Below are 72,089 nucleotides of genomic sequence, written 5' to 3'. Positions count from 1 at the left end.
AGGACTTTAGATAAATTCCCTAGCTAACTTCAATGGGTTGGTGATCAGAACATATGATTGCTTCTCACTCACTATTTTTTGTTTTGCCAAAAGAAATAGGTACAAAAAAGTTGAATTTTTACCATTCTGCAAACCTATCATCAAAGTTTCTATATCCACGCTCAGTACAAATAATATATTCATGTTTTCTTAGTTCCCTATTGTCCTTTAGGTTCATAAGGAGCCATGGAGCATGTCAAAAGAATAATACATCTCTTACCAAGGGGAATCTTGGGGACAAAGATGAAGTGCTAAATACAGCAAACATGAAAAAACTGGGTTCAACATTATGAGTTGTAGAATCCCATAGAAACTATTCAATATCTAGCCAAATGTGATCCTTATGACTAGATATGGTTACTACCTACAAAATGCATGTAGTTGTCACAAGAAACTAACAATATTGAAAAAGATATACTTGATATACTAGAATGTTTTGTTTTCTTCTATAATTGAAAAAATCAACCATCGTTGTCTACTATGCAAAATAGGGTATTAGGTGCCCCAAAACTCAAGGAATATTAGCTTTATGTTACAATATGAGACATAGAAAATCAAAACTGCATTTGGATATCATGAAAGCCACCAAAAAAATCATAGAAGAGCTAAAATTGGCTAAAAAACAGGATTTGACAATTTTTGTAATTTGGTCATAACTTACAACTTTAACATTTATTCCTCCCTAGAAGCATCAAGACATGTTGAGGACTACTAAAGATAGTTCTCTAGCATTATAGACCTCACAAACATGAATTCTAGAGTGGTATAGTTGCAAAAAGCTGAAAAAAGACAAAAAACAGGACCCGTTTTTTCACACAGTTTAGGTTGTGAAATGTTGTGCAAGGACAATGTTAAAGATGGAATTGATATTCCAAAAAAATGTCAAGTTTTTTTCAGCTCATGAGACAACTTTCTAGACAGATAGCACCTCAAAATCCATTTTGAAACTCTTGACATAATTCGAGGAAAATGGTCACTTAACAGGACATAAAAATGTCCCAGGACATAAAAGTGTCCCATTACCAACCTAGTGTTAAGAGAGACTTGTTACAGTAAAATCTTTGTGTTCCTTGTGACCTAGGTGATGCAATGAAGATAGAAAGCTTCATGCATCACAAGCATAACATAAACTTTGAATAAAGATTTAACTATCCCAAGCCTCAGTCCAAAGACCTCAAACAGCTTCGAAGGTGGAGAGAGCTAGCAGGGAATGATGGTAGTAGGGAACAGGAAGAAGAAACATTTCATAGGAGGAATAATTTCCTCACTTATCAGAACTCTTCTTGCTAGTATACATAATAGCATAGTAATGAAAAATAAGGATATAGAAAGCTTAAGCATTGAAGCATGGCTCTTGGTTGGATTTTCACTCCATAGCCAAGAGTGTTAGTGTAGTCTCTCAACATATACTTGCTTTTGGAGAAGGAGAGGGAGATCTTGCACTTTTCATAGTACACAATGAGAGTGTTTGTGAGTTTGTGTGGGTGAGTATACCCCCTAAGCAACCCCCTATCTTCTTGGGTCGACCTCCCCTTGTAGCTATTGTTCAAGCTCATTGGACCCCTCCAGGCCTAGCCAATCACAAGCAGGAGGCATTACAAGAAACAAGGGTAGCCTTGGGACAAGTGTCCCCCTTTTCTCTTCGAGAGAGGGGACTTGATAAATGCAAAAACAATTTGATATTTCAAGTAATTTATCATTGGACCCGTTTTAAGGCTGGCCAATACGATTCAAGCACCTCATGGAGGTAACATGGGTAGGAGCTTCACATGTGTCCTTGCTACCTCTTAAGGCTTGGGGTTACCTTGAGTGTGTGTGTTTGTGTGTGTATTCTCTCACTATACCCTACAATATGGGCTCTCCCCCTCTTATATAGGGCTCCTTTTGACTTTAAGTGCTCAAGCACCTTACTCATCAAGCATGACAAAGCACGTCTAGCTTGGGATTGTTCCCACAAGCATATCAAGCAACCACAACAAATCACAACATGCACCTTAGTCATTCAGTAGGACAAGCACCACAAGCACCTTAATCATCCACAAGGAAAAGCACCTTAGGCACCTTAATCAAGAACAACAAGCACCTCGAGTTGGGCTGGGTTCCCACCTCAAGCTCAGCCCTAGCTTTCTTGAGGTTAGAGGACTTTTACACACATTATTGGAGGTCTTCAATGAAGATAATTCTATGGTCTTATGCACCATTGGTTAGCCTTGCTCTTTTATAGAACATCTCTCATTTGGGCCCCTTTACCATTGGCCCTGTGTTGAAATAGATCTATAATAACATTTCTATATCTTTACCCTTGTTCCCATTTATTCTCTCGTATTAAGTGATCAATTTAATATGATAAAATCATTTGGGTTGGTTAGATATTAGATTCTATGATAATGTAATGAGGCTAGGCGTGCACCCTAGTGCTACATTAGCATATGGAGAGGAAGCTGAAACATAAGTTTGAGCCTAAAAGTCATTTTTTATTTCCTTATGCACTTGAGTCTCAAACTTAAGCTCAAGGCTAACGGTGCTATTAATGCCCTTGATAGCCACAATATGTCATCAAGCTAGCCTTGCATGCTAGTGCTACACTTGAATATGCAAGTGGAGATCGAACTTAAGTTTGAGGCTCTTGTCATTGGTAACCATAAGGATGTCATGAAGCTAGACTTAAGTTCAATCCTAAGTGTTTTTTTATTCTTGCATGAATCCTAAAAGGACTTCGTGAATCTATATTTACATGATAGTGCTATACTAACATATGTAGGTGAGGCTCGAACTTAAGCTCAGGCCTCTTGCCTCTAGTAGCCACATGAGTCTACCCTTACACCCTAGTGCTAAAATAGCATATGAAAATAAGGCTAGCCACAAGGATGTCATGAGGCAAGCCTTGCATCCTAGTGTTAAATAATATGCAATTGAGGCTTGAACTTAAGATCGAGCCTAAAGGTGATCTTCTATGCCCTTGGTACCAACAAGCCCTACATGTTGATGCTACTCTAGTATATGCAAGAGAAGATCAAAGTTAAGTTTGAGCCTCTTGGCATTGGTAGCCACACAGATTTCATGAGGCTAACCTTACACCCTAGTGCTAAAATAACATATGGAGTTGAGGCTCAAACTTAAGTTCAAGCCAGACTTGCTATATTAGCATATGTAGGTGAGGTTCAAACTTAAGCTCAAGCCTCTTTGCCTAAGTATTCACAAGGATTTCATTAAGCTAGACTTGCTACAATAACATATGTAGGCAAGGTTCAAGCTTAAATTGGAGCCTCTTTCCCTAAGTATCCACACAAGGATGTCATTAAGCTAGACTTGCTATACTAGCAAATGTAGGTGAGGTTCGAACTTAAGTTCAATCCTCTTTCCCTAAGTAGCCACAAGGATGTCCCTCGGCTAGCCTTACACACTCGTGCTACAATATCATTTGCATGAGCTACGGATAGCAAATGCAAAGGAAGACAGCTCCTTTGTTCATGACTTACGAGAAATGCCTAGCTGCTCTACACCCGATTTGTTAGCCTTACGCTAGCCTTCGAATCGTGAGGCTCAAACTTAAGTTTGAACCTAAAGGTGTTGTTCTATTCCCTTGGTATCCACAAGTATGTCATGAAGCTAGACTTTCATGCTAGTGCTATACTAGCATATGTAGGCAAGGCTCAAACCTAAGTTTGAGCCTAAAGGTGTTCTTATATTCCCTTGGTATCTACAAGGATGTCATGAAGCTATACTTTCATGCTAGTTCTATACTAGCATATGTAGGCAAGGCTCAAACTTAAGTTGGAGCCTGTTTCCCTTAGTAGACACACGGATGTGATGAGGAAAGACTTGCATCCTAGTGCTACACTAGCATATGAAAATGAGGCTTGAACTTAATCTCAAGCCTAAGGTGCTATTCTATACCCATGGTAGACACAAGGATGTCATCAGGCTAGCCTTCCTTTCTAGTGCTACACTAGCTTATGCAAGTGAGGAACAAACTTAAGTTATAGACTCTTGGAATTAGTATATCTAAAGGATGAGACTAGACTTACTCCCTGATGCTACAATAGATTATAAGTTGAGGCTCAAACTTAAGCTAGACCCTCAAAGTGTTTTTGTTCTCTTTTGGTATCCACAAGGATGTCATGAAGCTAGACTTGCATCGTAGTGCTATACTAACAAATGTAGGCAAGGTCTGTACTTAAGTGCAAGCATCTTCACATTGTTTGCCACAAGGATGTTATTTTGTGCCCTTCATAGCTACAAGGACTTCACGAGGTTAACCTTTCACCATAGTGCTACAATACACAATACTCAAACGTTAGCTTGAGCCTAAAGATATTTCTCCATGTCCTTGATAGCCACAAGGATGTCATGAGGCTGTGCCCTTGCATAGTAGGGCTACATTGTAGCAAGGCTCTTTCCATTGGTAGCTACAAGGATGTCAGGAGAATAGGCTTTCATAGTAGTGATTCACTATACTAGCATAGAAAATTAAGGCTCAAACTTAAGTTCGAGCCTAAATGTGTTATTCCATGTCCTTGGTAGTATCCTCAATGATGTCATGCGGGTAGCATTTCACAATAGAACTACACTATCATAGACATGAATGGCTCAAACTTAAGAACGGCTCAAGCTTAAGTTTGAGCCTATTGCCATTGGTAGCCAAGGATCTGATGAGGCTACCTTTGAACCCTCATGCAACACTTGTGCATGTAGTTGAGGCTCTTGAACTTAAGTTCGATCCAAGAGCTATTATTCTCTGGCCTTGGTTAAGTCTCAAGCACTTGCATGAGGCAATGCTATCATGCTAAAATATCCAGTTTAAGCTCATGAGGCCACATTAGAGTGGAATATGTTAGTTCTTTGATCGCATTAGAAGGTGAGGTTTAAGCTACATCAGTTCATTGTTTTAGTTTCTCAACAAGGAAAGAAGGCACCAAAAATGAGCAACATATCAAAAGCAAAAAATCTACATCAAGTGGCAATGTCACACTCTGTACCCAACCAAGTAATTTTTGTTATCAATATTTTACTTTAATTAAGTACTTAATTAAAGATTTTTAAAAAACTAATTGGAGTACTTATTGATTAAGTACTCTAACTAGAGAATAATCACTTACTTTCAATTTATAGAGCATGATTTTAGGCGTAGCTGTAGTTTGATTACCTTAGTGAAAAAGTTTAAAGGTGTATCAAGGAGGAAGTAGCAAACAATTATGAATGTATGTGATCATTAATGAAGAAGATTAAATAAAGATTAGAAACTAATAGAATGAGATTGAATAGTCACTTTTGAGATGCATTCAGAATTTAAAAAGGGCAATAGATTAGAGGAGAGGAAAAGGCTAGTATCTGAGAGGAGAGTAGAAGTTTAGGACCTATGAATGTAAGATCTCAGAAAACAAGTTACAATAATACATTTAGGAATTACGGGAATTATTAAAGACCCATTTTTCAAAATGGGACTTAAAATCTTAATACTTTTGTCTAATTCAACCTCTCAATTGTTTGTGTGCACCCTTTGTGCCATGTAAAAATGTATCACTTAAGACACAACTATATAGGTACCTTTGTATATGTTGTGGCACCATGAAGGCCAATATAGGAAAATTGAGACCTCTTTGAGTCTCACATTTACATTCTTCATGAAGAAATTATATTTTCTATTTTTGGAGAAGCTATACAAAAAAGTGATAATTTCTATTTTTCGTTGGATGAAATCATGTTTTTTGCAGTCTAGCTATTATCTTTTGCCTAATTGATGCATTGGCTATACTTATAATATCACACACTATGCTTGACTTTTAAAAAAATTCTTTTATGAAAAGCTCACAATGGTGAGTAAATTATATTAACATAAAGAAGAATTTATAGATTTTGGTCATGCTCCTACCAAGCCAAGACATCTCCAAAAAACACAAGATACACCAGCTATTAGGGAAGCCACCCCGCATCACTAAGGAGGACCCGAAGGAGGAGCTTGGCAAAACATGGTTGTGCTAACAGAAAATACGACATCAATTGCCTTTATCCATTCAATCTTGTATAATCTCCTTGAAGCTAGCTATTTTCAAGGAGTTCTCAAAGACCCAACAATTCTTGGCCTTCTAAATGTGTTTGAAGTAGCAAAATCTTCTCTCAAATACCTTCCCACCCAAGGAGAGTGTTTTCTTGACCAACCTATATTCCAAGTATTTTGGACCCATTTGTGGAGTCTTACCACTCACCGAGTGAGTTTTTCTAAGCAAAGACAAACCCGAGCAAGTGTTTGTACGTAATATAGTAAATTTTATCATCAACAAAACATTTATTTTTTGCTATACATTGGTGCACTACAACAAAAAGTTTTTCCAATGGATATACTACCTCCTAAATTCCTACAAAAGGTTTTGGTGAACGATTCTTTTCTCCATTGGTTCCTACAAAAGGTTTTGGTGAACGATTCCTCGTAGGATCCTCTCACTGTCTCTCTTTTTTAGTCAAGAGGATAGAGGATCCTTGGAGCATTATTACATTTCAAGTCATAACCAAAACTCCTATTAACTAGTTTAGTATTCAAACCTCCACTCACAACTTTAATTGGTCTGGATCTTCCAATCATTCAAATTGTCTTGCTAGAAACATCATGACTCCATCAATGGTGATCACTAGCCTATCGTACTGATATGGCACATAAAAAAGAAGCTAAAGTATAAACTATCAGATAATGGCTCGACGTAAAACATCAGTTAGCATGCAGCATGGGCATGTTTTTTCCCCAACGCAACTGTTTAAGTCTCTTGGCAAAAACTGGCTTAGACAAAGCAGATAGCCCCCACGATTGCATTGGTATGATCAACAAACTTTTAGAGGCACATTTTCTTCATAGATCCAAGTATTCAATGTCATTGAGTTTGCCCTATTGCATAACACCTTTCACAATCCAATCCAAGGCATCAGATGAGATAGCATAGAGAAAAGGTTAAAGTGGACACCTTTGTCTTATGGATTTATGCAGTGGAATAACATCTGTAAGAGTACCATTAACTAAAAATCTAGCTGATGCGTTCCCAAAAGAATGTGAAAAAGAATCTGTCCAAACTCATATCATACAGACATTAACACTAGAATGGTAACCTAACAGGACATAAAAGTGTCCTTTCAGGGTTTTGGGAAAAAATTCCAAAACCATAGTAGATCCACTCATTTTGAAAAATCCTTTCATGAGCTTATAGTTCAATAACTACTACATATGGAAAAAATGAGAAACTTGTAATTTTTCTCATCCCTTGGTCACTACAAGTCTCCAAAGTTGATGGACCAGTGCATTTTGCTCAAAACAGCAATTTCTTACGATTGATTGCATATAAATAAGAGTGGGGATTTTTGTAGGACATGAGATAAAATGCCCCGTCAACTTCAATGGGTTGGTGACCAAAACATATGGTTGCTTTTACCTCACTAATTTTTTTTTGGGCAAAAAAAATAGGTACAAAAAAGTTGCATTTTTGCCATTCTGCAGACCTATCATCAAAGTTTCTATAGTCATGCTCAATACAAATACTATATACATGTTTTCTTAGTTCCCTTTGGGACTTTGGATTCAAAAGGAGCCATGGAGAATGTCAAAAGGATAATGGATCTCTTATGATTGGAACCTTGGGGGCAATGATAAAGTGCTAAATATAGCAAACATAAAAAAAATGGGTTTAGCATTATGACCTCTAGAAACCCATAGAAACTACTCAATATCTAGCCAAGTTTGTACTCTATGATTAGATATGGTTACTACCAACAAAATATACACGATTGGCCTAAGAAACTAGCAATATTGAGAAAGTTATACTTGCTACTCTAAAATGTATCGTATTCTTCAGCAATCAAAAAACTCAACCATCATCATATACTATGCTATATAGCATATTAGGTCCCCCAAAACTCAAGGAAGATTAGATTTATGTTAAACATTACACTTACATAATCAAATTTGAATTTGGATATCAAGAAAGCCACCAAAAAAATCATAAAAGTGCTAATTTTGGCCAAAAAACAGGATTATGCAATTCTTGTAAATTGGTCATAACTTTCAATTTTAACACTTAGCTCTCCCTACAAGCATCAAAACATGTTGAGAACTATGAAGGCCTAGCCTCTAGCCATCTAAACCTCACAAACATGAAGTTTAGAGTGGTATAGTTGCCAAAAATTGAAAAAAAGCCAAAAACAGGACCCGTTTTTTCACACAGTTTAGGTTCAAAAATGTTGTGCAAGAGTAAGGTTAATGGTGAGATCGATACTCCAAAAAAATTGCTAAGTTTTTTTCAGCTCATAAGGCAACTTTGTGGATATATAGCACCTAGAAATTCATTTTCATACTCTTCAAATAATTCAAGCAAAATGGTCACTTAACAGGACACAAAAGTGTCCAAGGACATAAAAGTGTCCTGTTACCATTCTAGTGTTAAAGTATGAACTCCCATTTCATTCTATCATAGGCCTTATCATTCACTCTGTGGCCGATTGTTTGTGAGGAGATCTTTTAGAAGAGATTTTTTTGCAATTTGCAATGCAGTGATCAGCATCATATCTAATAAGCAATGAATTATTATTCTCTTCAAATGATGTATGATGGTGCTAGTACTACTACTTGTAGTCAACCGAAATATTGGTGGCTGTGGAAGTCATATTATAGTAGTGCAAGCTGAAGCTCATGCCTCCTGCCTCTTTGAAATATCAAAGGGCCAATTAGCTCTCACTTCCTAATTGAACTTGCATGATTTACTACTTGAATTCGGATGAAATGTTATTGTATCTCCTTGGAGCTACGTCACATTAACCAACTCTTTTAGACACCATATTCTGCATTGAATCGGTCATGAGAGATGTTTCTGCTTGTCTGCGGATCGTTCTGAAATGCTTGCCTCATCAAATTTTTAAATAGGTTATCAACAGAGCTGGACGATGAGTGTGACTAAAGCCAAAGTCTCATGAGACCATTGCACTAGTGGCATTATTCCCTAATGCCTTTCCCTCGACATTGAGTTGGCTGCCACTAATCCCCTCACACACTCTGCTAAAAGCACAAGCAACTAGCTTCATTGACTCCATTGGCTTAATTATTTGAGGATTATAACCATCATAAGCTTTTCTGCCCTCATGTCCACTTTGACGTTGTTGAGAAACAAGAAAACTGGAACACCTCTATAGCGATGTCACCCAAGAGCGTTGAAAGAGAACTAAAAGACACCAAAATCTTTGAAAAATCCCTTTGAAACACCACAAGTCCATTAGGAGTAGACCCTTGGGAATTTACCAGCCATCGCCCACCCAAGAGACTATGTCACATAGGAGCAAAACCCTGTCAAAGCACGGATTTATAGCACACGCCAACCAATGCATATGAAGACAAGGGCCTCCCCTTTCACCATTGAACATCACAAAACCACAAATTCAACATCAATTACACAATTCATAGATACATGCCCTCCGAATCTATCTACACACAATTTGCCACTAGGCTGCCATAGCCATAACCCTGCAGAGAACTAGTCGTAACCTGATGAGCACAACTCCAATTGGGGCACTTTAAAGCTTGAGAGAAAGCTTGAAAAATGACTGGCGATAAATCTGAAGATGACCAAAATTGATTCCATACGCCGCCATGAGCAAAATTGACGCAAACAGAAAGCTGTTCCAGCACGACTACACGTAGAGAAGGCTAGTCGGGGCAAAAACCTACATCCAAAAGCATCAAGAAGCCACAACGACCCATAATTTGAAAATTCATGCAGTTTGGCTGAACTTTTTTAAGTTTGTACATGAGTTTTAGTTATATACAAGGCTCACTTCAAAAAACTCACTCACGGGTACTTACAGTAGCCCGACAGCTGTGTTGTCACTAGACTAGCGACTTGCAGTGCATGTACATGTTCTTGCTAAAGCAAGCTAAAAAACCCACAAAAAGAAAGCCCACAGCCCTTTTGACATCAGGCGTCATGTCCGTATGTACAAATTTACAAAAAACGGGGTGTCAGAAATGCTCCCAACATAGTTTGCCAACCCCCCAGTCTGTTAGAGAATTCATGCTCAGTAGTAGCATAAGCATATTGTCCACCCAGCCGGATCAAAAGGCCATACAACATAAGCACAAAATGCATGAAGAAACACCAGACATATCAATTCTCTCACTCCCAAGATTTGATAAACCATATGAAGAATCCAAATCCTCATTAAGCATAAAGTACTCTCAATTAATACCACACACAGAAAGCCTTTCATCATTATAGCATGCAAGGAAGCCTTTAACATCTCATCCAAAAAGTCTTCAACTTTCACATCAGCCATTTTCATATCCTCATGCATATCCATCTCATTCTCCCCACTCTTCATGAATCTTCTATCCAATTCAACCGTATCATGCTTGATAGGTAATCCATCTTCCATATATGCCTTAGGCTCCTTAACAAGAGGATCAAACAAGGTAGCATCAACCATATTCACATGAGGCATAACAAGAAATCCTCCATCATTTTCCATATCTTCCAAAACCTCAATATTCTCTTCATCAATCAAGGGATGGCCACGTACATCACTACAAATGCAATCACAAGAGTCCTCATGGACAATCTCCTCATTAGCAAGGTCCACTACATGCCCAATATCATCATCATTTATTGAAAAAGAATCAACAATAGTATGCATTTGAGAGAGATCTTCATTCACATCATTCACTTCAATGTAAGTACCCTCATTGACCTGTAAATCATTCTCAATGAATTCACATAACAGAGACGGATACTCAACATCCACTTTTGCATCACACACATGCTCATATTTCACATTAGACACATCAACAATGTCATCTACAACTTGATTGTCATCATGATCATTCTTCAAGACTTCACTAATTGCATCCTTTTCCTTCTCATTAACTTTCACATTGGTAGAAACATCACCTTTAGCATGTAAAGCACCATTAAGTGGCCTAAACAACAAGGATGGCATAATGAGAGCATTCTTCTTAGCCTCTTTCTCCTCATTATATGATTTCTCCTCTTTCCCAAGAGAACCATCATGATACAATATTACATTAGAGGCACTCTTTTTACCTACATCAATGCATAGAGAAACCTTTGGCTCCACATCACCCTGCAATCCAAGATCTTGCATTCTCTCTAATTTCCATTCCTTATGCTTTGCAATATGTACTGCATCCTCAAATGTAAGTGGCCTTTTAAGCTCAACCTTTAACTTCAAATCAGCCCTCAAACTTTGCATAAACATACACTTTTTAAGCATAAGAGGAGGAGCATCACTTCCCAAAGCAACACACCATCTTCTCCACAAAGCATTGAACTCCTTGACAAAGGCATCTACACTTTGACCATCACATTGTACAAGTCCTTCAATGGAGTGCCATACATCCATTGGGTCGTCTACCTTCTTGAAATTCTCAATAAAATACTTCTTTAATGCATCATAAGTCATCACCAATGGAGGTTCCGATGATTTCAGCCAAAACTCATACTCATCATACCATATTCTTGCATCCTCTTTCAAGCAAAAGAACAAAAAATCTTGAGCATAATCATTGGATCTTCCTTATTTGCGATCAAACAAGCAAACTCAAATTTCTCAATGAAGTTCTTAACATCTTCATCTACATGACCACAAAACTTTGGAAAATCTGTCATCACGCCAATCAAACCTGTAAATTGAAGGTCACTTGAAGCGATTCCTCGGTGAGGGGCACCAAAACACTGTTGAGAAACAAGAAAACTGAAACACCTCTATAGCAATGTCACCCAAGAGTGTTGAAAGAGAACTACAAGACACCAAAAGCTTTGCAAAATCCCTTTGAAACACCACAAGTCCATTAGGATTAGACCCTTGGGAATTTACTAGCCGTCGCCCACCCAAGAGACTATGTCACATAGGAGCAAAACCCTGTCAAAGCACGGATTTACAGCACACGCCGACCAATGCATATGAATACAAGGGCCTCCCCTTTCACCATTGAACATCACAAAACCACAAATTCAACATCAATTACAAAATTCATAGATACATGCCCTCTGAATCTATCTACACACAATTTGCCACTAGGCTACCATAGCCATAACCCTGCAAAGAACTAGTCGTAACCTGATGAGCACAACTCCAATTGGGGCACTTTAAAGCTTGAGAGAAAGCTTGAAAAATGACTGGCGATAAATCTGAAGATGACCAAAATTGATTCCATACGCCTCCATGAGAAAAATTGACATAAACAGTAAGCTGTCCCAACACGACTACACGTAGAGAAGGCTAGTCGGGGCAAAAAACTGCATCCAAAAGCATCAAGAAGCCACAACGACCCAAAACCTGCAAATTTATGGAGTTTGTCTGAAATTTTTTAAGTTTTTAATGAGTTTTGTTTATATACAAGGCTCACTTCAAAAAACTCACTCACGGGCACTTGTAGTAGCCCGACAGCTGTGCTGACACTAGACTAGCGACTTGCAGTGCATGTACATGTTCTTGCTAAAGCAAGCTAAAAAACCCACAAAAACAAAGCCCACAGCCATTTTGACATCGGGCGTCATTTCCGTATGTACAAATTTACAAAAAAAGGGGTGTCAGAAATGCTCCCAACAACGTTTACTCATTCTATTTCTTTGCCCTCTGCCGTCTGAATCGCCAACAACCTGATAGAATCAAAAGAAAAATGTGCTGACAAGTGGGGACTCAAGGAATTGAGCACTTCTCACACCTTAACATTGTCTCGTCAAAATGACTTCTTGAGGGGAGGATCACATAAGATCTGTGATTTCTCAGTATTACTATGGAGCTTGTGAGCCTTGATTTAGTCCCATACTCTCTTGAGGGCATCAAGCCTCATGGTCTCCGAGGTTTGCAAGATGGGAGCCAGGCTGGAGTAGACCCTATAGAGGATCTTAGAGCCACCTCTGGGATCGGGCTCAAGAGTGGTTTTGAGTTTGGCCTTGGGCACTTTCTTGCTCATCTATTTATCAACTCATGCAAAACGCAGAGCAGTCACACACTAGACTAGGGGCAAGATCCCGGTCGATGGCAAGACGAAGGATCGTGATCGATGGTAAGAAGACGGATTGGGATTGTCTGGGGTTGAACAATTGAAGTTGGCACTTGCATGTGAAATACCCCATACTGTAGCATGAACAAGGCTGCATTATAAAGCCGAGCATTGGACGGCATGTACCGAAAATCACTTGCATGGACCATAAGAGAGAGGTAGAGGTGATGGCGAGGCAACTTTACACAGCTTGCCAACGAGAGAGGAAATGTTGATCGGCTGGCTGCAATAGCACACATGGAAACCCTCACTTCTCCTCTCTCTCTCTCTCTCTCTCTCTCTCTCTCTATCTCTCGTGAAAAATAAAGCACTAAATTTCTCCTCTTCAAGTATCATTCTCCTCGCATACAGAAAACTCAAGTACTAAAATAAGTCTCACAAACAGATAAACTAAAACCGCTCAAAATGAGCGGACTACACAAAAAAGTGACCCACTTAACCAGACTCACTTCTCCAAAGTCGCTATATTGAAGCTCTATTAGCTCACAAGAGATTCATTCAAAGATAAGCTTGACAAGTCGATTGCATTACTTGGCCCCGTACCAGCTTGGGCCATTTGTAATACCTCCATCACCTCTGCCACTTTGGCTTTCAGCACCTCAGGAGATTCAATCAATTAAATGTAAAAATTTTCGTGATCCAACTCCAGTAACATGCCAGTTCCTAACTGGCTCTAGATAAGTATCGGCGTGGTAGCCGACATGTAGGTGGGCGAAACCGACGCAGCCGGTCACGTCACTTTTTGAGGGGGCAGCAGAACTCATTGCGCTGTCATGCACCAGCTGCAAGATCTTCACATGCGCATGTATGCAGCATAGCGGTACAGTGTCCTGAGTTCGAGCTTGTGTGTGCATGCCGCGATTACTTTATGGTCAATTGCTAGCAGCCGATTGGCACTGACTGGAAATCGGCTCGGCTGGCTTCGCCACGATGGCAAACAAGCCGAAAAATATCCAAACCATAACTATTCTTGCGTGATCATGTTCCAATTGATCTCCGTTGAACATCAATCTCTGTTGTTCAAGAGGAGCCGATGCTTAGGCTAATGCCAAAGCAGTAATCCTCTCCCTCTCTCTCTCTCTCTCTTTTTTTCTTTGTTTTTTAATCCTCAAAAGCTCAAATTCCCACATTGTTCACAGTTTTCAATCAAGGCCAATAGAGACCGTCATTGAAAGCTAACACTCGAAAATGTGGATATGCATAAACTCTGATTTCGTAAAAGAAACTTTGATACTCCTCGACTTGGAGGATGAACTAGGTGTACATGGGGGGCTGGTGAAGATGTGGAATGGACAAGTAAGATGCTCATTTAATCACCCTTCTTTCTGAAGGAGCTGCCTTCAGTAAGTCGAGCACGGCCTCCTGTCGGGGCTGGCACAATACCGCTGAGCAGTTACCGCACAAGACCACAGTCCGGGAATGGTTGAACACAGTTGTAATGCTAAAACATCCCTGGCACTTCACATCCATGAAATATAAGTTCGGAGATTGGACTAGTTGCTTGAGCTTGTGCTTCTTCTTCTCCACCTCTGTGGGCGGATGCAGCAAGTCAATGTCATTTGAGAGAACCATGGTGGCGTATCAAGAAAGGCAGGGTGGAGGCTCCGTTTGCTCTGCTGCAAAGATGGTCTGGAAGCGCCAGCACTCTTTAGCAAGGAGACACAGCCGCCTCTCTCTCTCTCTCTCTCTCTCTCTCTCTCATAGTTAAAAAGAAACTCTTTGAAAGAGCGCACGCCGGCACGCACTCTTTCAGAGAGTTTCTTTTTAACTATAAGAGTGAGAGAGAGTTATTGCATGTTAGAACCCAGCATGGCGGCCGTTCTGCGAGAAGTATCCATCAGCTTCGTGCAACCAAGTTCCATCACCATTGCCGCAGGAAATGGAGCTCTGACCTCTCTCTCCACGCCCAGCACACCTTTGTAGGGTTTTCCCGCTTTCTTGTCAGTGGCCATTTCTGCATGCTTCGTGGCTTCCCGTGGAACTTTATTCTAAGGAGAGCAACCGGGGATGGCAATGAAAGCACCGGATCCCTCACCGTCCTCCCATCTGGCAAGTGGTCTGAGAATGTTTCCATTCTTACTTTCGACGATCTATCTAAGCACTATGAGTCTATTCTTTTCAAAGAAGAGGTAGAGCCATCAACATTTCTTGTAGATGTTATGTCAAACACTATTTACACAGAGCAACCAGGTCAACACCTACCACTATTTACACAACTCGACCAAGTCAACGCCTGGAGGAGATTGATCACCATTTTATTCATATCTCAAGATTGTCGATGATAAATGAGAATTTAGAGTGTATTGAAGTCTTATCTAATTAGAAAGACAAATCCAAAGCGAACGCTGGGTTGAATTCAAAAGTTCAAGAGGTCATGAGTAGCCCTCCCATACCTTGCCTGCAGCAGCATACAAGACGGTCTTAGATGCTTCAATCTTGATGTTGAAGTACAAGATACATCAAATGCCTATATTTGTCAATCATTCAAGAAAAGTTGTTGTTATTGTCACTAGGACAAACATATTTAGCTCATTGGAGGGGAAATCATCTTCATGATTGATGGGTGATTAAGCTGGGCTATATCAAGCAACACAAACTGCGTAGTGTGATGGAATACATACTTTAGTCTTAGGTCACATGCAAAGTTAGCTGATTTACTAGCACAAATTTGATGCGGTCTTGTGAGTGGAAGTGTGGCTTTTACTATTTTCAAATTTTGTAAGATCCATGTGTCATGTGAATACTTATGACTCTACTTGTATTGTGTGGACTTTCCTTGAGAGAAACTGATTAATGAGAAGCTTATTTTAAGGGTAAGAGAGAGAGAGAGAGAGAGAGAGAGAGAGAGAGAGGGAGAGAGATTTGTTGTGCCCTAAATCACCAACAACCACCATCCATCATGCTGCCTACATGCCGCTCATTACAGCACTGTAGGTGTGTCAGTGGCTTCTAGCTGAAGGCACCTTTGTCCTTTTTCTCAGCTCGCTCGTCCCATCCAAGTGGCTCTTCCTCTCCTTCCCTTTCGTGACTCAACTTGCCACCATTAGCTTTCTAGATTGTTGCTTTGCCCTAGTTCTCCATGGTATCTCAGAGAGAGGCCACAAATTCCATGATATAGAAGGACCATGCATGGTGTCATAGCAGCGCGAAAGAGGAGATTTCCTCTCATGGGAGCGTTGCCTTTTGCCAGAGATCTTCTCTTTATGATTTTGGGGAAGAATTGACTGCCTCCACACTTGTAACTCTTGCTGAAGAAGTAAAACTTGCAACTGTTGAAGTCAAGGCTCTAGGAGATAAAGCACTAGCTGTTTGCAAGTCTCTCATTGCTGGAGATTTGGCTGGTGGAGTTTCACGTAGTGCTGTGGCTCCACTTGAATGTTCAAAGATTCTTCTTCAAGTTCAAAATCCATTGAAGCCTAAATATAATGGCATGGTGCAAGGCTTGAAGTACATTTGGTCAATGAAGGCTTAGCTGGATTTTTCAAAGGGAATGGAACAAACTGTGCTTGAATAATTCCTAACTCTGCTGTGAAGTTTTACAGTTATGAACAAGCTTCAAGTGAAATTTTGTGGTTGTACAGGAGGGAGACTGGGTGAGAGGATGCTAAGGTTACACCATTACTAAGACTTGGAGCCTTGTGGTCAATATTTTCTGTTGCATGTGCTGGAATTATTGTAATATCTTCCATGTATCCTATGGACATGGTTCGGGGTAGGCTTACAGTGTAGACAAAGGTTTCACCAATGCGCTATCGAGAAATGTTCCATGCAGCGTCAATGATAATGAAAGAGGAAGGACCATCAGGAGTCTACAAAGGTTGGTTGCCAGCTGCATGTTATTGGTGTGATCCCGTACGTGAGTTTGCATTTTGCGGTATATGAATCACTCACAAAGACTGGCTGGTGAAGAGGAACATAGCAAGCAAGCCATAAGAGAATCCTGATTTGAGCGTCCTTACAAAACTTGGGATGTGGAGCAGCACCAGGTACAGTGGGCCAGATGGTAGCATATCCGTTTGATGTTGTACGGAGGAGGATGCAGATGGTGGGATGGAAGGATGCCTCCTCTGTCATCATTGTGGATGGTCAGATGAAGGCACCGGTTCAGTACACTGGGATGACTGATGCTTTTTTGACGACTATTCAAAATGAAGGCTTTGGAGCCTTGTACAAAGGCCCAATTCCCAATTCTATCAATGTTGTTCCTTCTATTGCTTTGGCATTTGTGACATACGAGGTGATGAAGGACCTTCTTGGAGTCAAATTCCAAATATCACATTAAGTGAATTTGCAACCTGCAATAGCAATAATGTAGAAGACATTGTAAATGGACAAACGATTTGAAAGCACATCGGCCGTAGTACTGATTTGTAAGAGTCTCTAATTTTTTAAAGAAGGGAAATTTAAATGATAAGTCTGGGGGAGCTCTCTCCCTTACCTGCCTTGGTTAGTCCAACAACCAACACGATTCTTCACACGACAAGCCGCAACACCAAAAACGATGGTACAACAAGAGATTAGGTCGGGCTGCATCAACATGCAGAAGCTCTCCTTGTGACAGAGTACAAGGTCGTGTGATGCACATCAGTACAGATATGTTGATCCTACTACATGCACCATCTCCGCCTCCTTAGCCGCTTCCCTTCTAACTTTTCTCACCCATATACGATCCCCTCCTCTTCCTCTGTCTCTCTCCTCCATCTCTCTCAATCTCTCTGAAAAATATTCCACACCGGCGCGGGCTCTTTCAAAGACTTTTTTTTAAAAGAGATTGAGAGAGAGTGAGGAGAGAAACAGATGGGGAAGGGTTGAAAAAATAACCTACGTTTGGTGTAATCACACCTGCAAATTTTGAGATTTACCTCTAAATTTTAAATTTGAAAGTGAGAAAACCTACAAAATTTAGAGAAATTTAGCATCATTTGGTGAAAAAACCTTTAAGTTAGTCAGTGTACCACTAAAATTCTCCTAGATAGGTTTGCCAAGTTTTCAGAACAAAGTTTTTTCCGAGCATTGGTCCCTGCCCATACGTGAAAGAGTCCGCGTCTCTATCAAAGAGATTTTTTGAAAGGTTTTGTTTATACTATATAACTATTGAAAATGACGACGGTTGAACTTGAGGACCTTCTTGCCTCATTTATTGTGAGAGTACTTGCCCAACTTCTTCAAAACCAAGTTTGTCAATGATTAAGGACCCTGAGATTTGCCTTTCCTAGCCGACACAGTTGACTGAACGTACACAAGGTTGTTTGTTTCCTCGCCTTACTCTTTTAGTGTAACTCTCGTGGTCCTACATGTAGGGAGGTAGGAATAGAAGATTTATATCCATTGGAATCATGGTGACACTATTCCCAACAAGGATCAATGGTGGTATAAATGAACTTCCAATATGTGAGGGCCACTAGTTCCAAGAAGAGGAATATCAACATGCCATTGTATGGGTTCCAATTGCTCTAGCCCATCAAAGGAAACATTCTACCAAACCCTTGTTCAAGGGGTTTTTTTTGCCATAAATATGTGATCGTTTTACCATTAAAATTCGGTGTAATCTTGTTTTAAATTAATTTTTTTTGTGCTTGAAGTTACCTAAAAAATATTGTTTGGTTTTTGCTTTGTATAGTGTGCCATGGCCAGTCTTGCTCGGTTTAGGGATTGCTCGGAAAATCTCGCCCGAGATTTGGGATTCCTCCCATTTGTGAATCTTCCCTGTAAGGCCACAGATTGTTGCAAAATCCTTGATTAACAAGTGAGGGAGGTCCTCACTAGCCTTTCTACATTGCGGGCATCTATAGGGTTCAAGGGGTATTTTTTGTCATAAATATGTGATCGTTTTACCATTAAAATTAGGTGTAATCTTGTTTTAAATTATTTTTTTTGTGCTTGAAGTTACCTAAAAAATCTGTTTGGTTTTTGCTTTGTATAGTGTGCCATGGCCAGTCTTGCTCGGTTTAGGGATTTCTCGGAAAATATGACTCGAGATTTGGGATTCCTTCCATTTGTGAATCTTCCCTGTAAGGCCACAAATTGTTGCAAAATCCTTGATTAACAAGTGAGGGAGGTCCTCACTAGCCTTTCTACATTGCGGGCATCTATATGACCCAATCCCTCCGGAACGGGCCTTCACTCCGGTAGGTAGGGCTCCCCATAAAACCTTCCAAAGAAAGGCCATCTTAAGTGGCCACCGTGCACTCTAAATGTTCTTTGTGATTTCCCCCCACCTCGTTTCCAGCTATTGCTTGCCCCATTGTTTGCTCAGGGGGGAACCAATCCTTCAAGACCATAAGGAAGTTCTACACATCCTTAGCTTGCGGTTTAAGGAAATGCATGTTAATGGGCCACCACCTTGCCTTCCACTCAAACCTGGAATCGCACTAAGGCAACCAATATCTATCTAGCCATTCCAAAGCTCTACTAGCCCACTAGGTCTTTTAATCCCATTAAAGTGAAACTCGAAGGCTAGTTGGTATGTTTCTTTTGAGTTCCCACTGATGTCCTACCAAAATGGCCCAACCAATGGATTCATTTATTATTGATATTTCTGGCTACCTCCCTCCCCACAATGGATTCAAAAGGACGCTTCCTACCTTAGAAAGCCACATGGACCAATGAGATATAGAGTTATTGAAGTACCTTGTTATCTCCCCCCATTCCAAGGCCTATATTACTCTGTTGTATTTTCAAACTAGCCCACCCATTGTGCCCCCAAGTTTCACGTTGGATCACCAAGGGGCAAGAAACTTGTCGTATATCTCATGTGCTTTCCACTACCCACCTAGCAAGCACAAATTGACATTGTCCATCATGGCCACAACTATAATAACCCATGTTGGGTCTTGCTTACTGATTGAAACCAAGAACTTGCAACATTATGCTTGACTTTAAACCTTGTCGATCTATGTTATTAGGGGCCATAAATCATCAAGATCATGTTACATAGTTTTATTTTTTGTAAAACTCATAGTGATGAGTGGCTAATCTTAACAAAACAAAAAAATACAATTTCTTGCCATGCTCGTGTTGAGCCATGGCATCTTCTCTAGACCATAGTTACATCCGCTGACACGGGCACCATCCCACTACCAAGATAGAGTCCACACCTTCACCCAAGTATGTCACCCGATAGCCATTGCTATACCACTTGCCCTACCCACTCATCTGTGTTCATCCATTTTCCAATGGAAATAATCATCCCCCAGCTTTCTTGTATCATCTCTATGAACCTAGCTATTTCCATGGCATTTTGAAGACCCAATAGTTCTAGACTTGTTTGAAGAAACAAAACCTAACAATTTGTGCTACGATGAGGAGTGATTGGAACTTAAACAACTTTCCTTCCACAAAGAGATCATTCTTAACACTAGAATGGTAACCTAACAGGACATAAAAGTGTCCTTTCAGGGTTTTGGAAAAAGATTCCAAAACCATAGTAGATCCACTCATTTTGAAAAATCCTTTCATGAGCTTATAGTTCAATAACTACTACATATGGAAAAAATGAGAAACTTGTAATTTTTCTCATACCTTGGTCACTACAAGCCTTCAAAGTTGATGGACCAGTGCATTTTGCCCAAAACAGCAATTTCTTACGGTTGATTGCATATAAATAAGAGTGGAGATTTTTGTAGGACATGAGATAAAATGCCCCGTTAACTTCAATGGGTTGGTGACCAAAACATATGGTTGCTTTTACCTCACTAATTTTTTTTTGGGCAAAAAAAGTAGGTACAAAAAAGTTGCATTTTTGTCGTTTTATGGACCGTCATCAAAGTTTCTATAGTCACGCTCAATACAGATACTATATGCATGTTTTCTTAGTTCCCTTTGGGCCTCTGGATTCAAAAGGAGCCGTGGAGCATGTCAAAAGGATAATGGATCTCTTACAATTGGAACCTTGGGGGCAATGATAAAGTGCTAAATACAGCAAACATGAAAAAACTGGGTTTAGCATTATGACCTCTAGAAACCCATAGAAAATACTCAATATCTAGCCAAGTTTGTAGTCTGTGATTAGATATGTCACTACCTACAAAATACACACAATTGGCCTAAGAAACTAGTAATATTGAGAAAGTTATACTTGCTACTCTAAAATGTATCGTATTCTTCAGCAATCAAAAAACTCAACCATCATCATATACTATGCTATATAGCATATTAGGTCCCCCAAAACTCAAGGAAGATTAGCTTTATGTTATAAATTACACTTACACAATAAAAATTAAGTTTGGATATCAAGAAAGCCACAAAAAAATCATTAAAGTGCTAATTTTGGCCAAAAAACAGGATTATGCAATTCTTGTAAATTGGTCATAACTTTCAATTTTAACACTTAGCTCTCCCTACAAGCATCAAACATGTTGAGAACTATGAAGGCCTAACCTGTAGCCACCAAAACCTCACAAACATGAAGTTTAGAGTGGTATAGTTTTCGAAAATTGAAAGAAAGCCAAAAACAGGACCTGTTTTTTCACACAATTTAGGTTCAAAAATGTTGTGCAACTATACGGTTAATGGTGAGATCGATACTCAAAAAAAAGTGCTAAGTTTTTTTCAGCTCATAAGGCAACTTTGTGGATATATAGCACCTAGAAATTAATTTTCATACTCTTCAAATAATTCAAGTAAAATGGTCACTTAACAGGACACAAAAGTGTCCAAGGACATAAAAGTGTCCTGTTACCATTCTAGTGTTAATTAAAGAATCCTTCTTTCCAAGTCCTTTGTACCCATTTGCATGCCTTTCCCGCTAAGCCATAAATTGTCCAGTAGTCCATGAAAATATGCAGGAGATCATCACTAGCCATTCTTCATTGTGAGCATCTATCCAAACCAATATCCCTATTACAAGACTTCACCCCATTTGGAAAGGCTCCCCATAGAACGTTGTCCGGGGGATATGTGTTTGCTACGTGAGCAGGGAAGGCGCTGGGCCTCCCGCTATGGGAGGTGTGAAAGAGAGAGAACAAGAGACAATGAAAGCTCTGCCAATCACCGCAATCATCAATTAATCGAATATTACTTTGAGTACAATTTATCCTTAGCCAAGACAGGCTGTTAACAACGTCGTCACTTGGATCAGCTGCTAACTAGGAGTTTAAGTTCCCGTTTACAAGATTAGCTGGGCCGTTAACGACACCGGACTTAAAAGAATTTTAATTCAATCTCTATCTGATGACGGTTATGAAAATTTATTCCTATCACTTTATGTACTTCAAGTACCTCGTGGATTCTGTAAACATCATTTAAGTTCACTATGTCGATCATCGTGCTTCACCTATTGCCAACTGTCTTGTAGCTTCGTGCTCTGTGTGCTTTGCATTGGCTTTATTTTTGCTCACAAATTTCGTCATCTCCTCTAATCAACTCACTTTGATTGTCGTCAGAATCTATATACCATTGGTAATTTCTCTTTTCCAGTTCGACCTTCTTCTTCTTGCTTTGATTGGAGATCAAGAGAGAGAAACCTCGCCTTGGCTCTCCTCACCTTGGTTCTCCTTGTTAATAGCCTTCACGTATTTTCTTCCCTTATTATCTCCTTTATCTTGCCCTCGGTTATTCAAGTGCCCTTGTTGCTTATGCCCGAGAGAGGGAGAGAGTGCTTTTGCTTCGTTTCTTCGACACAAGAACGAGAGAGAGTGCGAGAGAGTCCTTTCTCCCCTCGAGCTTCCCTTCTCCTTGGCTTTGTGCCCTCGAGATTTCGCCTCCTTGGCTTTGTGTCCTCGAGGTCTTCGCCTCCTTCTTCTCGCATGCAATGACCTCTCCTCTTATTCCTTCGTTGATCTCGCCAACACTCGCATGCAAAAAATGTCCCTAATAATAGCTCTCTGTTTCCCTAAGCAGTAGCGACGGCGTCACTGACATGGCGTGAACCGGATCTATGACGTGGCAGTGGCGGGAAAAATTGCACCAAAATGCGCTCCGATCGGACTAAATAGGATTGCCCTACCTTGCTCGTTGCTTCTTCAGCATGCTCATCCGATCGCTCTACAGCCTATTGCGAGTCCTGCCCTCTTTGCTTGCGCCTCTGCTCATCATCTCTTCGCCATGCCTTCCTTTTCCCTCTTTGTTCACACCTCCTTAAAATTAAGGATGGGCCCCTTTTAATGGGCAGCGTTTAAAAAAGCCTTTGGGCGGCCGACCTTTGCTTTTGGGCGGGCGGCAGCCCTTTGGTTGCTTTTAGGCAGCCATAGCCCTTGGGTGGCCACACTTCGTATACATATCTGCAAAGCATTATCAAGCACTAAATCTTTCTTCAACACTCCTTCATTGGATGACCACATTAGGCGGCACTGGCATACATGCCGACTAAAGCAATGCCAAGCATAACATCTCCGGGAAATTCTCAAAGGGCACCTCATTTAACATCATATCTTATCAAAGCATTGCCAAGCACCGTCAACAAGTCATAAGGAATTCTGTCACTTGGGTAATCTCGCAATCAATTCGCTCATGAGAGCGTTTTGGACAAAGAGCTCATCAAGAACCTTTTGTGCTTTCATAACGGCACCATATTAGGCATACACGCCGGACGAGGATGAGAGCCCTAAACTGACAATATCATCGTGAATTTTTACTGCCCATATCAGCATCTCGATTATGCCAAAAATTACCGAGCTCAACAGCGCCGACAACTGATACCGACTCTGCCTTGCCAAGCCGTAAATCCCTTTAGACTTCTCAAACTGCATAGAACGCATACGAACCCTACTGAGGTAGCCAAAATTCTCAGATGGCAATCCGACCGAGCAGACCGCACTACTGGCACGGAACCGGCCCCCGGTGAATCTGTAACTGCCCATATCTTGGCAACCGTAACTCCGATTGCTGATCTGAAAAGACCGACGCGCTCCACAAAGTGATCTCTTCAGGCATGCGCATTCATTTCAATTCTTTCAGCTCAGTTGTAGTTGCCCAATCCGGTACGGATCTGCATTAACTCAAACTTTAAACTGCCATAACTTCACCGTAGCTCCAATCGACGAGCCGTAAAGACAGGCCGGTAGAGCACTTCAAGCATTGCAGTTTTAGATCATAATATTCTATCTATGCTCACATCAAGAATAATCATTTTTGGCATCATTAAGGCATCTGTTGGCCCTTTTAAGCGACATCTGGCATACATTAATAATTAAACTTGGCCTGTTAACAAGCCCTCATCACTGACCATTAATCAAGTAGGCTTCAAAGAAGCTTAGCTTGCATTTCTCTGCTCTTTTTCTCTTCATGGCAGCGGAGCTGCACGACATCCACCCCCTCTGAACCTGCACAGCCTCCGGTCTGTGCCAACTGCACTTCAATCTGTATCTGTTAAAGGTACCTTAAGTTTTTTCCATCATCAGACTCACTTAACTGGTAAAACGTATTCATGAAAAATGAAATAAGGCTTATAGACTAACATCAATGTTCTAGCTTAGTCATTAGGTAGTTGTCCATCAAAAATCTATGAACTGTATCTGCCATATCTTCAAAGCATTCAATTATGGATAACCTGTTTAGTGAACCCCACTAGACTCAAGTGCTCCAGTTAATGATGTACACGGCTTGACCATTAAGCTCTCTCTTAAGGAACCCTGTCAAGCTCAAGTATGCCTTACTCTGTCTGCACACGGAATGGTCGTCAAGTCCTTTACCTCAAGTTCTGTTAGGAGAACCAACTCAAAAAAAATGAGAAATTACTTCATCAATTGTCCAAAGAAGTCAGCTGGGAGCCAGCCATGTAATCTTATTGAATGCATAACCGAAAACTCTTCTGACTTAAAGTAATCTAAGAAACAAAACCTTGTACCATGCAACCTGCTGCAACAGAGAACTGGTACTCTTCAAATCTGGAACTTTCCACTTTAGTAGCTCCCGGGATCAAATGGGAAACTAATCATCTGTCCCACTGTGAGCATTCCTTTAAAAATTTTGTACCATCCTCCAGGATCATAGGTCATATAAGTCAATTTCCCAGGACCATGCATATATCTGTCACCTCCTAGGTCAAAAGCTAGTGGATGGTCATATTTCAAGTATATTGCATTTCCACAAACTTTCTCATAGCATAGGAACAAAAAGTCCCAAATTCCCAGCATAGCAGACGCTAGAGGAAAAATGAACTCAATCACTATGGTTTCCAAAATATCAATCTGCATTTGTGAGTCATTGAATGCTATCACTTCATTTGATACCACAAACGCTGCATGGCTGCCTTCTCTAGTAGGCACAAACTCCTCTAGAGACTCATCCAAAAGAAACATAAGCTCTTTATCATATGTTGTAGGATGTTCTTCACTACTCTTGTCACAAGGAACTCGAAATTCCTCTAGCGGGTCATCAAGCAGATCCATAAGCTCCATATCTTCCTCCTTGGAGGAACCACCTAGTTTCTGAGTATTATCACAAGAAACCTCATCGCTTGTTTCATACATAGGCACAAATTGTTCTGGCAGCTTCACACTCCCATTCAAGTATCTTTCCACTTCAATAGCACAAGTCTCAGCATGCATTACAAAGAGCATCAATTTCTTTTTCCATAGCATCATCATAGCAAACACTGTAACATGTAGCAGTCATAGACTGATCATCATCCATCACCCCCTTTGAATATGCATCTCCATAATCATAATCTTTGTCTTGGTTCACATCAAATACATATGGTTGAGCATCAAATACATCTACATCATCACCAATGTCCTGAAATGCAGCCATAGGCATGAAACCCTCTTGTATAGAATCATCCAAAACAATTGCTTTTGCATGTAATGCTGCATAAGCATTCTCTCCATGTTCTACACCCAAAGAGCACTCCAAATGGGCATCCACATCACATATTGAATTTGACAAACATGTTGCTTGATCATTGCTAGCAACTATGCTTGTATGCAAACCATGTACTGGCTCTCAGAAACCTGCTTCCTCATTTATGTCACTTTGAGAGGATATGATTGCATGCTTAGCATCCATAGAGTCATATCTGCTTTGGAATAAAGAAGACAATCCCAATCGAGCATAAAAAGTATCTACTATGAAATCATCATCTGCATGCAATAATGTCTCGTCTTCCATAGGACATGCATCAATAATAGATTCTAACTTAGCTCGGATAGAATATTGATCACCTGTATGATATGCTTTTTGCATTAAGAAAAATGGCTCCTCATCTTGTCTGCTTTCAATTTTTTGAAGCTCTAGGTCTGCATCCCAATTATCTGCATATGTTCTTGCAATAACTTGAACTTGCTCCTTAATATCGTCACACACAAGCTGTTCAAACTCTGCAATCATCTGAACTTCTGGCACTCTTTCACGCTTCATTTCTTGCTCGTAACACTCTAGGTAGCCTTTTGGATCATATTCACCATCAAACATTCGTCGTTCATCGCACACTGCATCCAATGCTGCATTTAAAGCTTCTTCTATCTGCTTCTTTGTCTTCACGGCTTCTACTTCATGCAAAGATCCTTGCATCACTTGCATCATCTTGGAAAAATCTGGAACTCCTGATTTTCCATTAGAAACATGTGTTATAAATTCTTCAAATAATTTCTTCATCTCCGCTGGAATCTCCATCTACATCTCCCACCCTAGCTCGTTTCGCGTCGGGTTCACCAAAGATGTCACGGGATATATGTTCGCTACGTGATCCGGGCAGCAGGCGCCGGGCCTCTGGCTATGGGAGGTGTGAAAGAGAGAGAACAAGAGACAATGAAAGCTCTGCCAATCACCTCAATCATCAATTAATCAAATATTACTTTGAGTACAATTTATCCTTAGCCAAGGCGGGCTGTTAACAGTGCCATCACTTGGATCAGCTGCTAACTAGGAGTTTAAGCTCTCGTTTACAGGAATAGCTGGGCCATTAACGACATCGGACTTAAAAGAATGTTAATTCAATCTCTAGCTGATGACGGTTATGGAAATTTCTTCCTATCGCTTTATCTGCTTCAAATACCTAGTGGATTCTGCAAACATCATTTCAGTTCACTATGTCGATCATCGTGCTTCAATAATTGCCAACTGTCCTATAGCTTCCTGCTCTGCGTGCTTTGCATTGGCTTAATTTTTTCTCACAAATTTCATTGTCTCCTCTAATCAACTTACTTTGATTGTCGTCAGGCTGTATATGCCCTTGGTAATTTGGAGATCGAGAGACTGAAACCTCGCCTTGGCTCTCCTCACCTTGGTTCTCCTTGTTAATAGCCTTCACGTTTTTTCTTCCCTTATTATCTCCTTTATCTTGCCCTCGTTGATTCAAGTGCCCTTGTTGCTTATGCCCGAGAGAGAGAGAGAGTGCTTTTGCTTCGTTTCTTCGACACAAGAACGAGAGAGAGTGGGAGAGAGTCCTTTCTCCCCTCGATCTTCCCTTCTCCTTGGCTTTATGCCCTCGACCCTCCGCCTCCTTGGCTTTGTGCCCTCGAGGTCTTCGCCTCCTTCTTCTTGCATGCAATGACCTCTCCTCGTTTTCTCCTCTTCTTCCTTCGTTGATCTCACCAACACTCGCATGCAAAAAATGTCCCTAATAATAGCTCTCTTTTTCCCTAAGCACTAGCGTCGGCGTCATTGACGTGGCGTGAACCGGATCTATGACGTGCTAGTGGCGGGCAGAACTGCACCAAAATGCGCACCGCTCGGACCAAATAGGATCGCCCTTCCTTGCTCTTTATTTTTTGCTTCTTCGGCATGCTCATCCGATCGCTCTACAGCCTGTTGCGAGTCCTGCCCTCTTTGCTTGCGCCTCTGCTCATCATCTCTTCGCCATGCCTTCCTTTTCCCTCTTTGTTCACACCTCCTTAAAATTAAGGATTGCCCCCTTTTAATGGGCGGCCTTTAAAAAAGCCTTTGGGCGGCGGACCTTTGCTTTAAAAAAGCCCTTGGGTGGCCACACTTCGTATACATATCGGCAAAGCATTATCAAGCACTAAATCTTTCTTCAGCACTCCTTTATTGAATAACCACATTAGGCGGCACTGGCATACATGCCGACTAAAGCAATGCCAAGCATAACATCTCCGGGAAATTCTCAAAGGGCACCTCATTTAACATCCATATCTTATCAAAGCATTGCCAAGCACCGTCCAACAATGTCATAAGGAATTCTGTCACCTTGGGTAAATCTCGCAATCAATTCGCTCCATGAGAGGACGTTTTGGACAAAGAGCTCATCAAGAACCTTTTGTGCTTTCATAACGGCACCATATTAGGCATACACGCCGGACGAGGATGAGAGCCCTAAACTGACAATATCATCGTGAATTTTACTGCCCATATCAGCATCTCGAATAATGCCAAAAATTACCGAGCTCAACAGCGCCGACAACTGATACCAGACTCTGCCTGCCAAGCCGTAAATCCCTTTAGACTTCTCAAACTGCATAGAACGCATACGAACCCTACTGAGGTAGCCAAAATTCTCAGATGGCAATCCGACCGAGCAGACCGCACTACTGGCACGGAACCGGCCCCCGGTGAATCTGTAACTGCCCATATCTTGGCAACCGTAACTCCGATTGCTGATCTGAAAAGACCGACGCGCTCCACAAAGTGATCTCTTCAGGCATGCGCATTCATTTCAATTCTTTCAGCTCAGTTGTAGTTGCCCAATCCGGTACGGATCTGCATTAACTCAAACTTTAAACTGCCATAACTTCACCGTAGCTCCAATCGACGAGCCGTAAAGACAGGCCGGTAGAGCACTTCAAGCACTGCAGTTTTAGATCATGATATTCTATCTATGCTCACATCAAGAATAGTCATTTTTGGCATCATTAAGGCATCTGTTGGCCCTTTTCAGCGACATCTGGCATACATTAATAATTAAACTTGGCCTGTTAACAAGCCCTCATCACTGACCATTAATCAAGTAGGCTTCAAGGAAGCTTAGCTTACATTTCTCTGCTCTTGTTCTCTTTATGGTAGTGGAGCTGCACGACAACGTTCCAAAAAAATACCTTCATCTCGTGCGGTCACTGAGGGCACGAGTTGTTCTTCATAATTGACTCCTTTCTTGACTTGGGCCAATGCTTGACCCATTGCTTGATTAGTGGGGAGAATCAATCTATCAAAACCATAAGGGACAAGACTCCTTGAATATTTTTTTCTTGTAAAACTCACGATGGTGATTAATTTATATTACCATACACAAGAAATTAGAGATGATCGTCATGCTCGTGTCGAGCCATGACATCTCTTAGCAACAATCAAGAAACATCAACTATCAAGGGAGCCATCCTGCATCACTAATAAGGATCCTAGGGAAAAACTTGGGTGACCATGGTTGTGCTGACCAGATAAAATGGTAGAAATTATCCTTATCCATTCACCAGAGCTGATCCTCTTTCCAAAGGCGACAAACATTTTCCTACTATTATGTACAATCTCAATGAATCTAGCAGTTTTCAAATCATTCTCAAAGGCTTGACAATTCTTGGTCTTTCAAATATGTTTGAAATAGAAAAGGAAGCACTTGGCTCTTGAATATCATACCACCCAATAAGAGATCGTTCTTGAGGAAACCTATCTTCTAGGTCTTTTGGACCCATTTACAGGAAATGCGTATTTGCAGGCCATCACCATGCAAACCTAGACTCACAGGAACATTTATCAAGTCATTCTAAGCTCAACTAGCCAGTAATATTTTAGTCCCATTGATGTTGAACTAGGAAACAAGAGCTTGTATCTTAACGCAAAGGTAGAAAACACAATACAATGGTCGATGTCTAGAATAAATATTTCAAGTAAAATACAAGTTTCAACCTCTTCTATAAGTCCATTTATCAAACACGAGAAACTGTGCTTAAGCATGCATTAGTGTTAACTCATTATTACTACCTAGGTATCAAAATTGAAAGAAAAACCTTACTAACTTTATTATAGAAGCTACAAAAAATTAGGTCTCTAACTCAAAAATTGAGGTTGACGATAAAATTTTATTGCTAAGATTGTACTGGTCCTTAAGCAGATTGGAAATGCAGATACTATTACACAAATGTTATCAAAGAAGCTTACCTACTTCTAGTAACAAAACTCGTAGATGAGAACTTGTAAATGGGCAAAGGCTCATACATACATTTAGACCTCATGATATTCTCACTTAAATGAAGTAGGGCCTAAAATTTAACTTTGCATCTCATGATCACCCACCTCCATGTAACAAACCTCAAAGTGCCTATATGGGGTGGAGGCTCAAACAATGTGAGACTCATGGTGGTTTTCTTGAAACATGTGGAAACCATGAGGCTAAATTAACTTTACTTCAATTCTCAAGGTGCCTAGATGGAATAAAGTCTTGAACTTAAGTTCGAGCGTCAAGGTGCCAATATGGGGTGAAGTCTCAAACTTAGGTTTGAGCCTCAAGGTGTGGTGGAAGCTCGAACTCTAGCTCAAGCCTCATTGAATTTTACCTTGAATTAGTGGACACCATAGGGTTCAAGCTTACATTTGAGTCTCAAGAAACTTAGATTGGGTGGAGGCTCAAACTTAAACTCAAGCCTCATGGCTTTTTTCCTTTAAGTGGTGGACACCACGAGGCTTAAGCTCATTTGAGTCTCAAGCAGCTTAGATGGGGTTGAGGCTCAAACTTAAGTTCGAGCCTTAAGGTGGGAACTGATCTAGAGTGGAAGATCAAACTTCATGGAATTTTTCCTTGAATAGGGTGGACACCATGAAGCTAAAGCATATGTTTGAGTCTCAAGATGGGGTGGAGTCTCAAACTTAAGTTCGAGCCTCAAAGTGGGCATCCATCTGGAGCGGGGCCTCAAATCGCTGCCCGATTGCCTCACCGTCACTTTCTCTATCCTTCATATGTTGTATACTTTGCATTTAAAACCAGAGAAACCGCCAAAATCCTCAAAATCCACACCGACCGCAGTGACCAACCCGTCGGCTCAAACCTGTCCCCCGGCAAAACTTTGACCAGCTGTATCTTGGCATCCAAGACTTTGATCGACGATCTGATTTGGCAAAGATTTGGTGCTTGACTAATAGAATTTTAGCAATTTGTCAAATGAGAAAAATTCAATACATAATTCTGTGTCAATTGAAATGGATGTAAAGAAATTTAGACTTAGTAGATGCCATCTCTAGTGTGTTCTGTGTTTCAAAATTGTAGTGCATGTTCATTCTCCCTAAAGTAGAGTGGACACGCAAAGCTCAAGATTATGTTTGAGTTTTGAATTGCTTAGATGGGGTGGAGGCACGAACTTAAGTTCAAGCCTCAAGGTGGGCACGTATATGGAGTGAAGGCTCAAACCTCAAGGGCATTTTCCCCTGAATAGAGTGGAAACCACAAAGATCAAGCTTATGTTTGAGTTTTGAATTGCTTAGATGGGGTGGAGGCACGAACTTAAGTTCAAGCCTCAAGGTGGGCACGTATATGGAGTGAAGGCTCAAACCTCAAGGGCATTTTCCCCTGAATAGAGTGGAAACCACAAAGATCAAGCTTATGTTTGAGTCTCAACCTGTTTAGATGGGGTGGAGGCTTGAAATTAAGTTCAAGCCATAAGGTGAACACCCCGTTCTAGTGGACACCCGTCTAGAGCGGGGGCTCAAATCGCATGGCATTGTCCCTTGAATAGAGTGGACACCAAGAAGCTCAAGCTTATGTTAGAGTCTCAAGCTGCTTAGATGGGGTGGAGGCATGAGCTTAAGTTCGAGCCTCAAGGTGGACACCCATATGGAGCGGGGGCTCAAATCTCACGGCATTCTCCCTTGAGTAGAGTGGAAACCATGATGCTCAAGCTTGAGTCTCAAGCTGCTTAGATAGGGTGGAGGCTCGGACTTAAGTTTGAGCCTCAAGGTGGGCACCCATATGGAGTGGAGGCTCAAACCTCATGGCATTTTCCCTAGAATAGAGTGTACAGCATGAAGCTCAAGCTTATGTTTGAGTCTCAAGCTTCTTAGATGGGGTGGATGATTGACCGATCCTCAAGGTGGGTGCCCATCTAGAGTGGAGGCTTACACTTCAATTTTGAGCCTAGATGAAGTTCAAGTTCAAAATCAATGGAATTCAAGCCTAGATGGAGTTCAAGCCCACATGAGATAAGAAACCAAGAGGTTGACATAGTAAGGCTGGGCTCAGACGACCCGGTGGTGATAAAGTTTATAAAAGGGGTGTACGACACAGCTATCCTTCAAGCATTTGACGAGGAAGTTTGCAAGTCCTCTAGAGTCCAGACCCACCTGTAGAATGGGCGACGACCCCTTCAAAAGAGAAGACCTGCCGGCTCCTTTTCAAGGTGAAACCTGGGGGAGAATGAAGATCCTTTGACAAGACTTTCGCAATTTCTGCACGTCACAGCTTCTTCTCTTTGCTGGCGCCTCATCTAAATCACACAAGCAGAGGCAGGATGTAGTCGAGAGGTGTGCCGCCGCCTCATTTGAACCAGGCCTAAGAAAGGTAGAATGCTTAGAATTAATAGAAAGGTAGGTTGACATTTATGTTCACAGGCTATGATGAACCAGCCTTAACATATAGGTCACTGCATGAAAGAAATCCTGATTATGCTCAAGCATGAGGGTTGGAATGAGTACTCCCGATAGAGATATCCTCCAAGCACTGATACATTACACGATGGCCCAGGGATCCATCACCTTACACTTTTGGCCTCTGTTGCTCCCCTATTTCCTATTAACAAATTGAATACTACTGCAACACAACCGTGATCTACAAAGATAGTCCTTCTTCAATGGTTTTCTTTGGATGGAGTCTGCATCCACCCACCATATCCACTCCTCCTTTGAATGCGCCAGCATGGTGGCCCTCACCACTGGTAGCTTCACCCAGAACGAGGGCATGTGCGGATCCAGCACTAGCACCGTGTTGTAGAATAGCCCCACGCCAAGAATTCTACTATAATCCACCTTGTTCTTGAAGCAGCACAATAGCAGATGGTCACCTTCTGTGTTTGTGCAGGGCGATGGTTGCATTATCGAGAGGATGAACAGCTGCTCCTACTTCACCTCCAGGTCACTTTTCGTGTTTGTGCCTTCAGCACCTCGTACAGCCCCATTTGCGTCGTCAAATACATGCACTATTGTAGTACCATAGCAGATATGCTAGAAAAGATCACCTTCACTCTCTCAGTGATCTCGGTGCCATTAGCCATGGACGACGTGAGTAGCAACAGCCACAGAGCAGGTTGCAGGTAGCGTACTGCATGTGCAACTTGATGAGGTCGAGGGGATGAGCCGACGTTTCAAATCCGCTGTCATTTTCAAAATTCAAGCCTGACGATTTTAAACCTACCGTCAGTTTTTGGTCCATGATCGACCTTGTGCAATGGATCAAACTCAAGATGGAGACTTGGGCTAACACTTCCCCAAGTGGTTTTATACATTTTCTCATGTCATAAGGTGGATTCTTTCTTACAATTTGTGAAATAGTGTTAACCTTTCAATTTCTATTTTGCATATGCTAAGCAAAAGAGTCCTTGAAATACAAGTTATTTTCCATGTCGCACTTAAAATGTGTAGCTCGTGCTAAAGCTTCTAACAAGTTTGATTGGCAAATACAATAGAGTAAAGCATAAGGGTCTCTATATCAAGCTCCTATCCTAAGTCTTCACTTTGCATGAAATTTTTACCCCTAAGCTTCTGTTCTATTAGTACAACATTGGCTGCATGTATGATGAAGATTGTTTCTTATTAGGGCAGCGATGGTTGCCATTGGGAAACAGATGAACTCAAAAGAATGGAGCAAGGCGATTGACACCATATCGTTCAAGTAATATGCGAGGTTTGGTCCATAAGTTAGTCCAAAATGCTCTTTCATGTCCTTTTTAGTGTCCCGGGGTGGCTCCCCCCTCAGTCGGTGTATCAATGATGATTACTGGGAGAGGCTATGACTAGAATGTGTAATTTTTTGGTCGTGTTAATATAATTCATTCACCATGTGTGTTCTGCAACAAAAAAAAATAAAATTCTTATCATTGCTATAAACTAGTACTTACCTTTTTTTCTTTTTTTATGTGCACACATCCAACATAAAACATGCATCTAGACTTTTCCTCATGAAGGAGAGAGGATAGAAACCAACTCACGGAGGCTATTGATTTCCAATTTTCATTCTTCCTTTATATGCTTGGTTTTCATGCAAACCCATTCAAATGTTGATCTTGTTTTCACACTCTTGTACATTATATTCTCTTTTTTTTTATTTTCCAAGATTAACTTAGAGTTTCCTAAATCCATATGTGATGGGTGTTTCCATTTATCTTTCTATAGAGTACCTTCAAGATTATTGACATGACATTAGTTAGAACATACGAAGGTAGCATTTTCAAATAATTTGGCTAATCTTTCTTTCTCAAACGCATGCACTCACCTTGTCTCCTACATGAAAATAGCACAAGTGAACAAAAATTGTCCCATAATTGTGTATTTTTCCCAAAATTCCTAAATTGTTCTTCAATGGTTAGTAGAATGAAAAGTTTATTAGTACAGGTTTAGGAGAGATTAAGAGGAAGGGAGGGAGTGATTAAGAAGAGGCAAGGGAGATTACATAGAGAGATTAAGAAGAGGCAAGGGAGATTAGAAGAGATTAGGGAGTGATTAGGGATTGATTAAGAGGAGCTGAGGGCAATTACCCAGATAGATTGGAAGAAGATATCTCTCACACAGAGGGGAGAGAGAGAGAGAGAGAGAGAGAGAGAGAGAGAGAGAGGTGCACTTGGATAAGCCTTTCAAATTTGACATTCAAAATTCAAATCTAAAAGCCACTGCTATAACAAATCTTCACCTACAATCATAAAGAGAAAGACACACACACACAAAGAGAGAGAGAGAGAGAGAGAGAGAGAGAGAGAGAGAGAGAGAGAGAGATTGAATTATCATCCAATGGAGGTCAGATATGACCTATGGGACCAGACACAAAAACAATACATTGTCAATATACATCTCAATTATGGAGGACTCAGGGTTCCGCGAGGGGTGAACAAAAAGAGAAGATAAAATGAAAAAAGCCTAAGGAGGGGTAGATGGGGATGGAGCCAGTTTGGGAGTTCGAAACTCCTGGATAATGGCTTTGGCTCCTAGGTAAACTGCCCATTTTCCTGCAGTGCGCACCTATCGCATCTTTTGTAGTCCTGCCTTCTTCTGCTTGAGTTGGGTGGGAGTGAGGTCTTCTCCAAACCAGATTTTGGTGTCTTTAAGAAGCCTCGATTCCTCAAGAAGTTTGCTTTGGTCTGCCTTGGACTTGAAAGTGATGATTGCATGGTTAGTATGATGTTCATGGGCAATGGAGTTGATTGTGGTTGGATCCCACTATATCATGTGGGTTGTTGATTGGATACGGGAAAAGGCCTTGTGGTTAAGATCCCTTCACCTTGCTAGTTGCTTGGGAGCCCCACCAATGAAAACATTGAGAGCTATACCATCTTGTCATTGTTGTTCAAGTAGCATGGAAGCCACATGGTTGTCAACCTTGTGGAGGATGACCTCTTGCACTTGATTCTTGACTATCTTTGTGTGAGAGATCTCCACCTCTGCTTTTGTTTTGTTGATCTTGACTTTCATGTGTTCCATCTCTTCCGTCTTGGAGTTGTCCACTGCGGGTGAGCCTAGCCTCAATGACCACCAATCTTTATTTTAGCTCATCGTTCTCCTTGCAAGTCTTTTAACTTCATTTTGAAGGCGGGTGGTGTTGTCCATCTTTGGGGGTGTTGCCACAACCCCGGTAAAAGTCAACTTCCCTCCAGATGAGGCTTGAGTGGCCATGATTGTTGCGTGAAAGACGCACCCAAGAGAATTTTCCAAGGTGGTACTAGAGCCATTGTGCTCGAAAGATGTCCCTGTTTTTATTTGTTGCTTGTTTTTAGTAGACTAGTAAAACGGCGCCGCCTTCGGCGGCAGCATGGCCCCTCTTCCCCTTGCTTCCACTGCCTATTCAAAGAGGGTTTTGGATCACTGGCCAAAGTTATGAGATACCAAGATCAGAGATGCCTTGGACTATTTTTTGTGAAGCTGCGCAAACATAGGGAGAGCCTATCGAGGAGACCAGAGAGTAGGAGATACTCATAGAGAGAGATCACTAATTGTGGCTGCAGATCTCGAGGAGCGAGGTGGGTGAAATCAGAGGGATGTTGTGGTGGTGTCCTCTCTCACGCAATGGAAAACTCTCTCTCTCTCTCTCTCTCTCTCTCTCTCTCTCTCTCTCTCTCTTTGCATCTCAAGAGACACCCTCGCTTGGCGTCTGCCAAAAACAGCTCAGAGCTTCTTGGGCCTCCCCATGTTGGGCATATCCCGCAATCAGTGCATTCCAAGAGATAACGATATCCCGGTCAAGAAGCTCCTCCAACACTTTTTGTGCTTTATGAAGTGCACCACATTCGGCATACATGTCGACCAAGGCAGTGCCAAGACACGCCAACAACTACAATTGCCAATTTTTGAACACACTTGTTCAAAGCGACAATCGTGCTAGATCAGCGCAAGCAATTTACAGAAACGCTCATAATTGAGTCAAAACGCTCTGAAAATCACGCGAAACTTTCATCCCCTATTTATCTACAGCCAATAGATTCAGAGAGCAAACGGTCCACATCATCAAGAAGATAATTGCGATGTATTTAAATCCTCTTCGTTGAAGTTGGGACCAGCTGCTGCAATTTCCAATCGCACGAAATGTCTTTTTCACTTATTGTATGGTCGATACCATTTTTCCGCACCAAATGTCTCCGCATGATTGGCTCCAACAATTTCAAAAAGAGATGCAATTGACGTAATTATCTCTTGCACACCACATCAGTCCTGTGAGCAGCCCATGCTCATAAACCTACAAAAGGAAGAGGGAAAACTGAAGAAATATATTAAGATCAACACCATTCGAGGTCCCTACTTGAGTGAATCTCTCATGTACGGGTAGTCCTCATCGACACTATCTTGCCTACCTTCTAACTACTCATCCAAACATCAGGAATCATTTCGTCCGTCCCCCTTTCAGCTTAAGCTCGCGGGAGAAGTGCAATCATCCATACACCAGGCACAGAAAACCCTAAAGTACAGGTGACGCTAACAAATGTCGTCTTAGGGCCTAATCCTGCAACGCACCTTGAACAAAACGCAAGAATCACACTCTGAGTCAATGGCGCAAGTACACGTAGACAGCATCTCTCCCCCTCTCTCTCGATCACAGCTCTATGTTGCCTATTCGCTGAGACTAGCTTGGCCGGATCAACCAACGTACCACACGTGACCAGGGATGGTTGTCGGGAACCCTCCCTTGGACTCCTCCCCCAGTTAATGCCAAGCCATCCAACATCTTCCCGTTTTGAGCTCTCCCTGAAATTAGCTGTGTGTGTGTGTGTGTGAGCAAGAGTTGGGGGCAGGCAGGATGATAAACAACAGCTATGTTTCAATGGAAACCCTCTCTCTCTCTCTCTCTCTCTCTCTCATCAGGCACCGAAAAATTGAGCCTTGAAAATAAATGAGCCAAAGCCCTCTCTCTCTCTCTCTCTCTCTCTCTCTCTTTTTTGAAGAGGAAAGTCTTCATCAAGAATCATATAAGGCTTCCCTTTTTTCACCAATACAGATTGCCCCAAAGGGCCTAGAGCAGGTCTACAATTAAATTTGCATTACAGAACCCCAGCTGGAAACCTTGTTTCTGAAGCTCTTTTATACAAAGAAGGTTTAATGATGGTTAATGGGTCGGAAGTGTACAATTGCTAAAACATAGAAGAACTTAAAATACACAAAGATGGCTACTTAGAAAGTTCTCAAATAAACTTCATGCAACAAACGACTTTCCACAGCCACATGTTGACGTCGCATTCGGGTTACTGAAAGAGAAGCCACCACCAATTATAAGGGAGTCACTGTAATCTAGTTGCATCCCATACAGATAAAGCAAGCTCTTCGGATCGCAAACCATGGTAAACCCTTCAGAGTCAATGACAGAGTCATCTGATCGTATGTTTGACCGCTGTTCAAAATCCATAGTGTATGACATACCAGAGCAACCTCCTTGTCGAACTCCTACTTTGAGCCAAAGGTCTTGATTGAGATCTGTACTCATCTTGTTCAGATGACTGAGAGCCTAAGTGGACAAATTAATGGCTCGTTTGACACTTTGTTCGGTCCCTGTGCTTGCGCGTATGCGCAGAGGGCGTTTTTGACCGGAGAAAGAAGCACGAAGGCGGTGAGAGGACGTATTGGGCAAAGCGACGAAAGACCTCAAGGACTCCATTGCCGCTCACAAATGCTGAAGGCGTCAAGGCTGGAGATAGTGTTTGATGGCAATATAAGTTCCCTCTCTCTCTCTCTCCCTCTCTCTCTCTCTCTCTAAAGCGACTAGGTGTCTGGGTCCCTTGCCTTCGTGAGCTTCTTGGTGTCCAAGGCCGCCGGCACTGAGCGCAGTCTCTCTCTCTCTCTCTCTCTCTCTCTCTCTCTCTCTCTCTCTCTCTCTCTCTCTCTCTCTCTCTCTCTCTCTCTCTCTCTCTCTCTCTCTCTCTCTCTCTCTCTGTGTGTGTGTGTGTCCGAGGTCACCGGCACTGAGCGCAGTCTCTCTCTCTCTCTCTCTCTCGACGTTGTCCCGCCTGTGACTGCAAAGGCCACTGCCGGAGTAAGCTGCTTTTGACGCGTGGTAGGGGGAGCCGGAATCCCCTCCCCTTTTATCTATAGTATAGATGCCTTCAATTTCTTTTTGTAGAGCTAGGAGGCCATACATGGGTCGATTTCCATAGAGCCACACTGAACGAGCATGGCTATTAGCGAGTTCCCGCTGGTATGACAGGGTGCGTGGGCAAGCACAGCGGGAGAGCTCGATGTTTAAGGTAGGCACATTCGAGCTCGTGAGTAAGCGAGGCACTAGAGCTTGGCTGGAGCTGTTAACGGGATTTTGTTAGCAGGATAGAGGTGCGTGGGAGAGCACAACAGTAGAGCTCGATTTGCATGCAAGGCAGTAGGGTGGGTTTTGAGCTTGTGAGTGTGCAAGGGAGTAGAGCTCCGCCCGATCAGGGATGGGCTATTAACGCCCCCCCCACGGCAGCCCCTCGCCCAAGGGGAGACTGGGGGACACGTGAAGGAGGTGGATGCGAGCAGGGATAGGGTTACCACCTGAGAGAGAGAGAGAGAGAGAGAGAGAGAGAGAGAGAGAGAGAGAGAGAGAGAAGAGAGAGAGAGAGAGAGAGAGAGAGAGAGAGAGAGAGAGAGAGTTATTGTAGATGTGAGAGAAAGAGAGTTTTTAACCTACCAATAGATACATAGAGGAGAGGGAGCAGTGGAAGTAAAGAACCTTACGTGTCACATCGTTGGTGATTTTTTCAGAGTCTACAAGAAAATCCAGACCCTATTTTAATGTAGAAGAGAGAGAGAGAGAGAGAGAGAGAGAGAGAGAGAGAGAGAGAGAGAGAGAGAGAGAGAGAGAGAGAGAGAGAGAGAGAGAGAGAGAGAGAGAGAGAGAGAGAGAATTAATGTAGATAATGTGAGCGGGATGAAAACACACACAACAGCTCTATAATCACCTGACACACACACTTGGGATGATAAACACACACACACACACACACTATGGGGAACCTCTCAGCTTACACAACCCATCTGTCCGAGACAGGGAATACAACGATGGAGTGAGAGGAGAGAGACTATCCATTTTCCCACTCAACACAGAGACACACACACACACACACCCAAAAAACTCAGCTCAAAAAAGAAAGATTTACAAGATACAATTGAGCTTGGGACAACACCAATGGGACAAATAGCTCACACAATATGGATGAAATATGCCAAGTGCAAATACAAGTTTGAGCAGAGTCTTTGCTCATAGGAGAAAACTACACAGCCAAAAAAGCAGAAAAAGTGAGGAATTTGGATAATTGGATAGTTACTTTCCGTCCGGAGTGGCCAAAAACCCCAATCTACAATATCAAGGTGCTCAAATCCAACCTCGGATGAGCAGTTTATGGCCAAAACAAGCTCCAGAAAACACCAAAAACTCAGTTGCAGTTGTTCCTTCTCTTCTCTTCACATTTTTTTCTGGTTTCTCTTAGGTTTTCAAGTGTTGACACTTCACTTTATCCCTTGGGCACCTTTGGTCTTTTGATTGACCTCAAACGGACCCAGAACATGCCCCGAACATGCCTAAAATTGGCCACGTAGTGCATTTTTTCACCCTTCTACATCTATCCGCACACCTGACACTCAACTTTCCCAATAATGCATCCCACAATCACATGAAGTGTCCCCCAAATAAAATTCTCATGATGACCATTTTTGCATAATTCATCACAAGAAAACACTCCCATTGTGTCCTCGCTTACAACGGGCAAGTATTGACCCCATTCGACCTCCTATCGCCACTGGATGCCATCGGACGCACCTGCTTACCTCTGCATGTTGTCAGCCTGTTGATAGATTCCTCAAGAAGTTTTATGCTCCACCAAATCCTCATTATTGTACAAAATCAACACTGGTACTGGTGATAATGAAAATTGATGTACTATGTGCACGTTGTCCTACCTGTACACATGTGCGTCCCATGTAACCACCTGGCTCTAGAAAATGGGCAATTATTTATTTTATTCATCATGCATGTGTATTTCCATATGTGCAATCACTTCTTCCAAAAAACTCCTAACATAATTTGCCTATCCCCTAGCCTGCTAGATCATTCATGATGAGCAACAGTAGCAAAAAAAAAATGCTCATTCCACCTGGATCAAAAGGCCAAAGGAATAGCGCCTGATTCACAAGAAGCATCATAACACCACACTCATATTTTCCACCAATCAACCAAAATGCACCATAAGCATATCCAACTAGCATATCCACCCTGTCTGGAGCTCCAAAAGCATAAATATTGCATACCACATTCAACCCAACCTATTGAGACAACTCAAGTGACTCATCACCTGGCATCTTGGCTTCACTAGCCATACCAACAACTTGTAAACCATGCACCCAAGTAGCTAAAAGAATTGTATGAAGGTAAAGTTGTTGACATCCAAAGCGCAAAAGTATCCCCACTACATACATATCCCTAGCATAGACATCCATATCTCTAAGTTTCTTGTCGTTGGACTCATATATGCCAAACCCCTTTTCATCATCATAAGCATAGACATCATCACACATAACTTCATCCACGTCATAATCATGGCTATCGCAACTATCCATAGCTTCTAGCATGGGTTCATCAGTCTCTAAGGTTACAGGTCCCTGCTCTAAACCAGAATCATGCTCACAAATCGGTTCAATCACTTCACAGGTATCAAAATAGTCCACATACAACAAATCCACAAAATTTTCAATAACCTCACACTCACACTCACACACGGAATCACAAGATACACAAGTAGCCAATGCATCCTCCTCAAGTCTTTTCAATCTTGTATCCAAATCATTACTCACCTCTTTAGGCTCTTCCCTAAACCTTTCAACCTGCAAGACCTCTTTACGTCTCACAATAGACCTTGGGAAGAAATGAGAAACATCATAGGATAGGCTACTTTTCACCTGGTTAGGCTTACCCTCATCTTGAATGTCAAGTCCATCTTGCACATGCGTACCTGTACTAATACCATGCTCCTCAAGAGGCTTAATCTTCCATTCCTTGTGCTTTGCAATGCATACCGCATCTTCAAAAAACTTGGGCCTCTTCAACTCAACCTCGAACCTCAACCAAGGTGACAAACCATCAACAAAAGAACTTTTCTTCAGTGAACAAGGGGGGGGGTCTCATCCTTAAGAGCAACAAACCAACTAGTCCATAAATCTATGAAAACTTGTATATAGGCATCAACACTTTGAGAAGAACCTTGCTTAAGAGCATTGAGCTCATTCCATACTGCATTTGTATCTTCAAAAACCTGGAAATTCTCTAAAAAAGCTTCTATAAACTTGTCAAGACTCAAACCATAAGAAGAAGCCACCGTTTCTTCAGCTTCTAGATCCATGAACCAAACACGGGACTCATCTTTCAAAAGGAATCCAAATAGCCTCAAAATCTTCTCCTCATTGCGCATATTGTTCCTTATGCATGTCTCCTCTACTTGCTCCAAAAAGTCTTCCACATCTTCATCACTTCTTCCATGAAATCCCGGATAAGAGAAAGCCATGGCTACCCAAGTTTGGATGCTTTGAGAACCCCTTCTAACACAAGTGCAGGAACCCAAAACTCTTACTGACTCAATCCCCAAAAACTTCAATGGAGCTCATCTTTAGATAAAGGCAAACACATGCACATCAAATGAGTTTTCATAGCTAATCATCATAATTACAACATGCATTTTTCTATTTTTTAAGACTCCTTATCAACAAAAATGATGAAAAATACCCAAAAAATGACTATTTTTTGATGATTTTCTGATAGTATATACACTATTTACACTCATCGGGAAGATATTATCAGTGAATTTTCCCTTGTTGATGAATTATAAGGGTATTATTAGGTAATTCTGCAAAAAATCACACATTAACATGGAAATTTTTCCTCCCTCTTCAAACATTTCCCTTAATTGCTTAGTACTTAGTGCCCTTTCAACCCTCCTAGATGGCGTTCTCTGGGATGACTGCATGCATGGGTTGAAAAATTGTGTCTATGCATAGCCGTGATTGGCTCTACCATGATATGAAGATCAATGCAATTCAACTCAATATGTTGTGCAAGAGCTAGGTCTTGAGTGAATAACTCAAGGGTTTCCGATGTCGAGGTTTGCTGCTGATGTCTTCCAAAGAGAAAATCTTGTAGCCTTTGTGCTCTCTGTTTGATAGTTGTTGAGAGAGAAAGAGAGAGCACAGAAATAGAAGCCCAAAGTGTGTAGAATACACACATGAGATGATGTATATATAGAGGGGACCTAGGTGCCATATATAGAGAAGCCATATATTGAGTAGCTTCACATATAAGCTCAACACCCCCGCTCAAATAAGGGTCCCTAACTGTGGATGAAAAAACCCTTGGTGGATCAAAAAAAAAAACCACAGCTCTATATACACCTACCGTTATATTATAAAAATCATTGAATGTACAAATGTTCATGAGGAGCTACATCACTTCTTTTACAATGAATATTTTATGAGGAGCTACATCACTCCTTTTACAATGAATTTTTTATGAGGAGTTACATTACTCCTATCCTATCAAATACAGTAATCAATACAAAGGTTCAATAAAGAGGTGTAAAGGCTATCGATTAGCTCGTAATCAGAAGTGTCTCCATGAATCTGTTGTGTAGCTTGTCATCAATATGGCATCACCAAACATGTCTTCATAAATCTTTTATTGTCACCAAGTTTGTCTTCATGAAATCAATTCTTTGATCAATCCTACATAGATCATAGACTCAAAAAACATAGTCATGAAAATTATTAGCATCGGTAAAATAATAACGTTCACAATTCCATAAGAGATGGTTCGCGACACCACTCTTTTGACTACATATATACGCACGACAACATATGGGACATAAAGTATGAACGTAAAAGTACAAGCTGAGTGATTACGTGATGCAAATGATGTGTATATACTACATAAAACGACATTTATCAACATAGTGATATCAATGAATATCATCAAAGTATTAGCAAAACATCATCATTCTATCAATAAAAATGAATAAATCATCATGGTATGAACAAAACAACATCATGGTATCACCGAGAATAATCATTGTATCAACGAAACAACGTCATGGTATCACCGAGAATAACCATGGTATCAACATAACAACATCATGGAATCATCAATAATAATCATTGTATCAATGAAACAACATCATGGTATCACCAAGAATAACCATGGTATCAAAGAAACAACATCATGGTATCATCGAGAATAACCATGGTATCAAAAAAATAACATCATGGTATCACGAAGAATAACCATGGCATCAATGAAATATCATCATGGTATCACCGAGAATAACCATGGTATCAATGAAACAACATCATGGTATCACCAAGAATAACCATGGAATCAACGAAATATCATCATGGCGTCACTGAGAATAACCACGGTATCAACGAAATATCATGATGGCATCACCGAGAATAACCATGGTAATGAAATATCGTCATGGCATCATCAAGAATAACCGTAGTATCAACGAAATATCATCATGGTATCAAAAAAAATCAGCATGACCAAAGTATTAACAAAACATCATCATGGTACCATCAGAATTACTATGATATCAACGAGAGATTATTAATAAAACGACGTAAACTATATCTCTAGAAGAATAATTATACGAGAATCAATGAATGAGTATATCATATAGCAAAAGATCATGTACCAACAGTAGCTCGATAGAATTTGGACGATCATCAACGGCTCGACTGAATCGGAACGATATATAACCGGTTTTTGCAGCAAAGTTACGTTAGTAACAAGTGTATGATCGAGATGAAGAGAAAATATAATTGAGAAGTTTTCAATTATGAGAAAAATCAAAATATCAAAGTAAAATTTTTCTTTTCAAACATATTCGCAATCCGAGAACGATAACCCAAAATCGGTGCAGAATTTAGAGAAACTTTCTTCTGCAAAGTTATACATTACATCGATTCCAATGGCTCAAACAAAGATTTTCTGCAAAATCGTTTTCAATTAGGAGAAAAATCAAAAAATAAAACGAAAGTTGCTTTCCAAACATATTCGCATCCAGAGAACGATAACCCAAAATCGGTACAGACTTTAGAGAAACTTTCTTTTGCAAAGTTGTACACCCCATCGATTCCAATGTCTTAAGCAAATTGTTTGCAGTCCACTAATGATAACTCATAATCAGTATAGAATTTGAAGAAACTTTCTTCTGCAAAGTTATAGACCACATCGATTCCGGTGTTGTGTATGCATTGTTTCTACAAAATCATTTTGAATCAGGAGAAAAATTGAAAACAAAAAGCGAAGTTGCTTTTCAGGCATGTACGCAGTCCGCGAACGATAACTCATAATCGATGCAGAATTTAAAAAAATCTTCTTTTGCAAAGTTGTAGACCACATTTAGGAGTATTTTCCGCGAAATCGTTTTGACTAAGTAGAAAAATAAAAAACAAAAAGCAAAATTGCTTTTCAGACATGTACGCAGTCGACGGCGGATGATAACTCAAAATCGGTGCAGAATTTGAAAAACGCTTATTTTGCAAAGTTGTAGACCACATCAATTCTGGTGCGTTTTGGAGGTAATTTTTGCAAAATCGTTTTGAATCAGTAAAAAAATCAAAAACAAAATGCGAAGTTGCTTTTCAGGCATGCACGTAGTCCGCGAACGATAACTCAAAATCGGTCCAGAATTTGGAAAAACTTTCTTCTGCAAAGTTTTAGACCTGGCATGGATTCCTGCAAAAACTTTCTTCTTCAAAGTTGTGCCTCACGGGGGTAGTTTCTACAAAATCATTTTCAATGAAGAGAAAAATCGAGAACAAAAACGTACTGCTCTGATAACATGTTCAGAGAGAAAAAGAGAGCATAGAAATAGAATCCCAAAGTGTGTAGAATACACATATGAGATGATGTATATATAGAGGGGACCTGAGTGCCATATATAGAGAAGCCATATATTGAGTAGCTTCAGATATAAGCTCAAAAATAGTACCATCGGGGTGTTTAAGCACGTTGATTGCTTGAGTTGTTGGTAGCACGTTAGACGGTTGTCGAGCTTTTTCTCGCCATTGGTAGCTCGGTTTGCTTGGTGCATGGTGTTTTAGAGCCTGTTGTGACTTTACTCGCCATTGTTTGATCATTTTCACGGTGTGTGGAGAAGATATGTGCTCCTTTTTCTTCCAAACCTTTTTCATGTTAGGTTCTTTGTTCACAGATGATCGATTTTGTGCTCGAATCCTTGGAACTGTCTTCTGTTTCCTTGGTGAAATTTTAGGCACCCTGATCTGATTTGGTTTATCCACAAGGTATGCTTTTGGTACCCAAATTTGCCTGATTCCTTGCATGCTACTTGTAGCATTTGTTTGTCGAGGGGATGGAGAAGATTTGTTTTGTGGATTGTGTTGAGCTTATATGTGAAGCTACTCAATATATGGCTTCTCTATATATGGCACCACCGAGAATAACCATGGTATCAATGACATATCATCATGGTATCAACGAAAATCACCATGACCAAAGTATTAACAAAACATCATCATGGTACCATCAAAATCACTATGGTATCAATGAGAAATTATCAATAAAACGACGTAAACTATATCTCTAAAAGAATAATTATACGAGAATCAATGAACGAGTATATCATATAACAAAAGATCATGTACCAACAGTAGCTCGATAGAATTTGGACGATCATCAACGGCTCGACTGAATCGGAATGATGTGTAACTGGCTTCTGCAGCAAAGTTACGTCAGTAACAAATATATGATTGATGAAGAAAAATATAATTGAGAAGTTTTCAATTATGAAAAAAATCAAAAGCAAAAAGTAAAATTTTGATTTTCAAACATATTCGCAGTCCGAGACGATAACCCAAAATCGGTGCAGAATTTGAAAACACTTTCTTCTGCAAAGTTGTAGACCACATCGATTCCGGTCTCTTCGCGGGTAGTTTCTGCAAAATCGTTTTCAATAAGCAGAAAAATAAAAAACAAAAAACGGAAATTGCTTTTTAGGTATGTACGCAGTCCGCGAACGATAACTCAATGTTGAGCTTATATGTGAAGCTACTCAATATATGGCTTCTCTATATATTGAGTAGCTTCACATATAAGCTCAACAGATTGGTCTTCTAATAGACTCTTTTCCATTCCTCCTTGCTTGGTGCAATAGGAATAATGATTTGCTCTCCTTTAAGTGATAGCTTTAGCTGATTCATATCCCAATCTGGCACTGCTTTGTATATACGCATCCAAGGAATTCCAAGAATCATCGTCTCGTTCATGTGTTCATCTGGCAAGCATACAAAATGATGCGGATATAAACATCGATGTACGACCACGTTTAAGTTGGCTACTCGTAATGTTGGAGTTGGATTCTTGTTGCATCCTTTTATTATTGTTATTCTTGTGGTCGATGGTTGACTTTTTGCCTTCCTATATGTGGAATAAATGACTACATTCACTCTAGCTCCTATGTCGACCAAAGCATTGGTGCTATGATTGTTGAGATGTACTTTGATGCCTAGATCCATTCGATCTAACCAGTCGTCATCTGTTGAAATTGTATTTAGGTAACTCCCATTATGGATCATCTATTTCCAAAGTGTTGATGGAAATCGGTATCGGTTGTTTCTTGAGAGCAGCTTTACGCTTGAGTACCTGAAGTCTAGCTTCCTCTTGAGCTTCATCAATAACTTACTGTCGCTTGATCTTCCTTTGTTTGGTTGCATGCATTCTCTCTAGCAATTCATCGGTCAGTAGAAAATTGTATTTCTTTAAACGACATCCACCAATCCAATTAGCCATTGGTTCACCATCTAGGGTGGACAATTTTACTGCTCCACTTGGAGATACATCTTCAATGATAAATGGTCCATTTCCCTTTTTCTTAAACTTGGGAATGTGTTGCTTAAGGAAATAGACTAGAACTAAGTCCCCTTTCTTGAAATTTTTTGTGATTAAGTGGGAATTAAAAAACTGTTTTTGTTTCCTCTTTTGTGCATAGATATGAGCTACAACAGTTAGCCTTTTCTACTCTAGCTTTTCCAAATCTTCAAGCCTTTCTGACAATTCATGTCCAGTCCACTCGAGAGTCTGTCCTACCCTTAATGACGGCAATAGAAATTCTATTGGCAGTATGGCATCAAGACCATAAACTGTTGAGAGAGAAGGAGAGAGCACAGAAGTAGAACCCCAAAGTGTGTAGAATACACACATGAGATGATGTATATATAGAGGGGACCTGGGTGCCATATATAGAGAAGCCATATATTGAGTAGCTTCACATATAAGCTCAACATCCCCGCTCAAATAAGCGTCCCTAACTATGGATGAAAAAACCCTTGGGGGATCAAGGGAAAAACCCACAGCTCTATATACACCCACCGTTATATTATAAAAATCATTGAATATACAAATGTTTACGAGGAGCTACATCACTCCTTTTACAATGAATGTTTTATGAGGAGTTACATTAATCCTATCCTATCAATACAATAATGAATACAAAGGTTCAATAAAGAGGTGTAAAAGCTATCGATTAGCTTGTAATCAAAAGTGTCTCCGTGAATCTGCTGTGTAGCTTGTCATCAATATCGCATCACCAAACATGTCTTCATGTTGTCATCAATATGGCATCACTAAACATATCTTCATAAATCTTTTATTGTCACCAAGTTTGTCTTCATAAAATCAATTCTTTGATCAATCCTACATAGATCATAGACTCCAAAAAAAAAAAAAAAAACATGTCATGAAAATTATTAGCATCGTTAATGAAATAATTACGTTCACAATGCCATAAGAGATGGTTCGCGACGCCACTCTTTTAACGACATATATACGCACGACAACATATGGTACATAAAGTATAAACGTAAAAGTACAAAATGTGTTATTACGTGATACAAATGATATGTGTATATACTACATAAAACAACATTTATCAATGTAGTGATCAATGAATACCATCAAAGTATTAACAAAATATCATCATTATATCAATAAAAATGAATAAATGATCATGGTATCAACGAAAAGCATCATGATATCACCGAGAATAATCATTGTATCAACGAAACAACATCATGGCATCACCGAGAATAACCATGGTATCAACGAAACATCATCATGGCATCACCGAGAATAACCATGGTATCAACGAAACAACATCATGGTATCACCGAGAATAACCATGGTATCAACGAAACAACATCATGGTATCACCGAGAATAACCATGGTATCAACAAAACATCATCATGGTATCAACAAAACATCATCATGGTATCAACAAAACATCACCGAGAATCACCATGGAATCAACGAAATATCATCATGAAATCACCGAGAATAACCATGGTATCAACGAAATATCATCATGGCACCACCGAGAATAACCATGGTATCAATGACATATCATCATGGTACCATCAAAATCACTATGGTATCAATGAGAAATTATCAATAAAACGACGTAAATTATATCTCTAAAAGAATAATTATACGAGAATCAATGAACGAGTATATCATATAACAAAAGATCATGTACCAACAGTAGCTCGATAGAATTTGGACGATCATCAACGGCTCGACTGAATCGGAACGATGTGTAACTGGCTTCTGCAGCAAAGTTACGTCTGTAACAAATATATGATTGATGAAGAAAAATATAATTGAGAAGTTTTCAATTATGAGAAAAATCAAAAGCAAAAAGTAAAATTTTGATTTTCAAACATATTTGCAGTCCGAGACGATAACCCAAAATCGGTGCAGAATTTAGAGAAACTTTCTGCTGCAAAGTTATAGACCACATCGATTCCAATCCCCATTGCGGGTAGTTTCTTCTGCAAAGTTGTAGAACACATCGATTCCGGTCTCTCACGCGGGTAGTTTCTGCAAAATCGTTTCTAATTAGCAGAAGAATAAAAACAAAACGCGGAAGTTGCTTTTTAGGTATGTACGCAGTCCGGGAACGATAACTCAAAATCGGTGCAGAATTTGAAAACACTTTCTTCTGCAAAGTTGTAGACCACATCGATTCCACTCTCGCTCACGGGTAGTTTCTGCAAAATCGTTTTCAATAAGCAGAAAAATCAAAAACAAAAAACGGAAATTGCTTTTCAGTTATGTACGCAGTCCGCGAACGATAACTCAAAATCGGTGCAGAATTTGAAAATACTTCCTTTTGTAAAGTTGTAGACCACATCGATTCTGCTCTCTCCCTTGGGTAGTTTCTGCAAAATCGTTTTCAATAAGCAGAAAAATCAAAAACAAAAAATGTACGCAGTCCGCGAACGATAACTCAAAATCGGTGCAGAATTTGAAAACACTTCCTTCTGCAAAGTTGTAGACCACATCGATTCCGGTCTCCCTATTGGATAGTTTCTGCAAATCGTTTTCAATTAGCAGAAAAATAAAAAACAAAACGCGGAAGTTGCTTTTTAGGTATGTACGCAGTCCGCGAACGATAACTCAAAATCGGTGCAGAATTTGAAAACACTTTCTTCTGCAAAGTTGTAGACCACATTGATTCCGGTCGTGTAGGGGGGTAGTTTCTGCAAAATCGTTTTCAATAAGCAGAAAAATCAAAAACAAAAAATGGAAATTGCTTTTCAGTTATGTACGCAGTCCGCGAACGATAACTCAAAATCGGTGCAGAATTTGAAAATACTTCCTTCTGTAATGTTGTAGACCACATGGATTCCAGTCTCTCTAGCGGGTAATTTCTACAAAATCGTTTTCAATAAGCAGAAAAATCAAAAACAAAAAATGTACGCAGTCCGCGAACGATAACTCAAAATCGGTGCAGAATTTGAAAACACTTTCTTCTGCAAAGTTGTAGACCACATCGATTCCGGTCTCTTTCGCGAGTAGTTTCTGCAAAATAGTTTTCAATTAGCGAAAAATCAAAAACAAAAAGCAGAAGTTGCTTTTCAGGTATGTACGCAGTCCGCGAACGATAAATCAAAATCGGTGCAGAATTTGAAAACACTTTCTTCTGCAAAGTTGTAGACCACATTAATTCCAGTGTCTCCAGCGGGTAGTTTCTGCAAAATCGTTCTAATTAGCAGAAAAATCAAAAACAAAAAGCGAAAGTTGCTTGTCAGGTATGTACACAGTCCGCGAACGATAACTCAAAATAGGTGCAGAATTTGAAGAAACTTCCTTCTGCAAAGTTGTAGAGCACATCGATTCCGGTCTCCCGCTCAGGTAGTTTCTGCAAAATCGTTTTCAATTAGCAGAAAAATCAAAAACAAAACGCGGAAGCTGTTTTTCAGGTATGTACGCAGTCCGTGAACGATAACTCAAAATCGGTGCAGAATTTGAAGAAACTTTCTTCTGCAAAGTTGTAGAGCACATCGATTCCAATCCCTCTCGCGAGTAGTTTCTGCAAAATCGATTTTGATCAGGAGAAAAATCGAAAACAAAAACGTACTGCTCTGATATCATGCTGAGAGCGAAGGAGAGAGCACAGAAGTAGAACCCCAAAGTGTGTAGAATACACACATGAGATGATGTATATATAGAGGGGACCTGGGTGCCATATATAGAGAAGCCATATATTGAGTAGCTTCACATATAAGCTCAACATAAACAAGGTTAACACTAGTTCTGTAATCGGACACTCAAATGTCCTGAGACACTAAAGTGTCCTGTTTTTCTAACAACTTGTCATAATTGTTTGGTAAATCTAGAAAAAAAAATTCATAGGTCATATTCAAATCTTAGGTCAACTATGAGGTGAAGAACATAGCCAAATTTTACTTTTGCCAAAATTAATACGAAATTAAGATTATAATGATAAGTTTTAAGATGAAAATCATAGAAATTTAGTGCAGTTTTAACAAAATTTTCATAAATTGAATATAACTTTCCATCAAAAAAAGATTTGGCATAGATTTCAAGGTGTATGGATAGGAAAAAACTTATTGTGGAAAGAAATTGAGCTTCATAACTTAGTTATGGGACTAATTTTTTGTTATATCAAAAGACCAATATCTTGAAAATGCTGACAATTAAGAGGAAAATTTTGGTCTTTCAAGGCCTCTTTCATTAACGTGATGAGGTTATGGGACAAAACCTAAGGTGTATAATGTATCTATAGGTCAATACCCATCAACTAAGCATTTTTCAAGGGTTAAAACTCATAGGCATCTTGTAATTTAAGGTCATTTTTAAAAAAATATAGTGCATAATTTCTTGCAAAAAAAACATTTCTATGAAAAAATAATGAAAAGTGTGTATATAAATCTCCCAATTGTGTCCATATGAGGTATTTGTATACAAATAAGTGAGATGAATGGAAAAATCCAAAAGTGGACTTTATTTTAAGGTTTATCTTTGATAAATAAAAAATCATAATTACAACATGTGCAGTTTTTTGGATATGCCATAAATCACCAAATGTGGCTTGCATAACCATTAAAAATTATCATCTTATGTAATGGAGTCATATATCTAGTATATATGAATCATAAGACGTTGTAAATTTAGATAACCTAAATGTTTTTTGTGATCGTTAATTGAATTTATGAACATTGCATATTTGACCCACAAGACTTTCTATATTTAATTCTAGTCACAAATGATTTTTTTCTCACATGACAATTGCAAAAATATCAAACACATATATAAGTAGTTACCACGGATTATTGCATGCACCCTATTCATTTTTTTTTTTAATGAAACATTGAATGCTGTTTTGTGTAGTTTCTTTTCATGAGTGTAGTTACTATTGAGGTTATGATAAAAAATGAGGGATTATAATTTCTATGAGTACTTTGAATAACATTTTATAAGTTTACAAAAGTATTTCTTGAGATCTGTTCTAGATTTCATGTAGCATTTTATTTAATGCAAAAAAAGGACACTAAAGTGTCCTTTTTGGTACCAAACTAGTGTTAAAGGGTGTGGCATTTAAAGCTGTTTTGAATGAAACTCGATAAGCCCATAGAGAAACATGGAGATTCATTTCCTAGTCTGTCCTTCCTTAACTAACCACATTGGTCAGTACCAAGCTAAGAATTTTATTTGTATGCTCAGCTTGCCCATTTGCTTGTGGGTGATAGGAAGATGATTTGTTATGGATAACCATAAACTCATTAAGCAAATTCTCTATTACCTTGTTGAGGAAATGAGTTTCCCGATCATTGACAATCTCTATTGGCAGTCCATATCTTACGAATATATACTCATATAAGAATGCACCAGTGATTCTGGCATCATTCTTTTGGGTTGCTTTAGCCTCGGACCACTTGGTCAAATAGTCCATAGCTACAATGATGTATTGAGCTTGGGTTCTATAAGCAAGTGGCTGTATCGGTCCAACTAAATCTATAGCCCATTTTGTGAAGGCTCTGCCCCCCACCATCATTGGTCTTAAGGGCATGTTGTCTACTAGTGTTGGTATTTTTTCTTGTTGACAAGCATCACACCTTCAAACATATTCTTTGGCATCTGTAAAAAGTGCTGGCCACCATATGCCTGTCATCAAGATTTCTCTTTCAGTGGTCTCACTAGAAAAGTGACCTCCAGCCAATCCAGCATGTTCTTGTTCTAAAATCGGAATATACTTGTTTTCATTTGCACAAAGACGCAAATGTTGATCTTTACCTCTCTGATACAATTGGTTTCCAACGAGAGCATAGTCTCTTTCTTCCGTTTCAATTTCTCTTTGATGGCATTTACTCATATCCTCAGGAAATGTTCGGCTCGATAAGTAAGTAACCAAATAGTTACTCCACTTAGGAACAGGTGACATTTGAAACAATGCTACATGAGGAATGGGTGGTTGTTTTTGACAGTGAGGGCAATCTTTTACAAAAGATCGAACATATCTCCTCATAGTCGGCCAAAATACTCCAAGTCTTAAGATTTGTTGCATAGTTTGATCTTCCGCAAAGTGAAGTCCTATTATGGTAACTGTTGAGATGAAGAGATAAAGAGAGAGATACGAGACAAGAGACACACCATATACGCTCCCAAAGACTGATTCATATTGAGGACAAGATACAAATATATAGGTGAGACCAAGTTGAGTAGAGTGAGCCATATATATCTCCAACACCCCCACTCAAACAAAGGTCTCTAGCTTTGGATGAAAAAACCCTTGGGGAGTTCAAGGGAAAAACCCAAGCCCCTATACAATGTGAAAATATGAACCGATGATGATGTGAAATTGAATTGTGCATCTATGTACAAATATTCAAGTGACTCAGAGATCACAATGTGCAAATGTGGAGTGTGCATAGTGCATGGTACCGAAAATATTACAATGTCATACGTACAAAGCTATTACAATAGCAAAGAAGCTAATCTAGTGAGGGCGAGATTTTTGAAATGGGGCCTCTAAACCCAAACCAATGGGCCTACCCTCACAAAATGTTCGTAAAGAGGTACGCACACTACTTGCGGCACCACCTTCTTTTGGGAGTGGAGAAGGAAACCAATCAAAATAACACTTGCACTCACCCACTCAAGCAACATACTTTGAAAACCCCCTTACTCTATATACACTTTGGACACTTGAACACCATCAACGATTATGCAACCCAATGCCGTGCATCAAAATGAAATATGCAATTTGTGGAATAGCATTCACCTTCTCCCCATAAGAATACCCATAATACATCCAAACTCTTCCTCTCTTAAGCACTCATCAAAAAATCATGTGCAAAACACACAAGAGAATCACTTACATCAAACTAATACACTTTGCACAGAGAGCTCATCTCCATCTATGCAATGCTGTGACACAAATAAAATCACCATGAGAGGTAGCCACATGCATATGTAATGAAGCAAAAGAGAGTTGGAGTGATAAATTTCTTTAGACCAATTGAATAAGTGTGGAGAAACAAACCAATGGTAAATTGAGAATAGAACACTTACTTGATTTCTCGCACACCTTTTAAGGGGAGGACAGACGCTGGCTAACCATCACGAATTGCGACACTTGAAAGTTTTGAAGATGATTTCATGATCATTAACATAACCATGAGAGAGATCATGATGTATTTACAAGTTATTGAGGTGCTACAAATGATTTATTGGGTTGATGGAGTAAGAGATTGTAGAATGGAAAGAGTGGAGAATAGAGTTGCACTTCCTCCAAAGAGGAGGGTTAGGAGAGAGGATGTGAAAGATGGAGAGTTGGGGTTTTCTCTACTATTGATGAAGAAACAACATGAAGTTGAAAATATAGGTGTGTGTCCTTGAGTCTCTCCAAGGGGGGCTATTTATAGTTGTGTAGGAGTGGGATTATGCTACACTTAATTAGAGTAAGTGATTAGACCTAATTAAGTATCCTTTGACCACTCATTGAATATTGGACATAAAAGGGACTATTTATTCACCAAAAATATCATTTTAGACCGTGAAGGCTCCATAGGGGTGTATAATGTAGGTGGGCTCCACCATGAGGCCCTACGGGTGGCTCCTGTGGGGTATCTCAACTTGTCTGTCTTGGCATTTAGAAAGCATCTTTAGGTTCGTCCCATCACATGCAAGTGACCTTGAACACTCGTTGCTCTTCTAGAAGATGAGTAGGGGAAAAATATGTTGGAGCTATATATGGCTCACTCTACTCAACTTGGTCTCACTTATATATTTGTATCTTGTCCTCAATATGAATCAGTCTTTGGGAGTGTATATGGTGTGTCTCTTGTCTCGTCTCTCTCTCTTTCTCTCTACATCTCAACATGGTATCAGAGCAGTAACGATCATGTGCCGATTCAATTCATGGTGACAAAACAGTATGTGTATGCGATTTGCATGTAAGATTCAAAAATTGCTACAAATTTTATTTTTGAGCATTGATTCTTGTTAATTGTGGTTGTTTTGTGTTAAGAAGAATATGATTAGTGTTTTGTGTGACGTTTATTGCTAATCAATCTAATCGTTGATTACGTTTTCTTGTTGATGACACCCTGAACTTCATCTCAATTTTTCTTGTTGTTCTGCTCAAAATTTGGAGAAACGGGAAAAGCGCGATGGAGCGTAGCGCAATGGCACTTTTCACCCAAAACTCGTTCGTCTCCTCGAGCTCTTCGATTTGAGTTCTAGGTTTGCGTCAATCGGAGTTCGCAGCAGAAAGTTACGCTGTTTTTACTGCAATTGAGCTTGACGCAGCTTTCTTCGTCCTACTTCTTCGTGAAGCATCCGCGATCATTTTTCTTATTTTGGCGTTAACTTTTTCAAGAAGATTTAGCTTTTTGCTATTCATATTGTGGCCGTCAATCTTGCGTCTCATGCCACTCTATTTTGAGGACTCTTTTATTATTAACGTCTCCTTTACCCTGCCGTTTTTGGGTGACGTCTCTCACATCTTTGGAAGTTCCTTGAGCATCCTTCTTACGTTTATCGTTGACAGAACACAGTCCTCATATCTCTCTCATTCTCAATTGCAGCCTTCACCATATATGGTGTGCAAATTCTGCAATCTTATCTTATACAAGATATGGCTATGAATATTCTCGTCAACGGCTTTCCTTCTGGCCAGCGTTCTGTTCCTCCTTTCCAAGGTCAAGGTTTTCCAGGCTGGAAAGCAAAGATGTTGTTAATTCTTGAAGGCGATGAACTCGCCGATGTTGTTCTTGGAAATCGTGTTTGTCCGCCTCAGCCTATTGATACGGATAATGATAACGTGCTTATCACTGAAGGACCTATATTTGAAGATTGGAATGTTGCCTATACGGATTGGCAACGACGTGATAAAGCAGCTCGTCGGTATATTCTTTTTGCTCTTACTGATTCCATTTTGCTTGATATGTACGAACTGCCTACTTCCCACGACGTATGGAAGTACCTTATTGCAAACTTTCAGAAGAAATCTGTCACAAAAATACTTTATTTGAGAGGGTTGCTTAACAAGTTACAATATGAAGTTGGTACTGCCATGACGGGACATATTGAATCTTTCAAATCTATTATTAATCAACTTGCTGCTGCCGGTGATCCTGTTCCACAAAAGCAACTGATTACACTTCTCCTTGATACGGTGAAGGACTCTTCTTATGATAACATTGTTACTATTCTCTCTAATAAAGATGGTCTTGATTTCGACCAAGCCTGCATATCTTTAATTGAATACTCTCAACGTCAAGAACGTCGTAATGCTAGTCATGAAACAGCTATGATTTCACACGAGGAGACTGAGTCACAACAGATGGAACGGGCTTTTTATGCTCGAAGGCGTCCATTTCAACGAGGAAACCACAGAGGTGGCCGTCGCGGTAATATTTTCTCTCGTCTCAAATTTCCTAATAAGCAATGTTCTTACTGCAACAGAAATGGCCATACTAAAGATGATTGTTGGGCACGTCAATATCATGAAGAACACAATATTACCACAAAACAACCACATTTATCTAGAGACTCTTCTTCTTCTTCTTGTGAATATTGTGGACGATCTGATCATCCCACTCATATGTGCTATAAGCGTCGATTCGACACAGATCGGAATAGAGCATATGCTATTGAACATCGAAACAACATTGTACCAGAAACAAGCTGCGTCCTATGTTCAGTTGCTCCAGACAGAATACTTCATGTACGCGATGGATCACTTTTTATTGTCGATTCTGGTGCTATAGGAAATATGACATATCAGTCTAAGTGGCTCCATAACTATCATCCACTGCCAGTTCAACGTGTTGTTTATCTTGCTGATGATACTACTTGTCAAGTAAAGGGTATTGGATACTTATATTTTGGTACCTTATCTTCTTCCACTCGAATTTTGCGAGGAGTATTACATGTACCAGATCTTCAACGTAATCTTCTTTCAGTTGCTAGACTTGTTGATCTTGGTCTGTTTGTTGGATTTGATCATACCAAATGCCGAATTGAGAAAGATGGACAGACTATAGCCATTGCTCCTCGAAATGGTAATTTGTTTGAACTCTCTCTCAACGATGCTGTAGCAAATGTTGTCACTGCTCCAGGTGATCATGATTGCAAAGTATGGCATCACCGTTTTGTTCATGCTGATTTCTCAAAACTCCTTGATCTTCAACGTCGTGATCTTGTTCATGGCATGGATCTTAAAGCCCATCCTCATATGGAAATTTGTGAATTTTGTGCTCTTGGGAAACACAATCGCAAACCCTTTCCTCTTTCAAATACAACTCATTCTCATGACATATTGGATCTTGTTCATACTGATATATGTGGACCTCTACCTTCTTCGAGATCACAATATCACTACTTCATTACTTTCATTGATGATTTCTCAAGGTATACGACTGTATTTCTACTTAGACAAAAATCTGAAGCCTCATCTATTTTCAAACAATTCCACAAGGCTGCGGAACTTCAAACTGGTCGTCGCCTTAAGAAGCTTCGAAGTGACAATGGAGGCAAATATGTTTCTCGAGAGTTTGTGAGTTACTGTGCTGACAGTGGAATTCATCATGAACACACTATTCCATATTCGCCTCAACAGAACGGTGTTGCTGAACGAAAGAATCGCACTATTCTCAATGCTGTAAGATGTATGCGGATTCATTCTGGCTTATCTCGTGTTTTTTGGGCTGAAGCTACTTTGACAGCAGTATTTATTCAGAATCATCTTCCTACTACTGCACCCTCTGGTAAGATACCCATCATAGCATGGATAGGTGACATTCCTTCTGTATCTCATTTTCGAACCTTTGGATGTATTGCTTATATTCATGTTCCCAAAGAAACACGAACAAAGCTTGATGCTCCTGGTCTTAAAGTTATTTTTATTGGATATTCTGACACTTCCAAAGGCTACAAATTCTATGACCCTTCCTCCAAGAAAGTAATTGTGAATCATGATGCTACTTTTAACGAACAGCTTATGGGAGGCTCATGGTCCATGGATGATTCTAATGATACTAAATCATTGCTTCAAGCTTTTCCATTTCTTTCAGAAGATGAAACTCTTCCTATAGAGCAACTTTCCTCTTCACAACCATCCATTCCGAATGTCGCCAATGATGATATTGATATTTTTGTTGATCTGCCTATTGATTTTGAACATGGCTCATGTCATGTTTATGATGACGATATTGCTGATAATGCTTTTTCTACTTCCGAAGATCCAGTTACTTATGATGAAGCTATCTCTTCACCACAAAAGGATCAATGGCAAGAGGCTATGGAAGCAGAGTACGGTTCTCTTATCTCTAAAGGTACATGGATACTAACTGAATTACCTCCTGGTCGTACAGCTATTAAATGTAAGTGGGTGTATAAGACAAAAGTAAAAGCAGATGGATCTTTTGACAAGTTCAAGGCGCGTTTAGTTGCAAAAGGTTATTCCCAAGTAGCTGGTGTTGATTATCAAGAGACTTTTTCACCAGTTGTTCGTATTACAAGTGTTCGAGTTTTATTGGCATTTGCTGTTCAATTTGATTTAGAAGCTCATCAAATGGATGTGTAAACTGCTTTTCTTAATGGTGACTTGGAAGAGGAAATTTATATGGAACAACCAGAAGGGTTTGTTATTCCAGGTAAAGAAGACCTTGTTGCTCAACTCCATAAGGCACTATATGGTCTCAAACAAGCTTCGCGAGCCTGGTATACAAAATTTGATCTTTTTCTCACCTCTAAAGGATTCATCTCTTGCTCGTCAGACCCCAACTTATACATAAAATGCCAAGGTAGCAGTTTTGTGATTCTTGCTCTTTATGTGGATGATACCATCCTTGTTTCCAATGATTTGGGATTTCTTCAGCAAGTGAAAAAGTTATTATCTTCTGCATTTGATATGGTGGATCTTGGAGAGATTCACTCATGTCTTGGCATTCAAATCCAACGGAACCGTACAAAAGGTATTTTATTCCTTCGACAGTCAAAGTTTATTGCAGATACTATTCAAAAATTTGGTATGGAATCTGCACATTCAGCCAACACACCTTGTCTTGCAAGCTCTACGAAGAACACTTCTGACAATGGCGGTCAACTTGTCACAAATCAACCTTATGCTAACTTGATTGGATGTCTTCAGTTTGTTGGCATGAACACTCGTCCTGATATTCTGTTTGCTGCTAGTTATCTTGGACAACATCTTGCATGTCCTTCTCTTAAGCATTGGTCTGCTGCAAAGCGTGTGTTGAAATACTTGAAAGGCACTACAGATTTTGGTTTAGTCTATCGACGACAACTCACATCGGATTCTATGCAATCTGTTTCTCTTTTGGGTTACACAGATACAGACTGGGCAAGCTCACATTTATCTATGCAATCTACTAGTGGAAATTGCTTCTTTATAAATGGTTGTCTTGTTTCTTGGACTAGCAAGAAACAACGTTGTGTTGCAGTTTCTACGATTGAGTCAGAATATGTTGCGGCATCACTTGCAGCTCGTGAGTTGATTTGGCTTCGACAAATGCTGGTTGATATTGGTCACTCTCCTCTTTCTAGCACACCCTTGCGGTTTGACAACCAAAATGCTATTAGTCTTGCAAAAGACTATGTTCAACATAATAAGTCAAAGCACATTGTTGTCCATTATCATTATGTCAGGTATGAAGTACGCAAAGGAACCATTATGGTTGAACACTGTCCAAGTGACCAGATGATTGCAGACATTTTGACCAAAGGTCTCAACGAGTCACGTTTCATCCTCTTGCGCTCGGAGCTTGGAGTTACTACAATAGGTGATACCCATTCAGAGTTGGATACTGGATAGATGAAGCCAGCCTTCAAGAGTCGATTCACTTCTTGTAGGAGAGCCTTTTGTTGCACAGATCCTAGTCGCCTTAACTTTTGAGCCACGGGTTTGGTCCATGGTTTCAATTCAATTCGATGCTCTATTACATCTACACCTCTTATTTGTGAGTAGTCAGTGATAAAAAAATTGGGATACCTCCTTAACATATTGATTTAGGACCTCTTCTCCTCACAAGTAAGATCTTTTGCAAGCATCTTCTCAAATTGTTCTTCAAGGTGGTGGCATCTTTCATCCCCTCATGTGTGATTGTCTGTTGGATTTTCTTCTACAGGAACATCTTGAGTGTTGGCGTTGAATACAATTCCCATTACCTCCAAAGAAGAATCCTCTTCACTGGTTGATGCACTGGTTGATGCTTCCTCATCACTTGAGTAAGGACTCTCCTCCTTGCTCTCTTCATCTGCCGTGGTTTCATAGTTGATATCTAGTTGCTTTCCTTCTCGCCAATCATACACCATCGGTTGACCCTTCTTAAGAATCAAACGACCACTTCCCCATTTTTGATCTGCATTCACAGCAATGAGCCAAGGCCTCCTTAGGATGATGGGATAGCCCTCCCCCTTAGCTGGCATGACATACATATCCACTCGTGCATCTATGTTACATACAGAGACTTTTACATTTTCAATGATCCCCAAACACTTCACACTTGAGTTGTTGGCTAGCCTAGCTTGACAATTAGAGGAATTTGTAATTTCAAGCCCTAACCTGTTCATTGATTTTTTCGTGATCACACACATTTGAGCTCCACCATCAACATATACATTAGACACCTTTTTACCCCTTATGTAAGCATCCACAATGGGTTCCACATCTTTTTGTAGTGATGGGGGACTTTTCACAAGCCAAGCTCCCATACCCCTCTTCTCTCGTCCCCACCCCATGAAAACCCCCTCTTAGGGAGGGAGTGATAAAAGGCATTGGAAAAAGTAAGAAAAAAATAAAGTATGATTATGTAAATATATAAGAAAGGTAAAATAGGCCACCTCATGCCTGCGGGGTAGCCCATCCCCACTTTGCCTCCTTTTTCTTCACTGTTGCCCCGCCGGGTGTCCCTTTTCCTCTCCTCCACTCAAAAGGTCAACCCCCTCTCTCTTCCCCTTGTCCTTTCTCCTTTCTCTCTCCCCTCAAGCTACCCCACCTCTCACCAATAATGCATTATAACTCACCAATAATGCACCCTAACTCACATGCAACTTACCCTATCTTCCAAAATAGTATACCCCACCCCCTCTTTCTCTCTCCTATCATATCCGATGACCCAAATACCCCCCTCTCTCTCTAAAGGATGCCATGTCTCTTGTCTTGTAGCTAAATAACCTCCCCCACACTCACACACACTCAGTTTCACTGAAAAAGGTGCCCACAGACCCATCCCCACCCGATGGTTACCTGATTTTTCTTGTGTTCACACACATCTGCACACAGATTCACCTCTGAACACACTCCCCTCTCTCCCCTCTTGTAATTAATTTATTCTCCATGTCACCTCTCACTTTTTTTCATCAACCCATCTCTCTCTCTTAGTCTCTCTCTCATGAGACTACTGTTCTGGCACATATACACACAGCCAGACAAGTGGGGCCCACAGTCACATGGCCTATGTAGATAATGATTTCTTCATTTCTAAATTCTAGAATTTCTCCCCCCTCCTCCCCTATATAAAGAGGGGTCACCATCACACTAGACACACACAACATCACCAAAGAACACACTATGCACTGTGTGTGCCTAGTGCACACACACACACACCATCACCATCACCGCAATCACCATGCTTGTCTTGAGCATGACCTCTACACCCTTGGCTATGGAAGATGAAGGGAAACTAAATGAAGGATGATGTCCATAACCCTCGTGCGAGTCTTCGCCATCAACTCCCACCCATCCGCCATGTGCTCTACCACGCTCTCCCTTCTCATTCCCCTACCCTATGCTTCCCATTTCATCACCTTATTCTCTAAATAAAGCTTGAGGTTTTGTGAGTACGTTTTCTTGCAATGTTTTGCCCATGTGAGGTGTGCGGAATCGCCACCTAGTCTTGTGTTCGGAGTGAGCTTGTGTATGTGTGAAGGGTGTGCGGATTCGCCATCCTTTTGTGGTGCCTAAGTACTAAGCCGCTACACCCCCTCCCTTACACACTCTCTCTCTCTCTCTCACTTGATCTCATTCCCTTTCCTCTTCATCATTACTCCCAAGCATCCATATCTCTTGGATGAAAACTTTGTTATGGTGGTGTGTTGTTTGCGTACTAGCCGTTGAAGCTAGGTGGTGCCCCATGTTTGCTTTACCATGACAGGCTCAAGGCGTGCCATTCGGTCCCCGGTGTTTTAGAGGCCGTCGGGGTTCGGGGTTCGCTTTGCTCCCGTCAGTAGCTTTGAGGCCACAACCTTAATGGAAAGATTTTCTTTCTTTTTTGGAATTCTTGCACTTACCAACTTTGGCCATTGCCTTCTTACTTTGGCTGATAGGTGTAGAAGTTGAGGCCATGAAATGTTTGGCTTTTGGGTTTGTAAATCCTCCAGGATGTTGTAGGGCTCTAGCTCCTTTTCCAATGGGAAGTCGTTGATACCAATTTTCCTTCGCCTTGATCTTTTCTTCCTGCTACTTTTAGCTTCTTCCATCTTTGACTTCTTCTTCTTGTCCCTTCTGGCTGAATTTGTTCCTTCACTTCTCATGTCTTCATCCTTACCATGTGCTCTTGTGCGTTTTTCTGTCGGCATAGCATCAAAGTTTAGAGTATGCTCATCTATTACCTCTTCTAGCTTGATGATGTTGACTCCTCTTTCTTCCTCCTCATGTGGGACACGAGGTATATTTGCTGGTGGTGGTGGTCCACAAAGGATTTGTGGGCCTTGAGCTAGTTCTTGCTGCACAGTGAGAGGAGGCGGTCTGGGGGGATATATGTCTCCCGGAAGTCGCCTTGGATGTGGACAATTGTACATGCCATGGCCCATTTCATTGCAATTCCAACATCGCAACTCTTGAGCTTGTCTTCGTTGATTGCGATTCCCTTCTCTTGGTTGTCGTTGTTGAGGTAGGCCTTCTACTAGATTCAGAGTGAGGTTCTCAAGCTGTTGAGTTAGCCTTTGTAAAACCTCTTGTTGAGAGTTATCTCCTATTTGTGAAGATTGTGCAAGAGGGGCCCTAATTGGTGCTTCCATGGTTTGTGAAGACTCCCTCTCACTCACTTCATTCAAACCCCTTGCTCTATGTGCTTGGAAGTGTAGTTTTCTAAACTTGATGATGGCTACCTCACGTGCTTCTTCGAAGGTGGATGGGAATTTTAGCTCAACTTTAGCCTTTAAAAGTGGATACAAGCCAACCATGAATCTCTCTTTTTTTAGAAAGTTAGGTGCACCACCATGATTTTCTAATGTAGCCTCCCACCTACCCCATAGATTGACAAAGGTTGCTTCATAAGAGGGATAGTCTTCAAGTGATACCTGCTTATGTCCAATAAGACATTTCCATAGTCCTTCAGAAGTATCACCTTGCCCGAACTTGGAGAGGAAGCTTGCTCGCAGTCTCTCCCAATTGGACTTGATTTGGGGTTGCAAGGTCTCATACCATGCGTTAGCTTCTGCTTTTAGAACCAACGGGAAGGCTCGTAGCTTTACTTCGTCTTCATCTCTCCCGGATATGAGATGTGCCATCTCCAAGTTGTCAAGAAACTCTTGCGCATCTTCCCCACTTCTTACATAGAATGTGGGAAAAGAACTTGACATTTTGTTTAGACTTTTTGATTTTTTTTTATAAAAAGAAACTTTTCTCTTACGGGCCGCACAATATTGTTGACACTATAAATCTGATTACATTAAAATGAAGATGTACACATCCATTGTTAATTCTTAGTTTATCATAGTGAGGCGGTCCGGGGCGGGCAACAAGAAGAGCAACCTCTAGACACCCTTCAAGGCTCCCGTGCTGCTCAATGGGGCTGGGGCACAACACAACACAAACCAAAACAACAAACCCACAGCCAAATCCCAACTACACAAGGGGCACCACCTAGTTTAAGAGCGAACTAGGACGCAAAAGAGGAGAATCGTTAGATCAACCCACAAACAAGCAAGGAATTTACACTAACCCTAACACCAATGGAACACTCTCACACACTAAAACACGAGAGAGAGAGAGAGAGAGAGAGAGAGAGAGAGAGAGAGAGAGAGAGAGAGAGAGAGAGAGAGAGAGAGAGAGAGAGAGAGATAGTGCTCGGGCTGCTTTGAAACGTATCGGCAATGATCAAGCAAACACAACTATATATTTAAGAAAGAGAGAGAAAGGGGGAGGGGGTGCTTGTTGCATTAATACCTTCTTACAAATCTGTCATGACAAATCAAAGTGAAATTAGTATTTGTTCAACATAGCTTGCGTAAATTTCACCACAACACATCACAAGAAAAGCCACCCCAATCACTGTCTTAAAGCCAGGGGAGTCCTCTCCACCCTGTCGCCCTCTTACAGTATGTGGGATTTATGGCTAGATTGATGACAACACTAGAGACAAGCTATCAAGAACTTAACAAAAAAACACCAAGACACTTACGCATCATTGTTGTCCATTACTTCACGTTGGAAGGGAGGCAAAATATCCAAGCTTAGTCCAAATCCACCCTCCTTGATTCAGCAAATGTTGGGCTTACACTAGTAGGAGAAATGATAGATTTCCTACTCTCAATTGAATGATCACTCTCTCTCTTACAATGGCATAGAGTTCCCTTGCTAATCCCCTATTACAACAAATGCACATGCATAAGACAATGAGCTTCCACTCAAGAGCTCCTTCTAGAGAGGTTGAGCTTGACTTCTCAAGCTATAGCATAGTGCTCTTGCTTATGGCTCCCCCCTCTTTGTGCTAGCTACACCCTCCTTTTATAGAAATTTTGAAGGCTAGGGTTACTCCTCTAACCATGGTTGGGTTAGATTTTCAGCCATTTATCTAATTTCTTTTGCTTGGAATTATCAAGAAGTTGGTGGGGAAAGAGAGAGGAGAGAAATGGAGGTGATAGGACTTTTCATAGTGGGTTAGTGTTAGTAGAGTTAGTATTAATTTACAAATGGAATTGGATATTTACAATGGGAGTATCCATGTAGGATACAAATAACGAAGAAAAACTCTTAAGAGGTAAGAAAAGGTGGATTTCTTACAAGGTTGATGCTCCAAGTGTCTTGAGTAGGGCCAATTTTGACGCTTGTTGACGGTCCACTAGCTTTGACGGTACGTTTTTTCTCCACTCTTGACCTTTCTTGAGAGACAAGGTAATTGAAGCTGAGTAATCAACCACCACGATGCTGTCTTTTAAGAGAAGAGGCTGAATTTTGTGGTTTTTTTGATAGATATGGGTAAAGTGGAGGAGGAAAAATGAGACTAGGTGGTCAATTTTGGAATGGAATTGTGTGTGGGAGGTATGAGTTCACCATGGTTTCTCTTATTCTTCAAGGTTGAGGAGAAGGTGAGTAGGGTGCAGAGAGGAGTGGTGAGAGAGGTGGGGACGATGAGTGGAGAAGTGTGTGTGAAAGAGGAAAATGATAAAGTGGAAGAGAGAGTGTGGATGCATACCATGGGAAAACTGGGGTCCACTAATAAAATCATAGCTCACAGCTCGTAGCTCAAAAATATATGAAAAAATTTGAGGCAAAAGCTCAGCCCACGAGCTACAACTTTTGTTTGTATCACCTTTTCAAATTCGGAGAGCAAGTGAACTTTAAAAATTCAGCAAAACCGACCATTTTTTTCCACTGCACAAGGTCCTTGTGGGGTCCTTCTTTGGATGATTCTTTTGAATACCTCCAAGAGTGAGCCCTCCATAGTGCATGTATGCATGCCACCTACCCTTGACCTTATTTGGTAGGTCTATAATTGAAGATATTGTTGAGATTATGATAAGTGAATAGTACAACTAAGAAAATCAAATATTGAGGGGTCTAAAAAATATGTACATGTCAAATATAAATAATATAAGTGGAAAAAATATAAAGGGGTCAAAAGAAATCTCTCTCATTATGAGGCTACCATAAAAAGATAAATATTTTTGGTGTTCTAATTTTTTAGAAAAAAAACAAAATAGATGTAGGAAGGGAAAAATCACAATAGTGAAAAAATATACGCATAAATAAAACTAGTTTTTTTGGATTTTTGTTGGGGTGGAGTTACACCAAATATAAGAGAATATTACATGAAAATATTTCTATATGGAATAAAGAGTCTGAAAAATGGTAAGAAAATTGTGGTAATGGTGAGGCAATGTACAGAGCATAAATAACACACACCTAGGTAGAAATATTTAAATAAATACCAAAATAATTATGAAAATATATTTTATATTAGGCTCTATATACAAAGAAATATTTACATATGCATGGGCCATAATATACTTATATTTTTTTATTTTTTTATTTTTTTGGCTCAACTAGCCCAATGACTAGCTAATTGAGGGTTTTTTATTTCAGTAAGGAGATATGGGAAAAGTCCCCTAACTCACACACACCTATATACAGTGAAAGGGTGAGGGTAACCACAGTGTTTGAGTGATTTGATAGGGTGAGATAACTCACTATGGCAATTACAAAGAGCCGAAAAACGGCTATCATTAGCCCTCCCCCTGGATGATGGTATATTCATGTACCATCATAGAGCATCTTTTCCAAAGAGAGTACTTCAGAGTCCTTGATGAGATCTTTATTGTTTGGCCCCTCAGAATTTTGGCTAGAGTTACACTCATGCTTCAGGTAACAATACTTACATGAGACAGTGGCCTTTTGACAACTCTTTGGTAGATCCTTTGGTAGAATGCGACTCAAATAGTGCTTCAAGCGATACCCGTTTACTTTCCTGGAGTGCTCTTTACCATTCAAGTCCATAAGCTGATAGTAACTTGAATTGAAAGCCTTCTTGACTATGTATGGCCCTTGCCATCTTGTTTCAAATTTGGCATCAAAACGATTATTGAGTTGATTGTCATACCTTAGCACAAGATCTCCTTCATTGATGCCTTTGTCCTTCAGTTTCTTGTCAAGCTTCTCCTTTGTCTGTGTGGATTTCCTCTTATAGCACTCGTATGCTGCTTCTCTTTTCCACTCAAGCTCAGCTAAGGTAAGAAGTCGATCCATCCATGCTTCTTGATCATCTTGTGCTGATTTTCCATGAAGTCGCATTGTTGGAATGTTTAGCTCAATTGGCTGTAAAGCCTCTTGACCATAGACCAAGTGAAATGGTGTGAACTCCGTGGCTTCCCTATATGTGGTTCGATACGCCCACAAGGCACCATCCAAGAAGTCATCCCACAACTTTGTCTTGTTTTTCCACATCTTTCTAATGATGCCTGCAATGACACCATTAGCTTTTTCTACCAAACCATTTGATTGGGGATAGTAGGGTGTACTGTGACGATGTAGAATGCAAAGTTCTTCACAGACTTCTGTGAGAAATCCCTTTCTAAACCCTAGACCATTATCAGAAACAATCTCCAAAGGTGTGCCAAATCTACAACAAATGTGAGTGTAGACGAATTTGCTCACTGTCCTCTCATTTACCTTTGCCACACTTTGTGCTTCCACCCACCTAGTCATATAGTCTACAGCCACTAGAATGTAGAGTTTACCATTTTTTGTCCTAGGCAGAGGACCCATAGCATCAATGCCCCACTTTTCAAAGGGTCCATTTGCAAGCACTATTTGCCTCGGGCCATGCACCAACCTTCTATTTCCATTTATCTGACAAGTGTGACAGCTTTTACACCAATGTTGAACATCCACATGCAAACTTGGCCAAACATACCCCGAAAGAAAAATCTTCTTCACAGTTAATTCTTGGGCAAAATGACCACCACATGCCTCTTCATGCAAACCTTTTAGAATGGCTGGAATTTCCTCGATAGTTGGTACTCGTCTGCACACTTGATCCTTTCCTCTTTGATAGAGGGAGCCTTCTAGGAAGAGATACATTCTTGCCTTCTTCATGAGTCTCCTCTTCTGAGCTTTTGTGAAGTCTGGTCGAAACTCACCCTCCAAAATGTAGCCAATGATGGGAGCCAATGACTCCAATCCCTGGTACCTCGGTTGCTTCACAGCAGCCGCCACCATGATGACCTGCACTTCTTTCTTTACACATGCAACTGCTTGTTGTGCAAGTAAATCGGCATCTTCATTTTGTTTCCTCGGAATATGATATAGTTGCACTTCTTCAAACTGATTAAACATCTTACGAATGGCATGAACTTTTGTCCTTAAGCTTTCATTCTTGCATGCCCAAATGCCTAAAATCTGTTTAACAATGAGAAGTGCATCTCCCTTTACCATGAGACGTTTTATCCCTTGGCCAATGCACATCTTCAAACCATGAAGTAGTGTGTCGTATTCTGCTTCATTGTTGCTAGTTGAACTTGGTAGATTGACCTTCTCTTTCATGACCACGTCTCCACTTGGGTTGAGCAACACTAGCCCTCCCCCTGCTTTCCGTGTGGCTCGTCGAAAAGCTCCATCAAAGAACAAGGTAAAAGCATTGAGAATACTTTTTGGTGGTGGCAATGGTAGGGTCTTTACTTGAGGCACCTTAATTTCCTTCTCATGCACTCTATAAGTGAGAATCCCTGCCAATTGTGCACGCACACTATCTTCTATCTTGAAAGAGTATTGAAACTCTTGCAACTCCATAATCCACTTTGAGATCCTAGTACTAAGATTCATTTGAGATGACACCCAAGGGAACAAATTCTCTGCGGTGAGGATTACAAAAGGTTTTGGGAGCAAGTAGGATCTAAACTTTCTCACCACAAACATGAGAGAAAGCATCATGAGTTCTGCTTCTGTGTAGTCTCTCTCCAAAGCATTCATGACCCTACTAGCAAAGTAGATGGGTCGCATCCTTGTACTGTGGGGATCTTGTTGTAGCAACACAGCACCAATTGTTTCCCTTCCAACACTAGAGCTAACAAAGAATGTGTACTCCCAACAAGGAGGCATGAGTGTTGGTAGCTCTGACAAAATGACTTTAATGTTACAAAAATACTCTTCAAGCTCATCAGACCATGCAAATTCTACTTGTTGTGTCAACTTTTGCAAAGGATGAAGCAACTCCGAGGCTAAGTGAATGAAGCGTGACATATACTTCACCTTCTGAATGAAAGAGATGACCTCCTTAAGACTCTTCGGTGATGGGAGCTCAATAAGAGCCTTTGCCTTTGAAGGATCCACCTCAATGCCTTTATAGGAAACCTTGTGACCGAGCAAGATCACTTCATCCTCACCTATGTGGCACTTGTCGGGGTTGAGTTTACCTCCCATATCGTAGAGCTTCTTTAAACCTTCTTCTACCCTTTGTAGATGCAATGATTTTGAGCTATAAATACAGAAATCATCGATGAACACCCTAATTGACTTTCCAAAGAATGCTTGAAACACCATGTTCATGAAACATTGGAATGTTGCAGGAGCATTTGTCAGACCAAATGGCATGACTCTAAAAGCATAACAACCCCAAGGAGTGATAAAGGTTGTTTTCAATTGATCCTCCAATACAATCCCTATTTGAAAGTAACCTGAGTAGCCATCACACACAGTGTACTTCTCATGACCAGCTACCTCATTTAGTATCTCATCCTGAAATGGGAGGGGAAAGTGATCTCTTTTTGTTGCCTCATTGAGTGGACGGTAATCCACACACACCCTCCACTTTTCGTTTTTCTTAGGAGTGACAACAACGGGAGAGACCCACTCTGAATTCTCCACTGGATAAATGAAACCTGCTGCTAGAAGCTTTCTTACCTCCTTGAGTAAAGCCTGCTCCTTGATGACTCCTAGCCTTCGTAGCTTCTGAGCCTTAGGTATGGCCTCTGGCTTCACCTCAATTTTGTGTTGAACAGCATCTACTCCACGCACATCGGTGTAGTCTTTAGAAAAAAGCCTAGGAAACTTCCTTAGCACACATTTGAACTCCTCTCTTTCATCCTTTGTAAGTGTTGTTGATAGCATACCTTCCAGCATCCCTTCATCTTGAACACCTTCGTTCTCTTGAGGACCTACCTCCTCCAAGCCTTGACAAGAGGTCTCTTGGTTGCTTGGCCTAAACCTTACCCCCATGACTTTGATGGAAGACTCCTCTTCAGTAATGCTGCCGCTACTTTCTTCTTCTGAAGTGCTATCGGTCCAAACTTCTTCCATATCACTTTGAGATGATTCTTCATGGAGCTCCTCTTGGCGTTGCTCCTTCATGTCAAAGACAACCTTCTTATGATTGTCATTCCTGCAAATTAAATTCCCACTCTCCCAATCCTGCAAAGCTCGCATTTTCATTAACCATGGTCTTCCTAGGATAAATGGATAACCACTTCCCTTGGTCGACATAACATAAAAATCCACCGCTTTCTTAATGCCAAAGGCCTCTACAAAGACATTTTTACAAATGCCTACACACCTAGCCTTGCTATTGTTTGCCATCTTGACTTTGATTTCAGGTGTCTCATGGATGTGCATGCGTAGTCTTTGCATGAGTCCCTCTGTCATGATGCAAATTTGTGCACTCCCATCCACTAGACCTTTCCTAACCAATCTTCCTTTGATGTAACAGTCTAGCACCGGTGTAATGTCCTCATTCATTTCAGCTTGTGCAATTTTTACAACAGGCACACTCTCTTTTACCTTTCTCCTAGTGCTAACTGCCCTTGTTAAATCCCTCCTTACTTGCGGACATAATGCAAGAAATTGAGGCCATGAAATATCAGGACCCTTACCTCTCATGTCTTCTAACAAGTCATACGGAGCCATACCATGTCCAAGAGGGAAGTCTTGGAGGTTGATACGACGTCGAGTCCTCTTGGTTTCCTTGGTTTCCTTTGCCTTCTTGCCTTGTCCATGGTCACTTTGTGATGTGACTCATTCTTTCCCTTTAACTTTTCCTCGGCCACGCTTAATGCCATTGGCTTCCATGTCAACCTCATTTGAATTTGTCACCTCTACCACATGCACATTTGGATCTGGCAAAGGTGGAACTCCTTCTACCCCTTGTGGAGGTGGTCTCGGTCCATTTGGCCTTTGTAGAAGCCTTGGTTGTTGACCAGTTCCTTCACCTGCATTCATCACTGGGTAATTCAAGTTAGGTCTCCCTGGCTCCCCACGGGGCCAAGGATAATTATACATCCCATGTCCAGACTCTCCGCAATTCCAACATTGCAAGACTCTCCTAGGTCGTGGATCTCGCTCTTCAGACTTCTTTGCTTGTCCCTTTGGACCTACAGCTTGTGCAAGGTGAATTGACAGGCTGCTTAAAGATTCGTTTAACTTCTCAATTACTTCCGCCGTTACCTCAGAAAGATCTATCGATGTTGATGCTTGTGACTTACCTTTGGGTCTAAGAACTTCTATTGGAACCTCTCCCCTTAAGCAGTTGAGTTTCCTATACTTCTCAGCAGCCCTAGTTTCCGCTACATCAAAAGTAGCAGGTGCACCCGCCTCAACTTTTACCTTAAGGTCAGGAAAGAGTCCGGCTATGAACCTCTCCTTCTTTAAAAATTCTGCACCATCACCAGGGTTAGCAACATTTCGTATCCATAGAGCCCAAAGACGTAGAAACTCTTCCTTGTACAAGTAGTAGTCATCTAAGTCTTTTTGCTTATGAGAAACAATGTCTTGCCTTAGTTTTTGAGTGTTTTGGGGATCAAAGAAGTATCTCTTAAAACGATTCAAAACTTCTGTGTAATTCCCCTTAACTTCCTCAGGCAAAGAGTCAAACCAAGTACTAGCATCTTTCCTAAGGACCACCTCAAACATTTCTACACGT

At 40.6% G+C, this 72,089-nt stretch overlaps 1 protein-coding gene and 4 pseudogenes across 1 annotated transcript; 2 read left to right on the top strand and 3 right to left on the bottom strand.

The window, feature by feature from the left end:
* Positions 1-14,287: 14,287 nt before the first annotated feature.
* LOC147439557 (small ribosomal subunit protein eS27y pseudogene) lies at positions 14,288-14,753 on the bottom strand (annotated as a pseudogene).
* A 131-nt stretch (positions 14,754-14,884) lies between these two features.
* Positions 14,885-15,646, top strand: LOC147439556 (uncharacterized; annotated as a pseudogene).
* Positions 15,647-16,169: 523 nt separating this feature from the next.
* On the top strand, positions 16,170-17,372 carry LOC147439555 (mitochondrial adenine nucleotide transporter ADNT1-like; annotated as a pseudogene).
* A 6,229-nt stretch (positions 17,373-23,601) lies between these two features.
* On the bottom strand, positions 23,602-26,641 carry LOC147439554 (uncharacterized; annotated as a pseudogene).
* A 10,987-nt stretch (positions 26,642-37,628) lies between these two features.
* LOC147439553 (iron-sulfur assembly protein IscA, chloroplastic-like) lies at positions 37,629-38,095 on the bottom strand. Its single transcript, XM_086484334.1, has one exon. The coding sequence runs from the start codon at positions 38,076-38,078 to the stop codon at positions 37,791-37,793; it is 288 nt and encodes a 95-aa protein (XP_086340460.1). The 5' UTR covers positions 38,079-38,095; the 3' UTR covers positions 37,629-37,790.
* Between the last annotated feature and the right edge of the window lie 33,994 nt (positions 38,096-72,089).

The sequence above is a fragment of the Adiantum capillus-veneris genome, chromosome 16 (genome assembly GCF_014529385.1).
Source record: "Adiantum capillus-veneris isolate H3 chromosome 16, ASM1452938v2, whole genome shotgun sequence".
NCBI classification, from domain to species: Eukaryota; Viridiplantae; Streptophyta; class Polypodiopsida; order Polypodiales; family Pteridaceae; genus Adiantum; species Adiantum capillus-veneris.
This window is presented reverse-complemented; position numbering and strand designations above follow the sequence as displayed.

Coding starts and splice junctions, on each gene's coding strand:
- LOC147439553 (XM_086484334.1), bottom strand. CDS start 38,078: ATGAGTACAGATCTCAATCAAGACCTTTGGCTCAAAGTAGGAGTTCGA.